At 42.0% G+C, this 72,089-nt stretch overlaps 2 protein-coding genes across 2 annotated transcripts; one reads left to right on the top strand and one right to left on the bottom strand.

The window, feature by feature from the left end:
- The first annotated feature begins 17,331 nt into the window (after positions 1-17,331).
- Positions 17,332-19,966, top strand: LOC124080971 (PRAME family member 12-like). The gene is made up of 3 exons (XM_046427060.1): positions 17,332-17,618; positions 17,997-18,578; positions 19,393-19,966. Exons 1-3 carry the CDS (start codon positions 17,332-17,334, stop codon positions 19,964-19,966), a joined length of 1,443 nt encoding a protein of 480 aa, XP_046283016.1.
- Positions 19,967-58,415: 38,449 nt separating this feature from the next.
- LOC124080970 (PRAME family member 12-like) lies at positions 58,416-61,051 on the bottom strand. Its single transcript, XM_046427058.1, has 3 exons — positions 60,765-61,051; positions 59,805-60,386; positions 58,416-58,989 (listed from the first exon to the last, which is right to left on the bottom strand). The coding sequence occupies exons 1-3, from the start codon at positions 61,049-61,051 to the stop codon at positions 58,416-58,418; spliced, it is 1,443 nt and encodes a 480-aa protein (XP_046283014.1).
- Positions 61,052-72,089: the final 11,038 nt, after the last annotated feature.

Here is a 72,089-nt window from a genome sequence, read left to right as displayed (position 1 = left end):
TACTTTAAATATTATTCCTTGCTTATTCAATTTCGGCCTTTGTGGCTATGTCTTAAAACTTACATTGTATGGATTTTCTTAATGTTTGACTTAAATTACATCCAACTTCCTTCATGGTCAGATAAGTGCTGATGGAAGGATGAAAACTAAGTAATGATGTTCTAGAAGACAATGTAATGAATAATGTGAGTGAGCCCTTTGTTCTATGATTTATGGAGAGGCCAAAATGCCATGGCAATGAAAATGTCTGTTACTATGGCCAAAAACAATGTGTCCCAATAAAATTGGGAAAAGATTAAAAATCTTCTGATGAGTGTTTGGCAAGGTAATAATAATCCAGATTATTGTGTTGACTGTTATGAAGATAATATGTTTTCTACTAATTCTTTTTGTGTTTCAGTACCGGATTGTGATGACCTTGGACTAAGAGCCAAGTGACTGAAAGAAAATTTCCCAGTTACATTCTTTTTTTTTTTTACATTAAGAAAGGGAGAATATGTGGGAGGCCAACTTTATATGTGACTGAGTTACACTCCCCAGCTGGGTGCTGAGGCGCTCTGTCACAGAAATGGGTGTGTCTTGCTACAACCACATGGGTGAAGCTATGCTCACCTGTTCCTTTGTAATATAACCCCTTGCCCTGTTTAGGATAGAATCTTCCATGGAAGTGCCTTGTTATGTCCCCTCCTCTTACAGTGCCCTTGGGTGTGGCCTACCCAGGTGTCAGTCAACCTGCTGACAGTGGACATCATGAAGATAGACTCAGCACCCTGAAACCTGACCCCTTGCCTCATTTGAATAGCTTCTCCTCAATAAAAGGGATCAGCGCGTGCTCCCTGTCTCTTTCTGTGGACCCTTAAGGTCAGAGGAGCTGTCACAGCAACCCCAAAGAAAAAGGTATTTGTGTCTCTTGTGTGGTTATTTCATGCAGCCCAGTTAGCCCAGTTTAACTGGAGTGACCCCTGAGCCTTTTAGTCGCGAGAACAGAAACCTGGCAAGCCTGGACACCAAGGTGGGAGGGGTCTCTCGCCTAAAGGAGCAAGTCCGCTCTACCCAGGCTGCAGAGTTATAAGAGCTCTCACAGACAACCTAGCTACCTCTTTGCTTCATATTCACCTAGGGATCCAGGCTAGTAGAGGCACTGTCCTCCAATATGTGATATCCTATGTTTCCCTTGATGTCAATATCTGACCAGAAGATGCCAGAAATGAAGAGGATCAAATAAGGACAGTCTCTGTGGACCAGGCCTCATCACGTCTGTTCACATTGCACATTAATTTAAATGATATTTAAATAAAAGAGGAGTGTGCATCTTCTAGGAAATGTGTTGAAAGGAGGGAGCATACTTTTCTTCCAACCATCTTCTCGCTGACTAAAATTGAGAAATGGTGGCTGGAGCACAAGCAGCTATCTTTAACCATCTGGTCAAAACCACACAGTAAAGATGATGGCATAACAGTGCATGAGTTCCTGAGGGTCAAGGAGCTCCCATGGCAGAGCTCCAGGCTGTTTACCTGCTGTCTTTAAGGAAACAATGAGCTCCTGTCATATTTAAGCCACTGTCATTTTGAGTTTTATTTGCAGTTGAATCAACTTAACTTACAAGGTATTCTCTAAATGTTTGGTATGCTATTTTCTTTTCTGCCCACATCCACCCCTTTGTATTGGTGCCTTCTGCTATTTCCTTCTCATAGTCCAGAGTACTTTCAGAACTCTCAAATCTTTAGCAGCCAATAGTTTTAGCACATATTTTACATCTCTATTATTTCACCTGAGAAAGAAAAAAAAAACTTAGGATTGGTTCATAAATTCAGATTATTTCAAGAAATATTTTTTGACAACCACTAATGTCAGGTCCCAAACTGGATACAAAACATATAAACATAATTAGCAAAACTACCCCTGCATTTAAAGAACTTGCATTATGGGTAGATTACTGGTACCCCTTCCAATTCCACTCCACCCTCCTGTTTGAAGAAATTGAAAAGATAAAATTACATTTCTCAGACTCACTTCCAACTTGAGTTCTAGGTACAAATAAGGTCTGCCAAAGAGATATTCTTAGAAAAAAATGTACAAGTAAATGAAGGTTACGTTCCTACATTTGCAGCTCACTTGTGAAGTGTGATGACATGTGACATTCACACTCCCCTTGTGGTCTTCATGGTGTGAGAGTCAGTGCTGACAGCAGCAATAGCAGTGTCTAATCCTAGGTACATTCTAGTCAGAATAAGCCAGGCTTATTAGTAACAAATGATGGAGGGGGCCTGGGGTTGTGGCTCAGTGGTAGAGCACTCCTCTAGCACTTGCAAAGCCCTGGGTTCAATCCTCAGCACCCCATAAAAAATAAATAAAGGTATTGGGTTTAACTACAATTAAAATTTAAAATAAAATATTAAAAAAATAACAAATGATTCCCAAAATCTCAGGCCTAATGCATCTTTTGATTCTAGCTTAATTTGTGTTTTGAGTGAGCACACAACTGTAGGATGTCATAAAAAAGAGGACCTGGTTTGTAAGGGTGGCCGGGTCAGGAAGTGGGGACTGGGTTTCACTCCTTGGCCACTGAAAGATGCAGAGTCCTTTGTGCACCTGTATCCAAAGACTCTACAGCCCTTCCTTAACACTGGCCAATTTTACCTCCATAATTTAGAAAACCCAGAAACCATGCTATTCTAGAGAAATGAGTGAACTTCATCAAAGCTAACTCAGGGAGCTGGGGACATTTCTCAGTGGTGGAGCACTTGCTAGCATGTGGAAGGGCCTGGGTTCCATCCAAGGCATCACAGAGATAAGGAAACAAAGAAATAAATCCAAAAATGAGGTGACCACATTGGGAAGGTTTAATTGGAGTAGAGCTGTCTATCTGTTAAGGTCTGTAAACAAGTCAGGATGGGGACTGGCATTTTGCCAGAGGGAGTGGTTAATGTTAAGTTCTGTAAACAAGTCAGGATGGTGCCTGGCATTTTGCCAGAGGGAGTGGTTTATGAAGTAACACCAGGGAGCCATTAAGTGTGGAGATTCCTTATTAGTTGACTGCTGTATCTAGATTATGTTAATTAGATAAGCTGTGTGCAATGTATAAATACCACTCCTGTCCTACAATAAAGGGCTCCCACTCCTGCTGTATCAGTGTACACAAGTTGTTCATCACCCCCCCCCCCGATAGTTTGCTGCAGCCAGACTGTGGCAGATGGTGGCCCGTACGGGGAGCCCCAGGACACTTGGGGGTAAATGACGAAAAAAAGCTGCCCGTCCATAGATAGGACAAGAGCAAATCTGCTCTTCCCTAGGCAGATAAGGCGAGAGGAAAAATGGCCATTTCGAGAAAATGCAGAAGATTGATACAGTATGTTTGTGTCTTGTTTTGTCTTGAAATATTGTATTGTCTTTGTGATGAAAATATGGAAGGGATGTTAAGTAAATTGATAATGGAAAGAGGCACCCCAGTGGAACCAAGAGCAGTTAGGGCATGTGTTGATAAGAGCCCAGGAATTCTAGTCAGAAAGAAAAAGAAAGTTCAGAAGAAGAAGGATTATCAGGAAAAAAATTGCAGCAAAATGCTATTACTTTTCCTTGCTGGAGGGTACGTGAATTGTTGCGGCGATGCCACGTGTGCAAGTGGGTCACAGTGCAGCAAGTACTTTCCAAGAGGCGGCAGGTGGCTCTTCCACTGAGGCAAACCCAAATCTAGACCTGACCTGGAGGCACAGTCTCACAATCTCTTGCTCCCTGTGCCCAGAAGCAGTTTGAGTCCTGGACTCTCCCCGGGGCCATCTGGGGCTGCCCAGGACGCTGGAGGCAGAAGATGCCCTGTGAAGTTTGATCATTTCCAAGGCCAGTAACTACAACCATTAAGACCTGTTTCAAATGTAAAAAACCTTGAGATAATGTACTAAATTGTTCAGAAGGTTGTTTTCTTAGTGCCTGCTGGAATACTACAGGATTTTCTTTAGCCATCCGGAGTTCTTACATTCCTCCAAGTGCCAGTGAAGATGAAGGTGGAAGAATTTCCAGTGTTGATGAGAACCTGACGAGACTTCAGATCAGGCTAGCTGCCTGCAGAACTTACATGGATTGTGATTCAAGCTAGCTGCCTGCAGAACTTACCTGGACTGTGATTTAAGCTAGCTGCCTGAGGAAATTACCTGGACTGTGATTTACCTGGACTGTGAGTTAATCTATTGAGACACTGCTTTACCTGGACTGAGACAACAAACTGTAATCTACAACAAATTGTAACTCAGTATCTTTGCTAATGGTGTCATTGCTGGTATAATTTTTCCAAGGGCTTCTTGCATGGAGCCATCAGTTGGCTTCGTATTGTGGCATTTTGTACCCTCCCCTTCTGCTTGTAGCAGATTATTGGTGGTGTTTGTGTAAAAACCACTATGGTCGTTATTTAAATTAAACAAAAGGGGGGAATGTTAAGGTCTGTAAACAAGTCAGGATGGCACCTGATATTTTTCCAGAGGGTGTGGCTAATGTTAAGGTCTGCAAACAAGTCAGGATGGCGCCTGGAATTTTGCCAGAGGGAGTGGTTTATGAAGTAACACCAGGGAGCCATTAAGTGTGGAGATTCCTTATTGGTTGACTGCTGTATCTAGTTTATGTTAATTAGATAAGCTGTGTGGAATGTATAAATACCACTCCTGTCCTACAATAAAGGGCTCCCACTCCTGCTGTGTCAGTGTACACAAGTTGTTCATCACCCCCTGGCTAGTTTGTTGCAGCTGGACTGTGGCATCTACCTGTTAGAAATATTCAAAAAGAAAGACCAGAACCCACATGAATATAATGGAATGCATTCTTTAATTGGCCTGGACAGGTGGGTCAAATTGATGTCCTGAAAGATTCTCTTCCAAAAAGTACTGGAAAAGCTGGCTTGGTGGTGCTCAGCTGTAGTTCCAGCAGCTCAGGGGGTGAGGCAGGAAGATGGTGAGTTCAAAGCCAGCCTCAGCATTTTAGTGAGGTTGTAAGCACGTTTGTGAGACCATGTTTGAAAATCCTACCTGGGGATGGGGCTGAATGGTGTGGCACCCTTGGGTTCACTGCCTGGTCCCCAAAACAATAACAAACAAGTATGAAAAGCCAGTTGCAGTGGCACATGCCTGGGATCCCAGCTACTCGAGAAGCTTTATGATTTTATTCCTTCTCCCAAATTTACTAACTGGGGCATGAACCATCCTTTTATTTTTTCCAGTCCCTTGAGATGCAATATTGGGCCATTTATTTGAGATCTGTTTTCCTAATGAAGCTATTTCTTGCTGAGGACTTCCCAGTTAGAATTGCTTTTGCTGTATCCCCAGGTTTGAATATCTTGTTTGGCCCTTTTCATTGGTCTGGAGGCATTTACACTTTCTTTTTTATTTTTATTTATTTTTCTTATTTCTCCCATACATGACAATGTTTTGATTTCTTCAATGACCCATTGGTTGTTGGGGAACATGCTGAAGAATTCCCATGCTTTGTAACTGTCCAGGTGCTCCCCCTGCTATGGATTCCATTCTTTTTAAAATATGGAGATTTATTTTGAGAATAAATGGAGAATGTGTCATGTGCTGTTGAGAAGGATGTTTGCTCTGCAGTGGTTGGGTGGGATGGTCTGTAAATGTCTACTGTGTGCAGAGATGATCTGTCCAGTGCTGAACAGGGGAGTTGACTGGGCTGGGGATGTGGCTCCAGCAGTATTGCACTTGCCTGGCATGCATGTGGCCGGATTCCATCCTCAGCACCACATACAAACAAAGATTGTGTCTACCAAACAACTAAATAATAAACATTAAAATTCTCTCTCTCTCTCTCTCTCTCTCTCTCTCTCTCTCTCTCAAAAAAAAAAAAAAAGAGAGGGAGTTGAAAACCCCACTGTTCTTACTGTGTTGTAGTCAACTTCTTCATTACATTCCAGTAATATCCCTTTGCACATGTGGGTGCTCTGGTGTTGGGCACATGTATGTGTACAATTGCTGTCATATGTTGCTGAATTGACCCCTTTATCATGGTGTGACCACCTTGTCTCTTTTTATTGTGTTTTAATCTGTAGTCTATTTTATCTGACAGGAGTCTAGCCATTCCTGCTCTAGGTTGGATTTCTTCCTGTGCAATATCTTTTCCATCCCTTCACTGTCACTCTGTGTGTTTCTTGAGGTGAATTGACTTTCTTGTTAACAGCAGGTGTTTGAGTCCATTAAAAAAGAAAATCCATTCAGTCATTTTACATCTTAAATTTCAGGAGTTTATTCCCTTTACATTCAAGGTTTTTTATTGAAAGATACACAATTATTTCTGACTGGTCTTATTTGATTTTAGTTTTTATTTCTGATTTCTCTTTAGATCTTTTTCTCCATTTTCCTCCCTTACTCTCTAGTCTGTTTCTGTGGGTTGGTGTTTTCTTCTGGGATAAGTTTGGATTTCCTTCTTTGTCATTTTTGAACATGCCGTCATTTTTGTTTTTTTCTTTGGGCTTCCTCTGGGATTTAGAAAATTTTTACAGTTACCAAAGAGCATTTTAAGCTCAACAGAACGCCCTCTGCTCTGATACCAGTACTCTGGATTCTGTCTTTTTCCTTGTAACTTGTGATTTGGTTGCCTTGGTCTCCTTCTCCTGGTTTTGTGCATTTCTTAACCTCTTACTTTGGACATGCGTAACTCTCACCATTTTGTTTTTAACTTTCCTATTAGTCATTTGAAAGTTAAAATATTCCTGTTAAGTAAGCCAGGCACACTGCTGTATGCATGTAATCCCTCAGGAAAGTGAGGCAAGAGGATTGCAAATTGAAAGCTATCCTTAGCGATTTAGCAAGGGCCTAAAGAACTTAGTGAGACCTTGTGAATTCCCCACCAAACATGGGAGTCTCCAAGTAAGGCAGGGTCCACCATCAGTTGATAGGAATGAAAAAGTCAAATGTATTTTTCTGCCTCCTGATGTGGTTTGGGGTTAATGCCTAAGGTGTTACCTGTGCCCCCAATGTGCTATGTCACCTGGCAGCAGGTCCTAATCTGGATGTCTGTGGGGGCTCCAAGCTGTGGTCCAGGCTAGCTGTAAGGATGGCCTTAACCTAAAAATGGCCTAAGCCTGAGTAATTCCAGTTGAAAATGAACCCTCAGGTCCACAAGGTTCAGCCTCCAGAGCCCTCTAGTATAAATCAGGCACATCCTGATAAAGACAAGTCTCTGTCCACAACCCAGAGGAAACACAGAGTGAAGTTATGGTCATTTGCCTTCACCCTGATGGGAGTCAGAGGTGAGAGGTCAGGGCAGAAATTGTCAAACCAGAGGTCATGACCTGAATGTAAGATGTCACTAAGAAACAGAGTAGTAGCTGATAGGGACTTAAAAGGTGAGCAGAGCCCCAACATTTAGTAAAAGTGATGGAGCAAGTGAACAGACATTCAGCCAGTTGCACTCATGGCCACATGCTGGAGAGCCTGATGAGGTCCTGCATTAATATCCTAACTCTTGTTATTGTCTGCCTGATCCTCTGCATCATCCTCACTGCTCTCGAACTCTACAGCCACATCTTGACCCTGGTGAGAATGGTGACTTCCTCTTAAGACTGTCTGCTCAACCACCTGTCACATCCAGCCCAGGAGAAGCCTCCATCAGTTCCTGGCCTGATCACTGTGGTCTGAATGAGTGAGCATCTGCTGGACTTCAAACCTAAGACTTGAGGTACTAAACCTGGCACTTCAGTGGAGCATGCAGTGGGAATGTCTGTAATGAGTCTGGCATGATTAAGTGTTTGCTGTGCTCAGAGTTAACTTAGAATTTTTAGTTTTGAATTGATTATGTGTATTGCAGTGCCCAACATTAAGGATTATCATTTTCTTGATTAAGAACCTATACAATGAAGTTGTATTGAGTGATTTGAGTGAATAAAGCATTGAAAAATGCATTAGTGTGTGAATGTGATTCATTTCTCCCCTCCACTGCAGATGTCACACCTTCACCCATCCCAACACTAGCCAGGTTCCCTTGGTCCCTAACCACTTCCACAGCATTGCCCTAACTTTGCCAATAATCTTGTGGGCTTTACAACATACTTACTGTACATTCTCTCTGCTTAAATGTACCTGGGTTAGTTTTTGATACTAGAAACCATGGTTGCCAGTCACGGTGGCACATGCCTGTAATCCCAGTGACTTAGGAGGCTGAGATAGGAAGATAAGAGATTCAAAACAATGGCAAGGCACTAAGCTCATCAGGGAGTTCCTGTCGCTAAAATATATTCACAATTGTGCTGGGGATGTGGCTCAGTGGTCAAGTCCCATGAGTTTAATCCCTGGTGCCCACCACAAAACCAATGATGGTTGATGTGTGAAAATATGTAGGGTTCAAGTGACCTAGAGAGTAAACACATATTTGAAAATTATTCTCTCTAGCCCAAGGCCAAGAACAGCCTTCATTCAGTATCCACAGTAAATTGATTCCAGAACCCCCCCCCCTTTGTATACCAAACTCTGCACATGTTGAAGGTCCATGTATAAATGATGCACTGTTTGAATATAACTTATGCACATCCTCCGGTGTGCTTTAAACCATCTTGAGGTTCCTTATAACATTTAATACAATGGGCATATTATATAGCAGTTCACACTGTGCTGTTTAGAGAATAATGACAAGAAAAAAGACTCTACACATTCAGCACAGATAAACTTATTTTCAACCATGTTCAATCCAAGGTTGATTGAGTCAAAAGATCCACACCCTACAGCCTCAAAGCCAAGATGAGAGATGCAATAGCACAAAAGTGTGTGAAGAGGCAGAAGCAAACAGAGACATCAAATACAGAAGATGACCAAAGAACCAGGAAGAGCAGCCTTGAGAATTAGAAGCACCATAGATCTGACATCTGCTTGGTGTCGACACAAAAAGACCTACACACCTAGGGACAACAAGGGCATTTCTGAGAGAAAAATAAGACTAGCAAAATGCACCTGGTAAATTTCATTCAGTGCCTAGGTTTCAATAATGAAGGGAATTGTGTCTCTACTAATTTTTCAATGAAAAAGTTCAATGTTTCATCTTACCTCAAAGCAATAAGCTTCAGGAAATCAGGAACTGAACTAATAGGAAAGGCCTAATTGCCCGACATGTTGTATAATTAAAGTATTCATTTCCTCCAACTTGTATTTATTGAATTTAAAAAAATGCTAGAACTGTGGCTCAGTGGTTTAGTGTCCTTGGGTTCTACTCTTGGTACCAAAGAAGGGGGGGGAAGAAGAGAAAAAGAAAAAGTGACTTGGGTACCTTGTTCTTTTGCTGAATAAAATTTTGGGGTGGGTAGCTTTAAAAAAGGTGGATTGCAGTGGACACAGTGGCACAACCTCTAATTCCACCAACTCAGGAGCTGAGGCAAGAGTATTGCAAGATCACGGACATCCTGAGCAAGTTAGGGATAACCCCTCTCAAAATAAAAAATAAAATGTACTTGGGATGTGGCTCAATGTTAAAGTACCCCTGGGTTAAATCCCCACTCCCTCCACAAAAAGGGGAGTTTGGATGTGGTTCAGTGTGTAGCAGGGGTTTGCTGATGCTTTCGCTAAATCACTTGTGGCTTTGAATCTTACATATTTTTTTTCTTTCCTCCAAGTCTTCTCCATAACTTCTTTTGTGATCTTCTTGTCCCTGATGTTCTCCTTCCTGGTTTCTTCACTCTAATCTAATTTTCTCAGATTCACCTCTAAAAAACAACCTGTTCAGCAATAATATCTAAGGTATATAACAAACTCAAAAAGCTAAGCACCATAAAACAAAACAAAAAACAAACAAACAAACAAACAAACAAAAAACACGTAACCCAATCAACAAATGGGTCAAGGACCTGAATAGGCACTTCTCAGAAGAGGACATGCAATCAATCAACAAACATATGAAAAGATGTTCATCATCTCTAGCAATCAGAGAAATGCAAATCAAAACTACTCTAAGATATCATCTCACTCCAATCAGAAAAGTCCCAGCGGGTATAATTCTATATTCAAATAGTCAAGAGGTTTCAACTGCATTTCAATTAGAGTACTATAAATATAGTTCCTTTATATTTATATCTATGGTCAACATAGTCAGGCACTGTCTCAAATAAAAATATAAAAAGTGTTGGGGGTGTAGCTCAGTAGTAAACTGCCCCAGGTACATAATTCCCGGTATGACATACATACATACATACACACACACACACACACACACACACACACAGTCCAGCAGACTCATGCATGGCAAGTAATTGCCATCAGATTCAAACAACTCAAGGGAGCCAAGACTGACCATGTAATGGCTTAGAATATTCCGTGTTCACAGTGTCCCAGCTGATGATGCTACTGTGAAAGATTGAAGAATCAAAATGAAATTTATGTACCAAAATCTCACAAAAGTGGAGGGCAGGGGACCATGCAGGAGAAGGTCCTTGAGCTTGATAGTTTGATAATAGACTTTCAGGAGGACTCTGCCAAAACCACAACATTACACCAAAAAATGGCTTCTAAACTCCTAACTTTCCAAAAAAGATCACAGGATTCTTATCATTGGCTCTCAAGAGATTAATAAAACACAGAATGGGACCTGCAACTTCCAAGAAACTCCAGGAGAGCCTTTCTTCTGCACTGCAGTGGAGTCTATTATGGTTCATTCTCAAGCACATTTTGAAACTGGTGGGCAATGATTCCGAAGACAATTAAAAACAGTAATGGCTTCCACGTGGAATGTTCCAGTTGAACATCTCTCAAACAACTGCTCTTTTAAGCAAGGTGAGGTGGGCCATGCCTGTAATTCCATATTCTCAGGAGCCTGAGGAAGGAGGATGGCAAGATTCAGGCCAGACTTGGCCATTTGGCAAGCCTCTTTCAAATTAAACCAAAGAGAACTGGTCAGTTAGCCCCTAGTTCAATGCTCAGTATTGGAGGAGGGGAGAGTAAGCTTTTAGGCTTCAAGTTGGTTTTATCAACTTTGCTGATTACATGGGAAAAGCAAAACTGAATCACCTCTGTTAAAAGTTGAAGTATTATTTCATAGGACATAACTTCTGTATTCACTTTAAATATCTTTCATCACTCTGGTTAAATGACTTATCTTTTATAATGATCTGGGACCCCAGATTTCATTAAGTGCTTTAAACCTTTTGAGATTATTGACTAACTTGTCTATGATCAAAGTCTATATTGGCATTTGACCTTGAGCTAACATTGGGATGTTCTAGAGAACTCCATATTTGCTCAAGGGATTTCTAGAAGAGAGACATTAAGGCAAATAGCCTAATTTGATATGATGGGAAGTCCTGTCAAATATGACATAACTTTTTCAAGTGATATTTATTTACATATGTTATTAATATTTGCTTTAAAATGGCAAAAATTCATAAAAAATCTCATGTTTTTAGACATAATTCTGGATACTATATTAAAATGTATGCCAATCAAATCACCTTGTTAATAACTGGTTATCGTAAATTCCCAACAGATTTTTAACCATGACGATTCTAAATGTTTAGCATCAACAGTTATCATTTGGATGGGGATGTGGCTCAAGCGGTAGAGTGCTCACCTGGCATGGACACGGCCCTGAATTCAATTCTCAGCATGATGTACAAATAAAGATGTTGTGTCCGCCAAAAAATAAAAACATAAATATTAAAAAAAATTCTCTCTCTCTCTCTCTCTCTCTCTCTCTCTCTCTCTCTCTCTCTCAAAAAAAAAAAAGAGTTATCATTTGGATTATTGCCCTGAACATAACTAAAATCAGATTAATTGATTAAGAAGAAAAAAAAACACTAACAAGTTTACTTGAACACAGTTCTCTCAACTATATGTCTGTCTATCTATCTATTTATATATTTATTCATTTCTTTATTTATTGTTGCTAGGGATCAAACTCAGGGCCTCATGCATGCTTGGCAAATGCTCTATCTTTTCAAAATTGGAATTCAAAACAGGGTGTGGTGGTGATCACTTTTAATCCCATCTGCTGTGGTGTGTAATTGATAAATGCAATCAATAAGATTGTCAGTTATGGGTTCCAGATTAGTAAAAATACAGATGATGGATGTAAAATCTTGAAAAGTGAGATAAGACAATTATAAAGAAAGAACTCTCATAGGCAGGCCTGAGATTCCATTTTGCTGCCTCCTATGAAAGACTGTTATAAGAGCTGTTTCTGAGAAACTGAAATGACAGCTGTTTTTTATTTTAAAAAATTGCATTTCTGTACTTTGTACCCCACCAATTGTACCCTACTCAGGATACACTGGTGGTCATGGAGAGCTATATCCTGGGTTTGATGCTATTGTGCATCTACATGACTTTGAAGTAGATTCTCATCAAGATGACCCCCACCCAAATTCAGGATGTGACTGTCTAGCACCTGCTTGAACCCAGGACCATGCTCAACTGAACTGCAAGGCTAATGTGCTGCCTTGCTGACTGGAAAATTTTGATCCTGCCTAGAGCCCAGAGGCCCCACTTATTAATGTTTTAATTTCTATAATTGGCTAGCTTACATGAGGATAAGCAAGTCACTGATTTGTGGATATTGTGCTTATAATGTCTTTGGATGGATCAGGAAGCTGCTCTCCTCTCACAGAGCTTGAGACTCTGTGGTGGGTGACAGTCCCTAGTCAGGTAAGTAAAGCTCTCTTTTGATTTGAAATTCAGACTTAGAGTGCTTTCTGGAGGGACTCCCCATAATGCCATCTATTTAGCAGGCTAAGGCAGAAGGATCTCAAATTCAAGGCCTGTCTCAGTAATTTAGTGAGAACCTGTCTCAAACAAACAAACAAACAAACAACAACAAAAAAAAAAAACTAAAAAAATGGGCTCCAGATGTAGCTCAGTGGTGTAGTTCCCCTGGGTTCAAACCTTGGTACCCAAACTGAATATATGAAAAATATAATTAACTAAATAATTAATTAATAAAAATGAAAAGAAGCTGAGGATGTAGCTCAGTGGTAAAGCTCTCCTAGGTTCAATCCTCAGTGTCAAAAAAATAAAAAATAAAAATACATAAATTCAGGGCCTAAATATTTTTTAAAATAATGATCACCTGTACTCATAAAATTTGTGCAAAAGTCTAACTCTTCATAGAATAGTAAAGGCTGCAGCTTGGAGATGAGATACCCAAGGCCTAATGAATGAGCAAAATTGAATTTAACAGTGATTTCCTGCTGGAGGGACTCTGAGAGCCACTCCCTCCAAACCCACCTTGTTGTTCAAATATGGCTCAATGTGTTTCAACACTGATTCCCAGTCATCTGTTAATTCCCTCCAATGGGGGACTGGACCAAACAGGAAAAGTCTATCCTGGCACTGAGATAGAATCAAACCCTAACCATTATGTGATACATCCAGAGGAAAAAAAATCTTCATCCCAAGGGGGAAACATAAATGGTGTTCAAATGAACAGGCAGTAACTGTGTCAAATCCTGATGAAGGGGAAGCAGGGTGCTGCAAAGGGAAGGTCCCTGGGCAGCCCTGCCTGATGGCAGGAACTATCAGGAACCAGTCAGCCCCAACCTCAGCTGTGCATCAAATCCACCCAAACCGTCACCCCCCATTTTTTCTAAGAGGACACCTGGCCAGTCACCACCTATTGTCCTTGAACTGAGGCCACCCTTGGTACTGAATCTGTGGAGCCAGTGATAATTGATTCAAAGCTGCCTTTGACACCCTGTCTTTCTTTGCCTCCTGGATGGAGCTCTGACTCATCTTTCTTTAAGTGTCCTGCATTCCTGCCCCATTATGTTTGACTACACTTGTCCTTTGGAGAGCCAGTGTCTGTTGTGACATAGGTTGACTGTAATTTTGTCCTGCCTTGTGCACCAAGTCAGGGGTAATAAGAGAAGTCAGGGCTGTGGCATGAAGTCACCCTTTCAGCTGATGACACACAGACAAATTCCAGAGAAACTTAAAATTAAATCAGAGAGTAGATTTCAAATATTGTAGAGCATAAAAACCAGAGACCGTGTTGGATGTAGCCTTAATCCTATATAACTGCACACACACATGAAATTAAATGTGTTTCATTTGTGGCAAGTTATTATGTGAAACAGAAACCAAATATAACCTTAGCCAATTGTAGTTATTTAACTAACATATGATTATGTGATGTGAGCAGGGATATTTTCCAGCAAGATACCCCCAAAGACCATCACGGTTTAGATGCTGTGTCTCCCAACAGCTCACATGTGACAATGTTTTTGGAGGAGAAATGATTGGTTTATAGCCTTAATCTAGCCAGTGAATTAATCCCTGGTGGTATTATCTGGGGGATAATGAGGGCAGGTGGGCCGTGGCTGGAGGAAGCTGATCTTTGGGGTGTGAATATGGGTGTAGAGTTTGTATCTGCAAGTGGCCATCTCTCTCTCTCTCTCTCTCTCTCTCTCTCTCTCTCTCTCTGCTTTCTGGTAATGTGAGCCTCTTCCCTCTGCCACACACTTCTGCCATGATGTTCAGTCTCAACTTGGAGGTGCTGTCTCTGGATTGAGGCCGCTGAAACCAAGCCACCCAAATAAACATTTCCTCCTCTGTAGTTGTTGTCGTTGGGTCTTTTAGTCACAGCACCATAAAGCTGGCTAAAACAAAGACAGACCGAAAAAAACAGAAATGCAATTGTCAAACAGAAACCCATCAAACCATTCCTTCTACAGGTTCCCTGGAAGTGTTCACCTCACATGGCTCATCCAAGCATTCCATCTCTTTCTGTCTCTCCTTCCTCAATTTTAGAATTTCATTTAACTCAGACTCTTGAAATTTTCCTTTGCTTCTGTTCTTCTCCCTGGCTAAAGTCCTTGAAAAGTGCCTGTGGCCAAGGTTTTCTGGGAGATGTTCTCTGGGGAAGTCCCTGATTCTGAAGGAAGGCTCTCTAATTGGTGGCCTCCCTGAAGTCAAGGACACCTGCTGTCCAACCCTGTGTCTTTCTCTCCAACATCCCAAGTTGCTCGCCGCTTCCACCCTCAGTGGCTTTCAGACATTCCCAAGTCTGATGGGACATGGTGGCCAGTGCCTGTAATCACAGCAACTCAGGAGACTTGAGGAAGGGGGATGGCAAGTTTGAGGCCAGCCTCAGCAACTTAGGGAGGACCTAAGCAATTTAGTGAGACTCTGTCTCCAAATAAAAGCAAAAAAAAATAAAAAGGGATGGGGATGTGGCTCAGTGAAAGAGAGCCAATGTGTTTCATCCCCAGTACAAAGAGACAGAAGAAATCTTGCCCTAAGTCTAGAAGACTGATTCTACCTTCCTGTGTCCTCTGCCTCCCATAGTGTGCTCATATTTGCTGCAAGTTAACTTGACACTTGTGTGACTGTTGAAAACATGGTTTCCATTCTGTAATCTTTGTGGATGACAGTACTGTCTTCCAAAAGCTGTTTTCTCTCTGGAGTTTTCAAAATATTTTTGAAAATTATTTTTTTTCAAATAATTTTGATATGGCTAAGATCCCTGTAGAAAGGTATTTTCCAGTAATGTTTTTCTTACATTAGGGATTAAATACTTTTACGTCTCACAGTAGAAACAGGAAGGTCACATACGGACAAAATTGAGTCCACGGTGGGGAGTGCATGGACAAAGGCATCATTGACTCTCACATCTTCCGATTCTGCTGCTCTTGCATGACCATCAGATTCAATGAACTAATGCAAGGAAGAAAATCCCATCATGATTAAGTGGGCGGAGACTGGGGAAGGTGATCACATACTGCTTTCTGATTGGATGCTGATCAATCAGATGGAGGTGGGGGCGTGGCCAGAGAGGTCCATAAAAGCTTCTGCAGAGCCAGAAGAGAAGCACAAGAGTCTTGCAGCCTAAGGAGACACATCCTGACCTGCTGAAGCTCAGAGCACCTGCACACCTGGCCAGATCCCGTAAGTCCTTCACTGGCCTAAGGAACAGCGCCTTCCCTCCTCACCTGTGTGGATTCAGGAACAATTTTGTACCTGTCTTTTCTCATGAACCAACTCAGGCCTTCGATTTTGCCTCTCACTGTGGTTTTGCCTTTATGCTGAATATTAGGATTTCCATTTTAGTTTATGTCACTTTCAAATTCCTTTTTCTTTTCTTTTCTTTTTTCTCTCTCTCTCTCTCTCTTTTTGTTTTTTTTTTGTTTTTTTTTGTTTTTCGATACCGGGTATATGAACTCAGGAGCACTCTACCTCTGAGCCACAACCCCAGCCCTGTTTTGTATTTTATTTAGAGACAGGGTCTCACTGAGTTGCTTAGCACCTGCTCTTGCTGAGGCTGGCCTTGATTCCTTGATCCTCCTGTGTCAGTCTCCAGAGCCCCTGGGATTATAGGTGTAGGCTCCATGCCCAACTTTTATTGATTTGTTTTTTGTTTGTTTTGTTTTTTAAGATATATATGGACAATATAATTTATTTATTTATCTATGTATTTATTTGGTGGTATGGTGATTGAACCCAGTGCCTTGTACATGTGAGGCAAGCACTCTAATAACAGAGGTATATCCCCAGGCCACCATTTATTAATTTTTATGTGCTGCTGAGGATCAAGCCCAGTTCGAGCCCCAGCCACTTTCTTCACCAAGGAGATTGGATTCCTATTTCAATCTAATTGATTGCAATTCTATTTTCTGATGATGGAAATATTTATATTGTTTGCCTATAAATTATACTCTTTGGCTGGGTGTGGTGGCACACACCAATAATCCCGCCAACTCAAGAGGTTGAGGAGGCAGGAGGACTAGAGTCCAAAGCCAGCTTCAGAACACGAAATGCTACACAAATCAGTAAGACCTATCTCCATCTCAAATACAAAATAGGGTTAGGGAAGTGGCTCAGTGGTTGAGTGTCCTAAATTCAGTCGCCAATATCGGCCCCTAAAAGAGTATACTGTATGGCCTAGGTGGTTTTGTATTTTTATAATTTGTTTAAACAAATTAAACCAAAAGCTTCAAATGATCTCATGGAACAGTTCACAGACTCTGTTCTGATCTGTTTGTTCTCTTCAACATCCCCCTAAGATGGCAGAATGTCACATGTGTAACAGATATCCATGAGACTCTGTTGTAATATCCAAGTGTTTTATAATATGGGCACATATTTATAAATGCTCATTTAAAAAAAAAAATTAAAACGAATGTCATCCATATGAGGGCAAGTCCATTTCCAGCCATATAGTTGTTGAATCTAGGGGCCTACTGTTTAGGTCACATGACACTCCAATTCCCCTTTTAAAAGGACAAAATAATAATCCAAAGCTTTCCCCCATAAGGGTGAGGTGTGCTTATAGACTTCCCAGTACCCCCTTCCCAGAGGCTGGCAATGGATGGGATAGTGACCTTTTCCCTGGACCATTTGCCAGGATTTTTCTTCTTTCAGACTCCCCAGGATGAGCATCCAGTCCCCACCCACGCTGCTGGAGCTGGCAGGGCGCAGCCTGCTGAGCAACAAGTCCAGGGCTGTCCTGGATCTGGAGGACCTGCCCATAGAGCTCTTCCCACCACTCTTTGTGGAGGCCTTCAGCAGGGGACACACTGAGGTCCTGAAGAAAATGGTACAGGCCTGGCCCTTCACCCGCCTGCCCCTGGGGGCCCTGATGAGGAAGCCACAGCTTGAGATGATCCAAGTGGCCCTGGATGGGCTGGACATGCTGCTTGCCCAGCAGGATCACCCCAGGTGAGGGGGACCTAGGTGGCCTGGAAGGGAGCACCCTCGGTGCCAGGGAAGGGGTGGGAATAGGCAGGGAGAGTGGGTGCTGAATTGTGCACCACAGGCTTCCTGTGCTGCCAGCAAGGAGGGGTGGAGAGGCCTTGGCCATGCTGAGCCCCATCTGGGATAGGCTTCCAGATGTGGAGGTGCCTGTGGCAGCTGTGGTGACCCATGAAGGAGGCAGTAACTGCCCCTGCCTCAGTCTGTACAAGTGGGGGCACCAGGCTGGATTGGAGGGAAGTGGATGGAGAAAAGTGAGACAGAAGGAAGAGGTGGAGCAGGGGGCAGCAGCTGAGAGGTGAAGGGAGGGGCCTCGGGGCTGAGACTCTGCTGTCGTCCCCGCAGGAGGTGGAAACTGCAGGTGCTGGATTTGCGGGATGTTCCCCAGAACTTCTGGAGGATGTGGTCTGGAGCCGTGTTTGATGCCTGCTCACCAGAGGACATTAAGAAGAATCGAACATTGAAACTTGGTCCAGCAATGGCAGCTAAGCCACCCTTCAAGGTTTTCATTGACTTGAGCCTCAGAAAAAGACCCCTGGATGAATTCCTGACCCACTTGTTCCTGTGGGTCAGACAGAGAAGGGACAGGCTGCACCTGTGTTGCAATAGGCTGAAGATCTTTGGGAAACCCACCCGTCACACCAAGAAGCTCCTGAGACTGCTGCAGCTGGACTCTGTCCAGAAGGTGGAAGTGCACTGCGCCTGGGCGCCCTCCACCTTGGCTGCTTGTGCTCCTTTCTTGGGCCAGATGAGGAACCTGAGGAAGCTGCTTGTCTCCCAGGTCTATGTGCCTGCCTACACCTCCCAAGAGGAGCAGGAGCAGCTGCTCGCCCAGCTCACCTTTCAGTTCCTCGGGATGGACTGCCTGCGGAAGTTCTGTGCCAATGCTGTCTTCCTCCTCGAGGGCCACCTGGAACAGGTGCTGAGGTGAGTAAGGGGGGTGAGCACCCTCTGCAGACCAGTTACAGGAAATTTTTACCTACCAGCCACTGACACTCTCATGGTTAATAAGACACTGGAAGGTAAATAACCCATCCTTTTGTTCCTATTGGATCCTGAAGCTAGTTCGCATAACGTGTGTTGGAGCATACTCCTAAAGGAGGGCCCATAGTCTGGGAAGTGCCACCATGCTGGGAATCCAGTTGGGAGGGACAGGAGCTAGGGATGGGATTGATGTTCCCTCCGTGGGAGGCCTGTCCAGTGAAGGTGGTGGAAAGCGGGTAGAGAAGAGGGCTTGGAAGGAGGGATGCCCCCACACTGACACCTGTCAACAGGGAAGCTCTGTGCTCCCCAGCTGGGAGCAGAGGACCTGCCTCTATACCCACCTGGGGAAGGCTGTTCTGAACTCCAGGTAGTGATCCTGGGTGTAAGGGTCAGGAGCAGGGGTGGAAATCTTGCTGAGAATATAGGGTGTGAGCCTCTCAGAGGGTTAACCCCAGTGGATTTTTTACATCCTGCTCAAATGTGTCCTTCATTCATGACTCCCCATGACCTCCTATGGCCAGACCTGTGACTTTCTGCTTGGCAGAGAGGAGGGGACACAGAGATGCGGACTCATCACAGGAGATGTGGTGAAAGGCTCACCCTGACATGGGGTGATGTGAATGACCAGATTCTGCAAAAGGCAGCATCCTAATTGTGGACCATTGTCAGATCACCAGGGTGACTTTGGGTTTGGGCCAATTTGTCTTCTGCCTCCATGACATTGCTCCTCAGCACTAACCATCTGGTTTTTCCTTAGGCACCTGAAGACCCCCCTGGAGACCCTCTCAATAACCAACTGCCCACTGTCCGATTCTGACTGGAATTATCTTTCCCGATATCCAAACGCCAGACAGCTCAGACACCTGGAACTGAGGGGCATCAAACTGACCGATTTCAGTCTGGAGCCCCTACAAATCCTGCTGGACAGCACTGCAACCACCCTGAACAGCCTCGACCTGGAAGCCTGTGGGATCACTGACTCCCAGCTCCAGGCCCTCCTGCCTGCCCTGAGCCGCTGCTCCCAGCTTGTGATCATGAGCATCCATGGGAACCGCCTCTCCATGTCAACCCTGAGGGACCTGCTGCTTCACACTGCCAGGCTGAGCCAGTTGAGCATAGAGCTGTACCCTGCCCCTCTGGAGAGCTATGATGCCCGGGGTACCATCCACCCAGGCAGATGTTCCCAACTCTGTGCTGAGCTGACAGCAATAGTGAGGGACTTTAGGCAGCCAAACATCCTTGTGTTCTCTACTGTCCCCTGTCGTCTTTGTGGCTCCAAGTTCATGTATAACCAGGGTCTCATTCACTGCTCCTGTCCAACAGCTGCCTAGTTGGGCGTGTTTCAAAAGTGTACTTCTAGGCAATTGTAGGTATAACCAGGAAGAAAGGTCACCTTAGAGGGAACACAGAGCCCACCATTTCAGACATTGCCTAAAGAGTGGATGGGGAAAGGAAAGCACAGCAGGGGACTCCATTGGAGGGAAGCCCCCTGAGGATAGGACTTTCCGGACATGTGTCTCTATAGAGACATACATAGGGACCTGGATTTATAGGTTGAAATTCAGGCTTGATGGGCACAGGAAGATGCTACTTTCTTTCATGGCTGGTCCATAAATCGTCAGAAATGAACAGAATCTCAAGGTTAGTCTTCTGACGTCCTCTGCACTGGATTTACCTGGCTTTCTAATGAAAACTTGGGATTCTCCAGGTCCTGATGGAGAAAGAAGGCATGGGGTTCTTGGTGAACAATGAGGTTCAGCCCCAAAAAGCCAAGGTATCAAACTGAAATCTGCTCATGATATGTGGCTAGTCTGTGGCTTAACACATGCAGGTTTACCCAGGTGGATTGGAACATTCTATGTCGGCATTGAACATGAGCCATTGCAAGAAAACCTCTTCTCAGTGGACCTCAGTGCCACCCAGACATTCAATGCTGGTTCTTCCTCGTGATTCTCCATGTAGACCCAGAAAACTCAGGTCCTGGTCTCTGGGAGTGCTGGCCAAGGGCATCTGTGCATAAGACAGGACCCATCGTCCCACTCCCAGTGCTGCAGGAGGTGTCCATGCTGCACATTGATCAGAGCTTCTGGGCCTCACCAAACCTTGCCTGTCTTCCACCTAGGTAGTCTGTCCACAGTTAAACCTTTGGTGCCCCTTGAAGGACCCAAATCCCCTTTCAGCAAAATAGTAGAATCATATAGGTAGATAACACTTGTAAATATTTCAAAATGAAACTGAATCAATTGCAAGCTCTGGTGGGGGGTCGGGTAGCACATAACTGAGAGATCTTCCTCTAACACTTCCCTCCGCTGAGGACTGGGCTGATGGGGTTGTACAGCGACCTTAGCCTTAGTTTCTCATCCAAGGATGAGAACAAGGTCCACCCAGTCTTCATTTGAGGTATTCTAAAGCTGCCTGTGGACGTGTTTTAATTATGGCTTGAATAATTCTCCACACACAGTGAACTGGAACCCACTTTGATGTGTAAGCAGACTGCAGCTCACTCTTGGAACTGGTAGCAGAGTCAGGGCGAAGCACAGCCGGCATCTCTGTCACCCAGAGAGTGATCTTTGTGCCTCGCTCCCTCTTTATGGCACTTCCTTTGCTCAGGCTCTAAGTCTAGCTTTCACGAGTGGGGCAGGTGGAAGGTTCTGAATGGCATTCATTTCTTTGGATTCTAGGATCAAATAAAGTCAAGGAAGATCTGCATAATGAGATCTGTCATCATGTGTTCTTTTAAGAGTTATCATGACTAAAAAGGGACTTGAAGATATTCTGGTGCCTCCAGACCCCTTGAACACTGGAAGGATTGTGAGGGCACTTTGTTTTCTCAGATGCCTGGGGATAAAGCACTCACCTCTCTTTGAGTTCCTCATCTTTTGACTCTAGGTTCATTTGTGCTGTGAGCGAGCACACAACTGTAGGATGTCATAACAAACAGGACCGGGTTTGTAAGGGTGGCCGGGTCAGGAAGTGGGGACTGGGTTTCACTCCTTGGCCACTGAAAGATGCAGAGTCCTTTGTGCAGCTGTATCCAAAGACTCTACAGCCCCTTCCTTAACACTGGCCAATTTTACCTCCACAATTTAGAAACCCAGAAACCATGCTATTCTAGAGAAATGAGTGAACTTCATCAAAGCTAACTCAGGGAGCTGGGGACATTTCTCAGTGGTGGAGCACTTGCTAGCATGTGGAAGGGCCTGGGTTCCATCCAAGGCATCACAGAGATAAGTAAACAAATAAATAAATCCAAAAATGATGTGACCACATTGGGAAGGTTTAATTGGAATACAGCTGTCTATCTGTTAGAAATATTCAAAAAGAAAGAACCACAACCCACATGAAAACAATGGAATGCATTCTTTAATTGGTCTGGACATGTGGGTCAAATTGATGTCCTGAAAGTTTCTCTTCCAAAAACAACTGGAAAAGCTGGCTTGGTGGTGCTCAGCTGTAGTTCCAGCAGCTCAGGAGGTGAGGCAGGAGGATGGTGAGTTCAAAGCCAGCCTCAGCAACTTAGGGAGGTTGTAAGCAAGGTTGTGAGACCCTGTTTCAAAATCCTACCTGGGGATGGGGCTCACTGGTGTGGCACCCTTGGGTTCACTGCCTGGTCCCCAAAACAATAACAAACAAGTATGAAAAGCCGGTTGCAGTGGCACATGCCTGGGATCCCAGCTACACGAGAAGCTTTATGATTTTATTCCTTCTCCTAAATTTACTAACTGAGGCATGACCCATCCTTATTTTTTCCTGTCCCTTGAGATGCAATATTGGGCCATTTATTGGAGATCTATTTTCCCAATAAAGCTCTTTCTTGCTGAGGACTTCCCAGTTAGAATTGCTTTTGCTGTATCCCCAGGTTTGAATATCTTGTGTGGCCCTGTTCATTGATCTGCAGGCATTTTACACTTTCTTTTTTTTATTTTTATTTATTTTTCTTATTTCTCCCATACATGACAATGTTTTGATCTCTTCAATGACCCATTGGTTGTTGGGGAACACGCTGAAGAATTCCCATGCTTAGTAACTGTCCAGGTGTTCCCCCTGCTATGGATTCCATTCTTATTAAATTTATGGAGATTTATTTTGAGAATAAATGGAGAACATGTGCTGTTGAGAAGGATGTTTGCTCTGCAGTGGTTACGTGGGATGGTCCGTAAATGTCTACTGTGTGCAGAGATGATCTTTCCAGTGCGGAAAAGGTGAGTTTACTGGGCTGGCCATGTGGCTCAAGCAGTATCGCGCTTGCCTTGCATGCATGCGGCCCGGATTCCATCCTCAGGACCACATACAAACAAAGATTGTTACCGCCAAAAAACTAAAAAATAAATGTTAAAATTCTCTCTCTCTTTCTCTCTCTCTCTCTCTCTCTCTCTCTCTCTCTCTCTCTCTCTCAAAAAAGGGGGGGAGTTGAAGCCCCCACTGTTCTTACTGTGTTGTAGTTGACTTCTTCTTTTACATTCCAGTAATATCAGTTTTGCACATGTGGGTGCTCTGGTGTTGGGCACATGTATGTGTACAATTGCTGTCTCATGTTGCTGAATTGACCCCTTTATCATGGTGTGACCACCTTGTCTCTTTTTATTGTGTTTTAATCTGTAGTCTATTTTATCTGACAGGAGTCTAGCCATTCCTGCTCTAGGTTGGTTTTCTTCCTGTGCAATATAATTTCCATCCCTTCACTGTCACTCTGGTGTGTCCTGAGGTGAAGTGACTTTCTTGTAGACAGCAGGTGACTGAGTCCACTAAAAAAAGAAAATCCACTCAGTCACTTTACATTTTAAAATTGGGGAGTTTAATACCTTTACATTCAAGGTTTTTTACTGAAAGATACAGAATTATTTCTGACTGGTCTTATTTGATTTTAGTTTCTTTTTCTGATTTCTCTTTATATCTTTTTTTTTTCTGTTTTCCTCCCTTACTCTCTAGTCTGTTTCTGTGGGTTGGTGTTTTCTTCTGGGATAAGTTTGGATTTCCTTCTTTGTCATTTGTGAACATGCTGTCATTTTTGTTTTTTGTTTTTTCTTTGGGCTTCCTCTGGGAATTAGAATTTTTTTTTTACAATTACCAAAGAGCATTTTAAGCTGAACAGAACAGAACCTCCCTCTGCTCTGATACCAGTACTCTGGGTTCCATCTTTTTCCTTTTAACTTGTGATTTGGTTGGCTTGGTTTCCTTCTCCTGGTTTTGTGCATCCCTTAACCTCTTACTGTGGCTACACTTAATACTCACCATTTTATTTTTAACTTTCCTATCAGTCATTTGAAAGTTTAAATATCCCTGTTATGTAAGCCAGGCACACTGCTGTATAGATGTAATCCCTCAGGAAAGTGAGGCAGGAGGATTGCAAATTGAAAGCTATGCTCAGCAACTTAGCAAGGGCCTAAACAACTTAGTGAGAAATTTTCTCAAAATAAAATATAAAAAGAGCTGACTTCCCATTAGATCCAACACCTTCAAGAGCCTGTACTCTCTCACCTGTGGCCTGCACTGGAAGATATGTTGTGTTCCCTTCCTGCAGAAAGCTGGCTGTGAGATACACCAGGAAACAACACAGCACAGAAACAATTTTGAAATGCAGGGGCAGGCCAGTTCTGAGATCTTAAGAGTGCTGCTTCCACACTGGAAGGAGAGAGTGAGGGTGTGTTTTTATTTTTCTATGGGGGATACCCAAAGGCTTTTCCATAGAATATGATTCACCAAATAAAGCAATGGGTGGGCTGTCCCAGCCTGACAGGTAACACCCAAACCCAGAGCTACAGAGCAGTCTCTACATCTCCATCATGTTTCCCTTCTCTGAACTCTCAAGAACTGTGGTGAGGGATGCCAGCAGGGCTCTTCAGGGGTAATAGAATAAGTTAGGGATGGTGCATACACACATATAGAGATAGATAATATGTGTTAGTTTTTGTTTGTAGCTGAGGTGTAGTGTAGTTGGCTTCTGAATGAAAGCCCTTCCTGTATCAAGGAATTCCCCACCCAACCTGGGAGTCTCCAAGTAAGGCAGGGTCCACCATCAGTTGATAGGAATGAAAAACTCAAATGTGTTTTTCTGCCTCCTGATGTGGTTTGGGGTTAATGCCTAAGGTGTTACTTGTGCCCCCAATATGCTATGTCACCTGGCAGCAGGTCCTAATCAGGATGTCTCTGGGGGCTCCAAGCTGTGGTCCAGGCTAGCTGTAAGGATGGCCTTAACCTAAAAATGGCCTAAGCCTGAGTAATTCCAGTTGAAAATGAACCTGCAGGTCCACCAGGCACAGCGTCCAGAGCCCTCTAGTATGAATCAGGCACAGCGTGATAAAGACAAGTCTCTGTCCACAACCCAGTGGAAACTCAGAGTGCAGTCATGAACATTTGCCTTCACCCTGATGGGAGTCAGACGTGAGAGGTCAGGGCAGAAATTGTCAAACCAGAGGTCGTGACCAGGGAGTGTAAGATGTCACTAAGAAACACAGTAATAGCTTATAGGGACTGAAAAGGTGAGCAGAGCCCCAACATTTAGTAGAAATGATGGAGCAAGTGAACAGACATTGAGTCAGCTGCACTCATGGCCACATGCTGGAGAGCCTGATGAGGTCCTGCATTAATATCCCAACTCTTGTCATTATCTGCCTGATCCTCTGCATCATCCTCACTGCTCTCAAACTCTACAGCCACATCTTGACCCTGGTGAGAATGGTGACTTCCTCTTAAGACTGTCTCCTCAACCAGCTATCACATCCAGCCCATGAGAAGCCTCCATCAGTTCCTGACCTGATCACTGTGGTCTGAATGAGTGAGCATCTGCTGGACTTCAACCCTGAGACTTGAGACTCTAAACCTGGCACTTTAGCTGAGCATGCAGTGGGAATGTCTGTAATGAGTCTGGCATGATTAAGTGTTTGCTGTGCTCAAAGTTTACTTGGATTTTTAGTTTTGAATTGATTATGTGTATTGCAGTGCCCAACATTAAGGATTATCATTTTCTTGATTAAGAACCTATACAATGAAGTTGTATTGAGTGATTTGAGTGAATAAAGCATTGAAAAATGCATTAGTGTGTGAATATGATTTATTTCTCCCCTCCACTGCAGATGTCACACCTTCACCCATCCCAACACTAGCCAGGTTCCCTTGGTCCCTAACCACTTCCACAGCATTGCCCTAACTTTGCCAATAATCTTGTGGGCTTTACAACATACTTACTGTACATTCTCTCTGCTTAAATGTACCTGGGTTAGTTTTTGATACTAGGAACCATGGTTGCCAGTCACGGTGGCACATGCCTGTAATCCCAGTGACTTAGGAAGCTGAGATAGGAAGATCACGGGTTCAAAACAGCCTCAGCAATGGCAAGGCACTAAGCTCATTAGGGAGTTCCTGTCCCTAAAATATATTCACAATTGTGCTGGGGATGTGGCTCAGTGGTCGAGTGCCCCTGAGTTCAATCCCTGGTGCCCACCACAAAACCAATGATTGATGATGTGTGAAAATATGTAGGGTTCAAGTGACCTAGAGAGTAAACACATATGTGAAAATTATACTCTCTAGCCCAAGGCTAAGTACAGACTTCATTCAGTATCCACAGTTAATTCATTCCAGAACCCACCCCCCCCTTTGGGTACCAAACTCTGCACATGTTCAAGGTCCAGGTATAAAGGATGGACTGTTTGAATATAACTTATGCACATCCTCCGGTGTGCTTTAAACCATCTTGAGGCTCCTTATAACATTTAATACAATGGGAATATTATATAGCATTTTACACTGTGCTGTTTAGAGAATAATGACAAGAAAAAAGACTCTACACATTCAGCACAGATAAACTTATTTTCAAGCATGTTCAAAGCAAGATTGATTGAGTCCAAAGATCCAGACCCTACAGCCTCAGAGCCCAGATGAGAGACGCAATAGCACAGAAGTGTGAGCAGAGGCAGAAGCAAACAGAGACATCAGATACAGAAGATGACCAAAGAACCAGGAAGAGCAGTCTTTAGAATTAGAAGCACCACAGCTCTGACATCTGCTTGGTGTTGGAACAAAAAGACCTACACCCCTAGGGACAACAAGGGCATTTCTGAGAGAAAAATAAGACTAGCAAAATGCACCTGGTAAATTTCATTCAGTGCCTAGGTTTCAATAATGAAGGGAATTGTGTCTCTATTAATATTTTAATGAAACAGTTCAATGTTTCATCTTACCTCAAAGCAATAAGCTTCAGAAATCAGGAACTGAACTAATAGGAAAAGCGTAATTGCCCAACATGTTGTATAATTAAACTATTCATTTCCTATAACTTGTATTTACTGAATTTAAAAAAAATGCTAGAACTGTGGCTCAGTGGTTTAGTGTCTTTGGGTTCTACTCCTGGTACCAAAGGGGGGGGGGCAAAAGAGAATAAAAAGAAAAAGTGACTTGGGTACCTTGTTCTTTTGCTGAATAAAATTTTGGGGTGGGTAGCTTTAAAAAAGGTGGATTGTAGTGGACACAGTGGCAAAACCTCTGATTCCACCCACTCAGGAGCTGAGGCAAGAGGATTGAAAGATCACGGATATGCTGAGCAAGTTAGTGATAACCCCTCTCAAAATAAAATGTACTAGGGATGTGGCTCAGTGTTAACATAGCCCTGGTTTCAATCCCCAGTCCCTCCACAAAAGGGGGAGTTTGGATGTGGTTCAGTGTGTAACAGGGGTTTGCTTGATGCTTTCACTAAATCCCTTGTGGCTTTGAATCATACATATTTTTTCTCTTTCCCCCAAGTCTTCTCCATAACTTCCTCCTTTCATCTTCTTGTCCCTGGTGTTCTCCTTCCTGGTTTCTTCTCTCTAATCTAATTTTCTCAGAATCACCTCTAAAAAACAACCTGTTCATCACTAATCTCTAGGGCATATAAAGAACTCAAAAAGCTAAGCACCAAAAAAAAAAAAAAAACAAGTAACCCAAACAGAAAATGGGCCAAGGACCTGAACACGCACTTCTCAGAAGAGGATATACAACCAATCAACAAACATATGAAAAGATGTTCATCATCTCTAGCAATCAGAGAAATGCAAATCAAAACTACTCTAAGATATCATCTCACTCCAATCAGAATGGCAGCTATTATGAAGACAAACAACAGTAAGTGTTGGCGAGGATGTGGGGGAAAAGGCACACTCACATATTGCTGGTGGGACTGCAAATTAGTAGAGCCAATACAGAAAGCAGTATGGAGATTCCTTGGAAATCTGGGAATGAAATTACCATTTGACAAAGCTATTACTCTCCTCAAACTATATTCAAATGACTTAAAAACAGAATCCTACATGGACACAGCCACATCAATGTTTATAGCAGCACAATTCACAATAGCTGAAGTGTGGAGCCAACTTAGATGTCCTTCAGTGGACGAATGGATAAAAAAAATGTGGCATATATACAAAATGGAATTTTACTCACATTAAAAGAGAATAAAATCATAGCATTTACAGGTAAATGGATGGCATTGGAGAAGATAATGCTAAGTGAAGATAGGAATTCCCCCCCCCCCAAACAAATGCCAAATATTTTCTCAGGTTTAAGATGGCTGACTCATAGTGGGGTATGGAGGAAGACCATAGGAAGGATAGATGAATTCTAGATAGGGCAGAGGTGTGGGAGGAAAAATAAGGGTGCAGGGGATTAGCAAGGATGGTGGAATGGGATGGACATCATTATACAAATACATGTATGAATACAAGAATTTGTGTCAACATAATTTATATACAACCTGAGATATAAAAAATGGTGCTGTATTCATGTAATAAGAATTATAATGCATTCTGCTGTCATTTATTTTTTTAAAAAAAATCAAGAAAAAAAATAACAACCTATTCCTCTGACAGGCAGAATGACTTCCTTTGGGACAGAAGACCTTTTTTTTTTCCTACCAAAATAGTAAACATTCTTGTTCCTTCTTCTCAAAACTGTGTCCTAATTATTACATTAGCATCAGGGATGAGAATAGAGCATTTGAAAATAAGTGCTTTACTGGTATATGGCAACTGAGCTCAAAACAGAACCTTTAAAGGGTCTACACTCAGACAGTCTTCCCTGGTGACCTACAGCCAAGGAGCTGTTTGCACATGCCTGCAAACCCAACAACGCCAGAGGCTGTGGCAGGAGAAGCACAAGTGGGAGGCCAGCCTCAGCAAGTTCACAAGATCCTGTCTCAAAATAAAAATAAAAGGAGGTGGGGATGTAGCTTGGTGGTAGAGCACCACTGGGTTCAGTCCCCAGACCAAAAAAGAAACATAAAATTGTGGCACATAGTTTGTAATGAAAAGAGAATATCACATTTCTATCTCTTCAAATGACCAGAGGTCTGGACTTAGTGTCTCCACATGAAGTTTCCCTTCATCCCAATAGTTTTGATTTCTGCTTTGGGTTAGATCATATGAAACTTCTTTCCTTCTGTTTTTATTTTCCTTTTTCTGTTGTATTTTTTGTTTTGTTTTGGTTTTGGTTTTGGTTCTGGGGATTGAATCCAGGTGCACTACACCACAAAGTTACATCTCCTTTTCATTTATATATTTTCAGTTTGAGAAAGGGTCTCACTAAGTGGCTTAGGGTCTCATTAAATTGCTGAAGCAATTTAATCAAGCAATTTAATCCTCCTGCCTCAGCCCCAAGTCATTGGAATTACAGACACGTGCCACCACACTGTGCTAAATTTCTTTATTTCCCCTTTGCAAATATGTGTGGGTGTGTTTTACTGGGTATTGAAGCCCAGGGATGATCTGCTGCAGCTACATCCCAGGCTTTACATTTTGTATTTTCAGACAGTGTCTTGTTAAATTGCCAAGGGCATTGCTTGAAGTCTTAATCCACCTGCCTCAGCCTCCCAGGAAGCTGGGATTACAGGTGCAGGTCACCAAACCTGGAATGACACAATATTTTTTATACGCTGGAATCTATTCTGATCTATTTCTTTCTCATGACTCCACTCCAAAGTGGCACGCTGTCACATGTACAAGATACACATGACAATCGAGCCTCATCTCAGAGTTAGCATTTTCCATCTCTTACTTGCAAATGTTCTCAAATACTATATGTGGCTTTTAGCATTGCTTACATTTAAATGGAGCCTGTTGGTACCTGTCTGTAATCCAGCTATTCAAGAGGCTGCAGCAGGATGATGATGAGTTTGAGACTAGTATGGAGAACAAAGTGAGATCCTGTCTCAGCATAAAATGTGGTGGGCCATGATTTTAATCCCAGTGGTTTAGGAGGCTGATGCAGAAAGGATCAAAATTCAAAGCCAGTCTCAGCAACTTAACAAGGCCATTATCAGCTTAGTGAGACCTTGCCTCAATAAAAATTGAAAAGAGCTGGGGATGTGGCTCAGTGGTTAAGTACCCTGAGTTCAAACACCAGTACCAAAAAAGAAGAAGATAAAGAATGGAAAGGAGAAAGAGGGGTAGAAGGAGAATAAGGAGGAGGAGGAGGAAAAGAGCAAGAAAACAACAACACATAAGGGCAAATGGACAACCCTGACCTAAGGCAGAGTCCACCCACAAGCTGCCCATTCCCTCTACTGGGCACAATGACATCTGGATTTAGAACCCAGCAGTAGAAAGTCACTTGATAGGAAAGGGGACACACTGGGACAAGCCTGCCCCCTACTGGCTCCTTTAACACTGATTTTTAGGTGGTTCTTGCTTCAGATTACACTTTTCTGTGATTGGCGCTGACTGTGGAGAGTAGCCATGAAAATTAATTCAAAACCAATCTCCCCCACCCCCAAAAGTGACTTTCTGTTTGTTTGTTTTTGTTATTGGAAGGTGTGTAGGGGCTGGTGGTGTACCTGGGTAGAGGCATCTTGGAGGGCAATGGGGAGACAAATCTAGAAAACTGGACCCTATTTGTTGGTGAATCTAGCTTTCCTGTTGGGTGTTGTTTCTTCCTGGACTAGAGCTCCTGTGATCCCTGTTGCAAGCAGAGCCTGGCTGCATGTGGCCTCTGGGAACCAAGGGCCTCAAATCCCCAACTCCCCCCAAGGCCAGTCTTACTACCCTTTCCACTGTAGGTTTCTTCCCTAGCCAGGAGAAGCTTTACTCCTCTTTGTGGTGCAAAAGAGCAACCTCAGGTCAAGTTGCCCATGTGGTAAGCCATTCTTATAGACCGTGGCCGCCATTAGAAGATGGCGCCGGCTTCCACTGTGGCCTGTGATAAACAACTCCTTGAGAGTTGGCGCGCAATCCCTTACCACCCTATGAGAGAGATCCACGTGGCAGCTTGGGATTGGTATGCGGGAGGCTTTATTAGGCTGTGCTTGGGCGCTCGGCGGGGGGGTCACTAGAAGATGATACATGAAACAAGGCATGAATAAACTGCTGAAAGAAGAATCCTGTGTCGTGTTTTCCCTTGCCGGCGAGGGGTCGGGACATGCTCAGGGCAACTTCCAGCATCTGCCAAGCTGCTCATGGTCACTCAAGTGCAAGCCAGTCTTTTCCACCTTGGTGGCAATGATTCCTCTGATGCTGTCTCTGTTTCTTGTTAATTCCCTCTAGGGAGCATGGTCCTCTCAACAGCCTTCTGGAAATGGAAACAGACCTCAGGCCATTTTCCAACCCTGCCCAAGCCAGCTAATTGCCACTTAGCAAGTCCTGCCTGGGGCAACCTCTCCAGCCCCAGCTCCCTGCTCTCCCCTAGTTCCAGGTGATGAGTGGACTCCTATGTTCCTTCTGTGGGTACCTCCCAGCCAAACATCCTGGTCATCCCCCCACACCTTTGTTCACTCCAGTGGCTTGGGTCATAAGATTATCTCGAGAGTCCTGACATGGTATCAGACTGAAAGACTGTAGGACAGAAAGGACAGGACTCTTTGGATTTGGAAAAAGCCTTGGACAAACAAAAGCTTTGCAGAAGATTCAGGAAAACCCCTGAGGAGGAAAGTTGAATTGTGTTCTGGTTGGGATGGCACCTACCTGGGTTATGGAAACCCAGCTAAAACTAGTCATTGTCACAGGACCTTGGCAGCCACAGAGGGCTTCTGAAACTGCCTTTTGTCAATAGTTATCTAGGATTTAAAACATGCTAATTAACAGAATATATATATATATATATATATATATATATATATATATATATATATACACACACACACACAGAAATATATCCATTTGATGGATTAATCCACTGATTTGATTATAGCTCTCATGATCTGATCATTTCACCTCTTGCATTAACACATATCCAAGCCATATCAGAGACACTTGCCTTTGACACATATCTTCTGCTCCCTAACTTCCCAAAGAACTCACAGTTCCCACCTCAGTGGATTATGGAGACTAGACTCACATATTTAACATACAATGGGACCCCAACCTGAGTGACTCTCCTGAGAAGACCTATGGAGTTCCTCTTTGGGAAGTTCCTTCAGGTAGGAATAAGGCCCTGTCATTTGTCTATGTTCCCTTAATTCTTTTCACCTTTGATGAGGAGGACCACCTCAGGAAGAAGGACAGGAAGGGTTTTGAAAGTCTATAATTGTTAAATTCATAATTTTGATCTGATACGCCTAGGTTAATACGTTTTTCTGATTACATTCTGCTTTGTTCTAAGGCCAATTTACAAGGGTTAATTCTCAGTCTAATAGGTTTTTAACAAATAATCTACAAGGCTTTTGTTTGTCTGTTTTGTGTAGGGGCACTGGGGTACTCTCTGTCTACATGTATTGCCATGCCTACATATATTTAGTACTAAAAATTGATATATGAGCTCAGAAATTAATATTGAAAAAATGGATCCAAATACCTTTGCTTCATATGATTTAAAAGGTTCAATTGAAATTGGGTGAATAAAAAAATGTCAAAATGTCTTTAAATTACTAATGCAGAGTTTTGTTTCTAGGTGATCAAACATTTAATAAAATGGTAATGTGTATACAATGTCTAATATCCATTGTATCTAGGATTTTTCTTCAATGGGAAAAAATTACAAATGCTATTCAATGTACTTGTCTTATACCTTTTTTTAAAAAAATGTAAATTTGATCTGACCTATATGAAATTAACCATGGATGTGTTTGTTAGAGACATCTGATTGGTTTACAAAGTTTAAATGTTAACTATTAAATGTAATATCAAGTAATCAAAATTTTAAATTTCATAAGGTAAAATATTTAAGCATTGTTGGTGTTTTCATATATTGGTAAATTAAAAAAAAATTCAAATTACTTTACATTATCTCCAAAACAAAGTTACAAAAAGTTAAAAGTCCCAGCAGGTATAATTCTATATTCAAATAGTCAAGAGGTTTCAACTGCATTTCAATTAGAGTACTATAAATATAGTTCCTCTTATTAAAATGGATTAATTTATCTAAATTCAGAAATTGATAAGGGTTATTTTAAGGTATAAACAAAAAGAGGGATCCATGGATCAAAAACTATTAAAAGCTTCTAAAGATAAATATATATTTAGTAAAAATCATGTTTCCAGGTAAGAAAGTCTTTGTGTGGTAAAACATAATTATAATACATCTAAGTAAACAATAGGGTCTAAGTATGTAATGAAAACATCTATAAATAAAGGAGAAATATTAAAATTTTTTTTATAACTAAGTTGTTTATATTTGTAATACAAATAGTTAAAAGTATTCAAGGTTATTCCCTAAGAGCAAATATTAATGTACTTATATAAACCAAAGTTTGATTCACATATTAAAATGACAAACACTTCTTAAAATATTAATTACATTGTGTCTGTTAAGTTTTATTCTCTAGAGCAACTAGCTGGACAAATGAAGGTTTCTACACCTCTGGTGAAACAACAACTGTTATTTTAGAGTATTGTTCCACATTACAGAGTCTAAAACTTGGTTGATATAAAAAACATCAATAAAACTGTAGTACACTACTCTTCTTTACATATTAAGTGTGCTTGCTTACCTTGGCTTGACCCCCAGATCTCGCTTTTGTGGTTTTTTTTTTGGCTTAAATATGAAGCATAACTGAAGGTGGAATGCTACTCTGACCATCTCGCTTTTAGACAGTAGAGTGTCTGCTGCTGGCCAGCAATAAAGGCTTAATTGGAATGGCAATGTGTGGTCTGAGAGTTACTTAAGGGTCTCGGTATTGGTATAACATTCATCCAGAGGAATTTTGCAGTCTGAGGCTATTATTCTCCTATTAGTTATGGCACTTGTTCCAAGGTGCAATGTAATCTCCTGAGGGTTTTAAATGCTCTATGGCCAGGTACTGAGGTGCACACTTACAATCCCGGTAACTTGGGACACTGAGGCAGGAGGATCAGAGATTCCAAGCCAGCCTGGTCAACATAGTCAGACACTGTCTCAAATAAAAATATAAAAAGTGTTGGGGGTGTAGCTCAGTAGTAAACTGCCCCAGGTACATAATTCCCGGTATGACATACATACACACACACACACACACACACACACACACACACACAGTCCAGCAGCCTCATGCATGCCAAATAATTGCCATCAGATTCAAACAACTCAAGGGAGCCAAGACTGACCATGTAATGGCTTAGAATATTCCGTGTTCACAGTGTCCCAGCTGATGATGCTACTGTGAAAGTTTGCAGAATCAAAATGAAATTTATGTACCAAAACCTCACAAAAGTGGAGGGCAGGGGACCATGCAGGAGAAGGTCCTTGAGCTTGATAGTTTGATAACAGACTTGCAGGAGGACTCTGCCAAAACCAAAACATTACACCAAAAAATGTCTTCTAAACTCCTAACTTCCCAAAAAGGATCACAGGATTCTTATCATTGGCTCTCAAGAGATTAATAAAACACAGAATGGGACCTGCAACTTCCAAGAAACTCCAGGAGAGCCTTTCTTCTGCACTGCAGTGGAGTCTATGATGGTTCATTCTCAAGCACATTTTGAAACTGGTTGGCAATGATTCTGAAGACAATTAAAAACAGTAATGGCTTCCACATGGAATGTTCCAGTTGAACATCTCTCAAACAGCTGCTCTTTTAAGCAAGGTGAGGTGGGCCATGCCTGTAATTCCAGATTCTCAGGAGCCTGAGGAAGGAGGATGGCAAGATTCAGGCCAGACTTGGCCATTTGGCAAGCCTGTTTCAAAATAAACCAAAGAGAACCGGGCAGTTAGCCCCTAGTTCAATGCTCAGTATTGGAGGAGGGGAGAGTAAGCATTTAGGCTTCAAGTTGGTTTTATCAACTTCGCTGATTACATGGGAAAAGCAAAACTGAATCACCTCTGTTAAAAGTTGAAGTATTATTTCATAGGACATAACTTCTGTATTCACGTTAAATATCTTTCATCACTCTGGTTAAATGACTTATCTTTTATAATGATCTGGGACCCCAGGTTTCATTAAGTGCTTTAAACCTTTTGAGATTATTGACTAACTTGTCTATGATCAAAGACTACATTGTCATTTGACCTTGAGCAAACGTTGCGATGTTCTAGAGAACTCCATATTTGCTCAAGGGATTTCTAGAAGAGAGATATTAAGGCAATTAGCCTAATTTGATATGAGGGGGAGTCCTGTCAAATATGACATAACATTTTCAAGTTATATTTATTTAGATATTTTATTAATATTTGCTTTAAAATGGCAAAAATACATAAAAAATCTCATATGTTTTTAGACATAATTCTGGACACTATATTAAAATGTATGCCAATCAAATCACCTTGTTAATAACTGGTTATCGTAAATCCCCGAAATCTTTTTCTCAGAGGGGGAAGATGGCGGCGAGGGGAGTGCATTGCCCCCATGTGCTGCGTCACTCTGTGGGATAATGACGAGTCAGGACAGCTAAAGTCTATCTTGTTAGGAATTTCCAGCAATAGTGGGGTGCTCCGGAACCTGGAGGAACGATTTCCATCACACGAGGATCTGCTACGGGGGCTCAAGCACGAGAGATTTGTCCACACGCAGGGTCCCACTGCTTATTCAGCAAATCGCCCCGCAGCTAGAGTCTTCGGTGCATGCCGGGAAACGAGGAGATAGCGACACAGGGATACAGCGCTGCAGTTTCTGCAGGCTTCTGCCACCTGTGCAAGCACCATACTCAGTGCTGAATTCTGCATTCGAGACAGGGGAAGGAAGTGGTCCAATTCGGTTCTCCACACCGGTCCAACCACAGAGGAGGCCAGCAGCCACCATGTTGGAGAGCTGACGTCACCATCCCTGTTTTCGACTGATCGCAGCTCATTCAGCCATAGAACAGGGAACGAAATGCTGCCATTCGCATAGGATACCAACATGGCAGAGATCTGATGTCATCAGAAAGCGGCAGAGGAGAGAACTTCATCAATACCAGCGGCAACAGAAACAGTTGGTCTCCTGGTAGGGAGGGTGAGTCACAGACACCCGAGTCTCTCTCGCTTTGTCGTCGAGCCAGAGGGGAGGAGGGCTGCTGCCCGCACCCGGAGCAGGCCCAGCAGCTCACTGGCATGGTGGTCAAGTGACCCCAAATGGAGTGGGGGCGAGCGGAGCTGCCACCCACGCCCGCAAGGTGGGCAGACCTGCGACCGACCAGCAGATAGGTCCAGGGGTCCACAGGCATGGTAGGAGGGGCAGGGCAGAGCCACTGCCTGCACCTGCAAGGTCGGCAGACCTGCGACAGACTGGCAGATCAGGCCCAGTGGCCTGCCGGCGTGGTACACTCGTCACCCCAATTGGAGTAGGGACAGAGCAGAGCCGCCACCTGTGCCCGAAAGGTGGGCAGACCTGCGACCAACCAGTGGGACAGGCCAAGTGGCCTGACGGCGCGACAGACATGTCACCCCATTTGGAGTAGGGGCAGAGCAGAGCCGCTGACCATGCCCGCAAAGTAGGCAGACCTGCGATCGACCGGTGGAACAGGCCCAGCGGCCGGCCGGGGTGGTAGGCACGTCACCCCAGTTGGAGTAGGAGCAGAGCAGAGACTTTGCCGTGCCCGGAACAGGCCCAGCGGTCTGCGGGTGTGGTAGACAAATCACACCAATTGGAGGGGGACAGAGCAGAGCCGCGGCCCGTGCCTGCAAGGTTGGCAGACCTGCAACCGACCCACAGATCAGGCCCGGTAGCCTACTGGCATGGTACACACGTCACCCCAATTGGAGTAGAGGCAGAGCAGAGCTTTCACCCGTGCCCCAGACAGGCCCAGCGGCCCGCCGGCGCAGTAGTCACGGCACCCCAATTGGAGTAAGGGCAGAGCAGAGTCACCGCCCGAGCCTGCATGGTAGGCAGACGGCCGCCCGACCCTGCAAGGGAGACTTTTCAACTATACAAGAGCAATATAAATATATAGGGGGGAAAAAATTTCAAAAACACAACAGTTTCACCAAGCAGAAAGAAACGCAAGCAGTATGAAAAGACAAGGAAAGAAAGTACCACAAGCAATGCAGGTCAACTCAACTTTAGAAGAGGTAACAGCTGCAGCAGATGGAATGTCAGATAAAGAATTCAGGATATACATGCTTCAGATGATCTGGAGTATCAAGGAAGACATTAGACAGCAAAATCAGACAATGAAAAATCACTTCGACAATGAATTACACAAACAAATCCAGGCAGCAAAAGATCAACTATACAGGGAGATAGAGGTTATAAAAAACAAACAAACAGAAATCCTAGAAATGCAGGAAGCAATAAACCAACTTAAAAACTCAATTGAGAATACTACCAGCAGAGTAGAACACTTAGAAGATAGAACATCAGACAATGAAGACAAAGTATTTCAACTGGAAAAGAACATAGACAGCTCAGCAAGACTGTTAAGAAACCATGAGCAGAACATCCAAGAAATATGGGATAACATAAAGAGACCAAACTTAAGAGTCATTGGGATACAGGAAGGGATAGAGGTTCAAACCAAAGGAATGAGCAATCTATTCAATGACATAATACGAGAAAACTTCCCAGACTTGAAGAATGAGACAGAATCCCAAATCCTAGAAGCCTACAGGATGCCAAATGTGCAAAATCATAAGAGATCCACACCTAGACACATTATAATGAAGATGCCCAACATACAGAATAAGGAGAGAATTTTAAAAGCTACAAGAGAAAGGAAGCAGATTACATTTAGAGGTAAGCCAATCAGGATAACAGCTGATCTTTCAACACAGACTCTGAAAGCTAGAAGATGCTGGAATAATATATTTCAAACACTGAAAGAAAATGGGTTCCAACCAAGAATTGTGTATCCAGTGAAATTAAGCTTCAGGATGGAGATGAAATTAAAACCTTCCATGATAAACAAAAGTTAAAACAATTTGCAGCTAGAAAACCATCTCTTCAAAACATCCTCAGCAAAACATTACAGGAAGAGGAAATGGAAAATAACAATGAAAACCAACAGTGGGAGGTAGGACAGTAAAGGGGGGAAATAATCAAAGAGGAAAACAAACCATGTTTAGTAACATAAATAAACAAATATGGGTGGAAGAACAACCCATATCTCAATAATAACCCTAAATGTTAATGGCTTAAACTCACCAATTAAGAGACACAGGCTAGTAGAATGGATCACAAAACAAGACCCAACAATATGCTGCCTACAGGAGACGCATTTGATAGGAAAAGACATACATAGGCTGAAGGTGAAAGGTTGGGAAAAATCATATCACTCATATGGACTTCGGAAACAAGCAGGAGTGTCCATACTCATATCAAATAAAATAGATTTCAAGCCAAAGTTAATCAAAAGGGATAAAGAGGGACACTACATACTGCTTAATGGAACCATACACCAACAAGACATAACAATCATAAATATATATGCCCCAAACAGTGGTGCAGCTATGTTCATCAAACAAACTCTTCACAAGTTCAAGAGTCTAATAGACCACCATACAATAATCATGGGAGACTTCAACACACCTCTCTCGCCACTGGACAGATCTTCCAAACAAAAGTTGAATAAGGAAACTATAGAACTCAATAACACAATTAATAACCTAGACTTAATTGACATATATAGAATATACCACCCAACATCAAGCAGTTACCCTTTTTTCTCAGCAGCACATGGATCCTTCTCAAAAATAGATCATATATTATGTCACAGGGCAACTCTTAGACAATATAAAGGAGTAGAGATAATACCATGCATCTTATCTGATCATAATGGAATGAAACTGAAAATCAACGATAAAAGAAGGAAGGAAAAAGCATGCATCACTTGGAGAATGAACAATAGGTTACTGAATGATCAATGGGTTATAGAAGACATCAAGGAGGATATTAAAAAATTCTTAGAGATAAATGAAAACACAGACACAACATATCGGAATCTATGGGACACATTGAAAGCAGTTCTAAGAGGAAAATTCATTGCTTGGAATTCATTTCTTAAAAAAAGAAAAAGAACCAACAAATAAATGATCTCATACTTCATCTCAAAATCCTAGAAAAAGAAGAGCAAAACAACAGCAAAAGAAGTAGAAGGCAAGAAATAATTAAAATCAGAGCTGAAATTAATGAAATCGAAACAAAAGAAACAATTGAAAAAATTGAGAAAACTAAAAGTTGGTTCTTTGAAAAAATAAACAAAATCGACAGACCCTTAGCGATGCTAGTGAAGAGAAGAAGAGAGAGAACTCAAATTACTAGCATATGGGATGAAAAAGGCAATATCACAACAGACACTTCAGAAATACAGAAGATAATCAAAAATTATTTTGAATCCTTATACTCCAATAAATTAGAAGATAGTGAAGGCATCAATAAATTTCTTAAGCCATATGATCTGCCCAGATTGAGTCAGGAAGATATAGACAACCTAAACAGACCAATATCAATTGAGGAAATAGAAGAAACCATCAAAAGACTACCAACTAAGAAAAGCCCAGGACCGGATGGGTATACAGCAGAGTTTTACAAAACCTTTAAAGAAGAACTAATACCAATACTTTTCAAGCTATTTCAGGAAATAGAAAAAGAGGGAGAACTTCCAAATTCATTCTATGAGGCCAAGATCACCCTGATTCCTAAACCAGACAAAGACACTTCAAAGAAAGAAAACTACAGACCAATATCTCTAATGAACCTAGATGCAAAAATCCTCAATAAAATTCTGGCGAATCAGATACAAAAACATATCAAAAAAATGGTGCACCATGATCAAGTAGGATTCATCCCTGGGATGCAAGGCTGGTTCAATATACGGAAATCAATAAATGTTATTCACCACATCAATAGACTTAAAAATAAGAACCATATGATCATCTCGATAGATGCGGAAAAAGCATTCGACAAAGTACAGCATCCCTTTATGTTCAAAACTCTAGAAAAACTAGGGATAACAGGAACATACCTCAATATTGTAAAAGCAATCTATGCTAAGCCTCAGGCTAGCATCATTCTGAATGGAGAAAAATTGAAGGCATGACCTCTAAAATCTGGAATAAGACAGGGATGCCCTCTCTCACCACTTCTGTTCAACATAGTTCTCAAAACACTGGCCAGAGCAATTAGACAGATGAAAGAAATTAAAGGCATAAAAATAGGAAAAGAAGAACTTAAATTATCAGTATTTGCAGTTGACATGATTCTATACCTAGCAGACCCAAAAGGCTCTACAAAGAAACTATTAGAGCTAATAAATGAATTCAGCAAAGTGGCAGGATTTAAAATCAACACGCATAAATCAAAGGCATTCCTGTATATCAGCGACAAATCCTCTGAAATGGAAATGAGGACAACCACTCCATACACAATATCCTCAAAAAAAAATAAAATAAAATAAAATACTTGGGAATCAACCTAACAAAAGAGGTGAAAGACTTATACAATGAAAACTACAGAACCCTAAAGAGAGAAATAGAAGAAGATCTTAGAAGATGGAAAAATATACCCTGTTCATGGATAGGCAGAACTAACATCATCAAAATGGCGATATTACCAAAAGTTCTCTATAGGTTTCATGCAATGCCAATCAAAATCCCAACGGCATTTCTTGTAGAAATAGAGAAAGCAATCATGAAATTCATATGGAAAAATAAAAGACCCAGAATAGCAAAAACAATGCTAAGCAGGAAGTGTGAATCAGGCGGTATAGCGATACCAGACTTCAAACTATACTACAGAGCAATAGTAACAAAAACAGCATGGTACTGGTACCAAAACAGGCAGGTGGACCAATGGTACAGAATAGAGGACACAGAAACCAATCCACAAAACTACAACTACCTTATATTTGATAAAGGGGCTAAAAGCATGCAATGGAGGAAGGATAGCATCTTCAACAAATGGTGCTGGGAAAACTGGAAATCCATATGCAACAAAATGAAACTGAATCCCTTTCTCTCACCATGCACAAAAGTGAATTCAAAATGGATCAAGGAGCTTGATATCAAATCAGAGACGTGCCGTCTGATAGACGAAAATGTTGGCTACGATCTACAGTCGGTGGCGTCGGGCTCCAAATTCCTCAATAGGACACCCATAGCACAAAAGTTAATAACTAGAATCAACAAATGGGACTTACTCAAACTAAAAGTTTTTTCTCAGCAAAAGAAACAATAAGAGAGGTAAATAGGGAGCCTACACCCTTGGAACAAATCTTTACTCCTCACACTTCAGATAGAGCCCTAATATCCAGAGTATACAAAGAACTCCAAAAATTAGACAATAAGAGAACAAACAACCCAATCAACAAATGGGCCAAGGACCTGAACAGACACTTCTCAGAGGAGGACATACAATCAATCAACAAGTACATGAAAAAATGCTCACCATCTCTAACAGTCAGAGAAATGCAAATCAAAACCACCCTAAGATACCATCTCACTCCAGTAAGATTGGCAGCCATTATGAAGTCAAACAACAACAAGTGCTGGCGAGGATGTGGGGAAAAGGGTACACTTGTAAATTGCTGGTGGGACTGCAAATTGGTGCAACTAATTTGGAAAGCAGTATGGAGATTTCTTGGAAAGCTGGGAATGGAGCCACCATTTGACCCAGCTATTCCTCTTCTCGGTCTATTCCCTAAAGACCTAAGAAGAGCAAGCTACAGGGACACTGCTACATCGATGTTCATAGCAGCACAATTCACAATAGCAAGACTGTGGAACCAACCTAGATGCCCTTCAATAGACGAATGGATAAAAAAAAAAAAAATGTGGCATTTATACACAATGGAGTATTACTCTGCATTAAAAAATGACAAAATCATAGAATTTCCAGGGAAATGGATGGCATTAGAGCAGATTATACTAAGTGAAGCTAGCCAATCCCTAAAAAACAAATGCCAAATGTCTTCTTTGATATAAGGAGAGTAACTGGGAACAGAGTAGGGACAAAGAGCATGAGAAGAAGATTAACATTAAACAGGGATGAGAGGTGGGAGGGAAAGGGAGAGAGAAGGGAAATTGCATGGAAATGGAAGGAGACCCTCAGGGTTATACAAAAGTACATACAAGAGGAAGTGAGGGGAAAGGGAAAAATAATACAAGGGGGAGAAATTAATGACAGTAGAGGGGGGTAGAGAGAGAAGAGGTGAGGGGAGGGGAGGGGAGGGGAGGGGGATAGTAGAGGATAGGAAAGGCAGCAGAACACAACAGACACTAGTATGGCAATATGTCAATCAATGGATGTGTAACTGATGTGATTCTGCAATCTGTATATGGGGTAAAAATGGGAGTTCATAGCCCAATTGAATCAAAGTGTGAAATATGATATATCAAGAACTATGTAATGTTTTGAACAACCAACAATATAAAAAAAGAAAAATAAATAAATAAATAAATAAATTCCCAACAGATTTTTAACCATGCCCATTCTAAATGTTTAGCATCAATTGTTATCATTTGGGTGGGGATGTGGCTCAAGTGGTAGCGTGCTCACCCGGCATGCACGTGGCCCGGGGTTCCAGCCTCAGCATCACGTACATATAAAGATGTTGTGTGTGCCAAAAAATAAAAAAAAATGAATATTAAAAAATTCTCTCTCTCTAAAAAAATAGAGTTATCATTTGGATTATTGCCCTGAACATAACTAAAATCAGATTAATTGATTAAGAAGACAAAAACCACTAACAAGTTTACTTGAACACAGGTCTATCATCTATCTATCTGTCTGTCTATCTAGCTATCTATTTATGTATTTTTATTCATTTCTTTATTTATTGTTGCTAGGGCTCAAACTCAGGGCCTCATGCATGCTAGGCAAATTCTCTATCTTTTCAAAATTGGAATTCAAAACAGGGTGTGGTGGTGAACACTTTTAATCCCATCTGCTGTGGTGTGAAGTGATAAATGCAATCAATAAGATTGTCAGTTATGGGTTCCAGATTAGTAAAAAATACAGATGATGGATGTAAAATCTTGAAAAGTGAGATAAGACAATTATAAAGCAAGAACTCTCATAGGCAGGCCTGAGACTCCATTTTGCTGCCTCCTATGAAAGACTGTTATAAGAGCTGTTTCTGAGAAACTGAAATGACAGCTGTTTTCTTATTTTAAAAAAAAAATTGCATTTCTGTACTTTGTACCACACAAATTGTACCCTACTCAGGATGCACTGGTGGTCATGGAGAGCTATATCCTTGGTTTGATGCTATTGTGCATCTACATGACTTTGAAGTAGATTCTCATCCCGATGACCCCCACCCAAATTCAGGATGTGACTGTCTAGCACCTACTTGAACCCAGGACTGTGCTCAACTGAACTGCAAGGCTAATGTGCTGGCTTGCTGACTGGAAAATTTTGATCCTGCCTAGAACCCAGAGGCCCCACTTATTAATGTTTTAATTTCTATAATTGGCTAGCTTACATGAGGATAAGCAAGTCACTGATTTGTGGATTTTGTGCTTATAATGTCTTTGGATGGATCAGGAAGCTGCTTTCCTCTCACAGAGCTTGAGACTCTGTGGTGGGTGACAGTCCCTAGTCAGGTAAGTAAAGCTCTCTTTTGATTTGAAATTCAGACTTAGAGTGCTTTCTGGAGGGACTCCCCATAATGCCATCTATTTAGCAGGCTAAGGCAGAAGGATCTCAAATTCAAGGCCTGTCTCAGTAATTTAGTGAGAACCTGTGTCCAAAAAAAAAAAAAACTTAAAAAAAAATGGGCTCCAGATGTAGCTCAGTGGTGTAGTTCCCCTGGGTTCAAACCTTGGTACCCAAACTGAATTCATGAAAAATATAATTAGCTAAATAATTAATTAATAAAAATGAAAAGAAGCTGAGGATGTAGCTCAGTGGTAAAGCTCTCCTAGGTTCAATCCTCAGTGTCAAAAAAATAAAAAATAAAAATACATAAATTCAGGGCCTAAATATTTTTTTAAAAAAATGATCACCTGTACTCATAAAATTTGTGCAAAAGTCTAACTCTTCATAGAATAGTAAAGGCTGCAGCTTGGAGATGAGATACCCAAGGCCTAATGAATGAGCAAAATTGAATTTAACAGTGATTTCCTGGTGGAGGGACTCTGAGAGCCACTCCCTCCAAAACAGCGTGATATGGTTGCCCTGATCATTGGAGATGATCTCCAGTGGCCATTCTTGAACACCCCGATGCAGCAGTAAGTGGTCCCCAGGTCCATGCCGACTACGGTACCAATGCCCTTTTCTTGTCCTCCTTCTCCACCATGCTGCACAGAGCAGCAGCAGAACCGTGGCCATCAGAGAGAGCTTCATTTTGCCCTAGCTGTTGGCCACTTGCTCTCCTCAGCAGAAATCCAGAGTCGCAAGCAATCCAGCAACAGGCCTCAGCTGAGAGGAGTGAGGTTACAGGTCTCTCACACTCCAGACGCCTCAACTCTCTCCGACTGTGTTGTCTCCGCCAATGTCTCAAACGTTTTAGTATTGAAGTGCATTTTCTTTCTACAATTGTATTAATTCCCATATGTAAAAATTGACAAGTAGAATGCTAGTAAACACAGATTCGCAAGCTTTTTGGCCACTATGTAAATATTAAAAAGTTAAGTGAATTGCCAATGCTTCCACACATGCTATAACAACACAAGTGTTCAAAGATGCACTAGAACATAATGTGGGAAAAAATATATTCATACCCAATCAAGATTTTTCAGGCACTTGCCTTCAGAAGCATTTTATGAATCAGCACCATGTTTGCTCCAAAATAAAGCTCATTTTCCCCTACTGCCCCTATTTGGTGAGAACAATATTATACATTAAGGATGCATTTACATGGATCATTTTATAGAGAAAATTATTTGAAATTTAAAATTATAATACTTATTTTATGCATAACTTCAAAAACACAGAATTTAAAGACAATACCAGTGAGGCACTATCATTGTATATGATTAAAACACTACCATTCTATATGACTAGCAAACAGGATACAAGGCCAAAAGGCAAAATATACACTTTGGCAATCCTATACAAAAGGGTTTCTGTCACAACATTGTTTCATAAATAAACACAATACATAAAAATGAAACAAGAAAAAGAATAACTGAATTTTGACAACCCTACACAAACTGTGGCATTTCAAATTCAAGGTCTTGTAACTCTTCCATTTGCTTTAGCCTGAGTCCCTGGCACATTGGATTCATGTCAGGCAGGCTGAGCTCCTCAGAGTTCTCTTTAGGCTCAGCAGCTGGCTTCAAAGCATAAGCTGATGTGCTGTCTGCCTCTGGAACAGATTTCTCCACATGACTCAGGGGTGTAAGAGCTGTGCTAGGAGGCACTGCTGCTGAAGGTGAAGCTGGTCTCTCCTCAGTCCCCCTGACTTTGCTGGTTGGGGTAGGTTGTTTGTAAAATGTTGTCCCGAGATGGGGTTGCAGTATTCTGGGTACTCTTGCAGGAGCAAGATGGTGAGAATGAGACGACAGTTTCACTGGTGCCTCTCTTGCTGATCTGGCTGGCATGTTGGGCTGTGTGGAACTGCTAGAATGGTCACCACTAACCTTGATGCTCGTTGTCCCCTTTTCCTGGAGTGTACTTGGCACAATCACTGTACTCGTGCCAGTTAAGTTCTTTGGTTCACATTGCTATCCCTGAGGATTTTTTTTTTTTTTTTGGAATCTGCTGATTAAAACCATTAAAGTGGGAGCCAACAGTAGTAGGGGTATATTTTCTATTAAGTCCTTCAAAAGTAAGATTCTGGCAAAACTCGTCTGAGTTGACATTTCCCACATTTCTGCTGTTTTTCTCATTAGGAGAGTTTGCAAGATGAAACCTATCTACAGGAAAACAGAAACATCTGATCTTTGTGCTTGGCATAGGCCTCTGTATATCATTTGTTGCCACATAATATTTCAGACTAACTGGTTTTGTGGTTTTACACATATTGTCCATCTTTTGTGATGATAATTCAAGTTCTTTGTTATCTGAAAAAGAAGAGATTTTTTTTAACTTCATGGAGCTTGGTTAATAAGGAAGTGGTGGTTATTTATGAATAGGCATTCTCTCAAACAACAGAGTCTTACATATTTTTTCCAACATTATTTTCTCAGTCATCTATGCAGAGGAATTAAAAATCCATACAATATTAAAGGCACATTCTTAATTAAAGCATTACTTTTTAAAATTTATCTTAAAAGAACAAATAATCACAAAGCACATAAAAATTTTAAAAAAATCACTTCCTGAACTAACTTATTTTAATATACTACCCATAAATGAGTATTTCCTGGGTTAGGACTTTCCTGATTTCAACAGGCAGACAATGGTAACTCTAGAACAGTAACACTGTTCGTTTGGTACACTAACAAAGGCCATGTCCTGAATCCCAAGGACTTTGCCTGTCACTTAATCTGCTTTCCAGCTACATTCTGTCCATACTAAGGGAAACACACCAGAGAGGACTTGGATGCTCTCCCAGCTGATCCACTAATACATGCCAGCATCCTCTGGTGAAAGGAAGATGGAAGAGCTGTCAAAATTGCCATGGTGCTACTGGTCCTGGAGACTCCAAATTTACCTCCTTCTCTTTCTCCTCTAGTCTGGTACCAAGGCCCCTGTTTTCTCACCTAGAAACCTAGCACCTCACACTTTGTCTTTGCTGCATGTACCCCAGAAGCTGCTGTTGCTAGAAAGGTGCAGCCCTGTGGCCATGATCCTCCTCTCCCTGCTGAGAAACATCAGACAACTGTGTGCCTTGCCACTGGTCTGATGGCTTTCCAACAGCCTTGTTCATAGCCCACAGTCCTCATCCCTGTCACCTGGTCCTTCTCCCATATCCTTGGGCAGTGGTTTGCAGACAGGTGCACACCAGCATCACTTGCAGGTCATCATGTCATCTGACCTCCTTCTTCACCTGAGGCTGCTGGCCTCTCTTCCCTGGTTCCCAGGCAGTGCTCATGTGATTTGCTGTCCTGAGCCCTTCTCATTGAGAGAAGGGAGCTGAGCCATTGTGGTTGGATGGCAACCACCAGAACATATTTAGAGTCCTGCAGAACTTCTAGCACCACTTCTAGCTGCCTGGGTGCTGGCTCAGCTCCTGCTCCAGTTCTTCCCTGGGCAAATCTAGTGCACTAGCCCTACCTGCCTTCTTCTATCAAGACAGACTCCTATGTGGAAATTGGCAGGTGGTGTTAATGATCCACTATAGAAAAAGCTCAGAATTACCTTGTATGTAATGAAAACTTCAAATATTTTTAAATTATTTATTGTTATTAGCATACCTACCTGGGAATCCAATTTCATTGGACAGGGAAACAAGTTTACATTTAGGAATGAGACAGGATGAGGTTCAAATCCTGAATAAATGATAATTTAGGGACATGACCCTTGGCATTATTTACCTTCCTCAGACTGTTAGCTATGGCTTAAATGAGGCCAAGTTTCATAGCACAGAAGTGCTAATAAGATCAAATCATATAAATGGAATCAGTGAGTCCAGTGATTTTCTTTGCAGAGAGGTAATGGACTGTCTTTGTTTTCAGACTTTCTCAGGCTACACTCATTGATATTTCATTAATTTTATATATCAAATTTAACATAAATGGATATATGTTGAAAAATTCAGAGTTAGCCCTACTAAAGCAGTAATGAATGGAAGGTTTTCAACCCCCTTACCAGAAACCATTCACTGAAATAACGTGATCAAAAAACAGTGAGCAAAAAGACTGGAGCCAAGAAAATGGAAGACATGTGTGCTTAATGTGCTAAAGTTAGGCCACAGGTAAAGGGACATCAAAAAACTTTAGGAGTCTATTTTTTTTTTTTTTTTTTTTAGTTTCAGAAGTATAGCTTTTTTCCTCCTTTGACTTTAATTGATGACAAAGAAGTAAAGGTGAAAACAAATTTCAGAAAGAGAACAGAAAAAATTTATGAATTTCAAAATATCTTTCACAAGAAAGAAACAAAGCATGATATTCATTTAAATGACATTCATTAAACTTTCTCAATGGCTAGCAAAGTTAACTAATAAAACCTTGAAGTGTGAACTTACCTCAACTTAATTCACCTTTTTTTTTAAATAATGAGAATTGTAGACGGACACAATATTTTATCTTCATTTATTTATTTTTATATTGTACTGAGGATCCAACGCATGGCCTCACACATGCCAAGGCATTGATTTACCACTGAGCTACAAGCTCAGCTCTCACCTTGGTTTTTAATCATGACTTCTTGGCAAGGTTTGATATATGCAAACATGTATGTTACATGACCACTCACCAATGAGACATGCATCCCATTTTTGCAATGCATTTTGCTTGCATTCTGATTCCTCAAATGATGTAGCCAATTCAAAATTTTCAATTTCAATATCTACAGTGTGGCTATTCTATTGATACAAGAAAATTTTTAAACTAAAAGCAATACACATCTCAAAACCAACAGTTCAAAGACTATTAACTTGTTAACATAAACATCACAAATTTAATGCAATTCTATAATGATCAAAACTCAATTGCTTTGAAGAAAAATATTGTGACTTTGTGGAATGTTTTGTTGCTATTACGTTTGGAAGGAGGTCTTTTATCCACTCGAGGTGCAACAAAATAAGTAATACCTGAAACATTTTGTGGCTCTAGGGACCCATCAAAGATCATCTGTGCATTGGTAATGAGGAACTCTTCCAACAGGGCCTGATTGGCATATGAAGCAAGGAAGGAGGAGATGGTACCAGGAGTGGTTGTAGGCCTGGGCCTCATGAGACAGGGTCCAAATACCACCCCAAGTTTTTGAATTCATCAGGTTTTCTTCAGAATGGTCTACTATCCTGAAAGGAAGAACACATAAAGTGTATGAGATTTTACTAATAGATGTCCTTAATGTTAGTTTACTATGACATGACAAGCGTGGAGAAAACTCAGACTATAGAAGACTACAAAACATTTGTCAAGGGTCAAGATGTTGGGTCTAGGGAAAGAATCCTTTGTTTCATTATGATAATTACCACACATCAAACTTAGTTTCAGAGTACTATATTAGGATAAAATGCATGTAAGTAGGAGGAACTACTGAACTCAGTAGCAGAATGAAAAAAAAAAAACACCACTAAATATTGCTCCATCTTTGTATGTGGATATACTCCCCGTTTCTTATACTGGAAACTGAAACATCACTGTCAATTTCTCTTTCACTGCCCAGTTAGTTTTCTTTTTAAAAAAAAATAATTTTTACCTAGACATGGACACAGTACCTTTATTTTATTTATTTATTTTTACGCAGTGCTGAATATCAAACCCAGTGTCTCACATGTGCTAGGCAAGTGTTCTACCACTAGCCACATTTCCAGCTGCCACAGCTAGTTTTCTAGCCTAGATAATTCTCTCTCCTGAACATCTCTCTATTCTATTGCCACTATCAATGTTTTGGTTTTACTTCAAACACTCTCAGCTTGTTATTTCTATGACTATCCAAGGAAATCTTTCTCTGCCTGGTTTAGCTATCAGGATGATACTAGATTCATCTATGGGTAAAGAAGCTGTGAGATATATATTTGTTTTTTAGAGGATTCATCACTAATATACAGAAATGCATTTGATTTATGGGTATTTATTTTATGTCCTGCTACTTTTTAAATTCATTTATTATTCTAGTTTTCTGGTGGAGTTTTTTGGATCCTCCAAGTATAAAATTATGTCATTGGCAAAGAATGATAGTTTGAGTTCTTCTTTTCCTATTTATATTCCCTTGAATTTCTTGCATCTAATTGCTCTGGCTAGAGTGGTAAGGATTATGCTGAACAATTTTTAGATGAATGCTTCCAATTTGTCTTCATTTAGAATGATATTAGCCTTAGGTTTAGCATAGAGAGCTTTTACTATGTTGAGGTATATCTCTACTACCCCTAGTTTTTCTAATGTTTTGAACATGAAAAGGTACTGTATTTTGTCAAATGCTTTCTCTGCATCAATTGATATAATCATAGGATTCTTCTTTTTAAGTTTATTGATGTGATGAATTACATTTATTGATTTTTATATGTCAAACCAACCTTGAATCCCTGGAATACACAACTTGATTATGGTGCATTGCTTTTTTTCATATGTTTTTGTATGTGTTTTGTCAGAAGTTTATTGAGAATTTTGCATCTATGTTTTTTGGGGATATGGGTCTGAAATTTTCTTTCCTTGATGTGTCTCTGGCTGGCTTGGGTATCAGGGTGATACTAGCTTCACAGAATGAGTTTGGAAGGGTTTCCTCCTTTTCTATTTCATTTTTATTTATTTTACTTGATTTTTTTAAAAAATAAATGACAGCAGAAGGTATTACAATTCTTATTACATGTATACAGCACAATTTTTTATACCTCTCATTGTATATAAAGTATGTTGACTCCAGTTCTTGTCTTCATACATGTATTTGTATAATGGTGTCCATCACATTCCATCATCCTTGCGAATCCTGTACCTCATTCTTTTCCCTCCCACTCCTCTGCCATATCTAAAATTCATCTATTCCTCCCAATGTCCCCCTTCCTACCCCAGTATGAGTCAGGCTCCTTAAAGCTGAGAAAATATTTGGCATTTGTTTTGGGGGGAATTTTCTAACTTCATTTAGCATTATCTTCTCCAATGCCATCCATTTACCTGTAAATGCCATGATTTTATTCTCTTTAAATGCTGAGTAAAATTCCATTTTGTATATATGTCACAATTTTTTATACATTCATCCACTGAAGGGAATCTAGGTTGGCTCCACAGTTTAGCTATTGTGAATTGTGCTGCTATAAATATTGATGTGGCTGTGTCCCTGTAGAATTCTTTTTTTTAAGTCTTTTGGGTATAGTCTGAGGAGAGTAATAGCTTTGTCAAATGGTAATTCCATTCCCAGATTTCCAAGGAATCTCCATACTGCTTTCTGTATTGTCTGCACCAATTTGCAGTCCCACCAGCAATATGTAAGTGTGCCTTTTTCCCCACATCCTCGTCAACACTTATTGTTGTTTGTCTTCGTAAGAGCTGCCATTCTGAATGGAGTGAGATGATATGTTAGAGTAGTTTTGGTTTGCATTTCTCTGATTGCCAGAGATGATGAACATCTTTTCATATGTTTGTTGATTGATTCTATATACTCTTCTGAGAAGTGTCTGTTCAGGTCCTTGGCCCATTTGTTGATTGGATTATGTGTTTTTTTGGTGCTTAGCTTTTTGAGTTCTTTATATACCCGAGAGATTAGTGATGAACAGATTGTTTTCAAAGAGGTGTTTCTGAGAAAATTAGATTAGAGCGAAGAAACCAAGAAGGAGATCATCAGGGACAAGAAGATCAGGGAGGAGGAAGTTAGGGAGAAGACTTGGGGGAAAGAAAAAAAATATGTAAGATTCAAAGCCACAAGGGATTTAGTGAAAGCATCGAGCAAACCCCTGTTACACACTGAACCACATCCCAAACTCCCCGTTTTTTGGAGGAACTGGGGATTGAACCCAGGGGTACTTTAATACTGAGCCACATCCCTAGTACAGTTTATTTTTTTTTATTTTGAGTGGGGTTATCACTAACATGCTCAGGATTTCCATGAACATGCAATCCTTTTTCCTCAGCTCCTGAGTTGGTGGAATTAGAGGTTGTTCTACTGTGTCCACTACAATCCACATTCTTAAAAACTCCCACCCCAAAATTTTATTCAGCAAAAGAACAAGGTACCCAATTCACCTTTTCTTTTTCTCTTCTTTTTCCCCCCATTGGTACCAGAAGTAGAACGCAAGGACACTAAACCACTGAGCCACAGTTCTAGCATTTTTTTTTAAATTCAGTAAATACAAGTTATAGGAAATGAGTAGTTCAATTATACAACATGTAGGGCAGATAGGCCTTTCCTATTAGTTCAGTTCCTGATTTCTGAAGCTTATTGCTTTGAGATAAGATGAAACATTGGACTGTTTCATTGAAAAATTAATAGAGACACAATTCCCTACATTATTGAAATGTAGGCACTGAATGAAATTTACCAGTTTCATTTTTCTAGTCTTATTTGTCTCTCAGAATTTACCTTGGTGGCCCTAGGGGTGTAGGTCTCTTTGTGCCAACACCAAGCAGATTTCAGAGCTGCAGTGCTTCTAATTGTCAAGAGTGCTCTTCCTGGTTCTTTGATTGTCTTCTCTAACTGGTGTCTCTGTTTGCTTCTACCTCTGCTCACACTTCTGTGCTATTGCATCTCTCATCTGGGCTCTGAGGCTGTAGGGTCTGGATCTTTGGACTCAATCAACCTTGGATTGAACATGGTTGAAAATAAGTTCATTTGTGCTGAATGTGTAGAGTCTTTTTTCTTGTCATTATTCTCTAAACAGCAGAGTGTAAACTGCTATATAATATTCCCATTGAATGCTGTGTTATAAGGAACCTCGAGATGGCTTAAAGCACACTGGAAGATGTGCATAGGTTATATGCAAAACTGCATAATTTATACGTGGACATTGAACGTGTGCACAGTTTGCTATACAAAGGAGGGGGGGTCCTGGAATCAAATCACTGTGGATAATGAGTGATGGCTGTACTTGGCCATGGGCTAGGGAGTATAATTTTCACATATGAGTTTACTCTCTAGGTCACTTGAACCCTATATATTTTCACACATCAACAATCATTGGTTTTGTGGTGGGTACCAGGGATTGAACTCAGGGACACTCGATCACTGAGCCACATCCCCTGCACAATTGTGAATATATTTTAGAGACAGGATCTCCCTGATGATCTTAGTGCCTTGCCACTGCTGGGGCTGGGTTTTAACCCCGTGATCCTCCTATCTCAGCCTCCTAAGCCACTGGGATTACAAGCATGTGCCACTGTGACTGGCAACCATGGCTTTTAGTATCAAAAACTAACCCAGGTACATTTAAGAAGAGAGAATGTAAAGGAAGCATATGGTAAAGCCCACAAGATTATTGGCAAATTTAGGACAATGCTGTGGAAGTGGGTGGGGACCAAAGGAAGCTGGCTAGTGTTGTGGTGGGCAAATGTGTTGCATCTGCAGTGGAGAGGAGAAATAAATCATATTCACACACTAGTGCTTTTTTCAATGCTTTATTCATATAAATCACTCAATAAAATTTCACTGTATATGTTCTTCATCAAGAATATGATAATCCTTAATGCTGGGCACTGCAATACACATAATCAATTCAAAACTAAAAGTTCTAAGTTAACCCTGAGCCCAGAAAACACTTAATCATGCCAGACTCATTAGAGACATTCCCTCTGCATGCTCAGCTCAAGTGCCAGGTTTAGAGTCTCAAGTCTCAGTGGTCCAGTGGATGCTCACTCACTCAGACCACAGTGATCAAGTCAGGAAATGATGGAGGCTTCTCCTGGGCTCCATGTGACAGCTGGTTGAGGAGACAGTCTTAATAGGAAGTCACCATTCTCACCAGGGTTGAGATGTGGCTGTAGAGTTTGAAAGTGGTGAGGATGATGCAGAGGATCAGGCAGATAATGACAAGAGTTGGGATATTAGTGCAGGACCTCATCAGACTCTCCAGCATGTGGCCATGAGTGCAGCTGGCTCAATGTCTGTTCACTTGCTCCATAATTTCTACTAAATATTGGGGCTCTGCTCACCATTTCAATCCATATCAGCTATTACCATATTTCTTAATAATGTCTTACATTCTTGGTCATGACCTCTTTTTTGACAATTTCTGCCCTGACCTCTCACCTCTGACTCCCATTAGGGTGAAGGCAAATGACCATGACTGAACTCTGAGTTTCCACTGGGTTGTGGACAGAGACTTGTCTTTATCAGGCTGTGCCTGATTCATACTAGAGGGCTCTGGAGGCTGTGCGTGGTAGACTTTCAGGTTCATTTTCAACTGGAAATACATAGGTTTAGGCCACTTTTAGGTTAAGGCCATCCTTACAGCTAGCCTGTACCACAGCTTGGAGCCCCCACAGAAATCCTGATTAGGAACTGCTGCCAAGTGACATAGCACATTGGGGGCACAGGTCACACCTTAGGCATTAACCCCAAACCACATCAGGAGGCAGAAAAATACATTTGACATTTTCAAACCTATCAACTGATGGTGGACCCTGCCTTACTTGGAGACTCCCATGTTGGGTGGGGAATTCCTTGACACAGGAAGGGCTTTCATTCAGAGGCCAAATAAACTGCACCTCAGCTACAAATGAAAACTAACACATATTACCTATTTATATATGTGTGTATACACCATCCCTAACTTATTCTCCTACCCCTGAAGAGTCATGCTGGCCTCCCTCACCAGAGTTCTTGATTGTTCAGAGAAGGGGAACATGATGGAGATGTAGAGACTGCTCTGTAGCTCTGGGGTTGGGTGTTACCTGTCGTGCTGGGACAGCCCACCCATTGCTTTATTTGGTGAATCATATTCTATGGAAAAGCCTTTGGGTATCCCCCATAGAAAAATAAAAACACACACTCAATCTGTCCTTCCAGTGTGGAAGCAGCACTCTTAAGATCTCAGAACTGGCTTGTCCTTGCATTTCAAAATTGTTTCTGTGCTGTCTGGTTTCTTGGTGTAACTCACAGCCAGTTTTCTGCAGGAAGGGAACACAGCATATCATCCAGTGCAGGCCACAAGTGAGAGTACAGGCTCTTGAAAGGGTTGGGTCTAATGGGAAGTCAGCCCTTTTTATATTTTATTTTGAGACAAGGTTTCACTAAGTTGTTTAGGCCCCTGCTAAGTTGCTGAGTATAGCTTTCAAATTGCAATCCTCCTGCCTCAGTTTACTGAGGGATTACAGGCATACAGCAGTGTTCCTGGCTTATATAGCAGGGATATTTAAACATTCAAATAACTAATAGGAAAGTTAAAAACAAAATGGTGAGTGTTAAGCATGGCCACAGTAAGAGGTTAAGGAATGCACAAAACCAGAAGAAGAAAACTAAGGCAACCAAAGCAGAAGTTACAAGGAAAAAGACAGAATCCAGAGTACTTGTATCAGAGCAGAGGGAGGATCTGTTCTGTTCAGCTTTAAATGCTCTTTGGTAACTGTAAAAATTTTCTAATTCCCAGAGAAGCCCAAAGAAAAAAACAAAAATGACAGCATATTCACAAATGACAAAGAAGAAAATCCAAACTTATCCCAGAAGAAAACACCAACCCACAGAAACAGACTAGAGAGTAAGGGAGGAAAACAGAGAAAAAGATCTAAGGAGAAATCAGAAAAAGAAACTAAAAACAAATAAGACCAGTCAGAAATAATTCTGTATCTTTCAATCAAAAACCTTGAATGTAAAGGGATTAAACTCCCCAATTATAAAATGCAAAGTGACTGAATGGATTTTCTTTTTTTAATGGACTCAGTCACCTGCAGTCTACAAGAAAGTCACTTCACCTCAGGACACACACAGAGTGACAGTGAAGGGATGGAAAAGATATTCCACAGGAAGAAAACCAACCTAGAGCAGGAATGGCTAGACTCCTGTCAGATAAAATAGACTACAGATTAAAACACAATAAAAAGAGACAAGGTGATCACACGAAGATAAAGGGGTCAATTCAGCAACATGAGACAGAAATTGTACACATACATGTGCCCGACACCTGAGCACACACATGTGCAAAAAGATATACTGGAATGTAAAAGAAGTCAACAACAATACAGTATGAACAGTGGGGGCTTTAACTCCCCTTTTCAGCACTGGATAGATCATCTCTGCACACAGTAGACATTTACAGACCATCCCACCTAACCACTGCAGAGCAAACATCCTTCTCAACAGCACACGTTCTCCATTTATTCTCAAAATAAATCTCCATAAATTTAATAAGAATGGAATCCATAGCAGGGGGAACACCTGGACAGTTACTAAGCATGGGAATTCTTCAGCGTGTTCCCCAACAACCAATGGGTCATTGAAGAGATCAAAACATTGTCATGTATGGGAGAAATAAGAAAAATAAATAAAAAAAATGAAAGTGTAAAATGCCTGTAGACCAATGAACAGGGCCACACAAGATATTCAAACCTGGGGATACAGCAAAAGCAATTCTAACTGGGAAGTCCTCAGCAAGAAAGAGCTTCATTAGGAAAATAGATCTCCAATAAATGGCCCAATATTGCATCTCAAGGGACTGGAAAAAATAAGGATGGGTCATGCCTCAGTTAGTAAATTTGGGAGAAGGAATAAAATCATAAAGCTTCTCGAGTAGCTGGGATCCCAGGCATGTGCCACTGCAACCGGCTTTTCATACTTGTTTGTTATTGTTTTGGGGACCAGGCAGTGAACCCAAGGGTGCCACACCAGTCAGCCCCATCCCCAGGTAGGATTTTGAAACAGGGTCTCACAACCTTGCTTACAACCTCCCTAAGTTGCTGAGGCTGGCTTTGAACTCACCATCCTCCTGCCTCACCTCCTGAGCTGCTGGAACTACAGCTGAGCACCACCAAGCCAGCTTTTCCAGTTGTTTTTGGAAGAGAATCTTTCAGGACATCAATTTGACCCACCTGTCCAGACCAATTAAAGAATGCATTCCATTGTTTTCATGTGGGTTGTGGTTCTTTCTTTTTGAATATTTCTAACAGATAGACAGCTGTATTCCAATTAAACCTTCCCAATGTGGTCACATCATTTTTGGATTTATTTATTTGTTTACTTATCTCTGTGATGCCTTGGATGGAACCCAGGCCCTTCCACATGCTAGCAAGTGCTCCACCACTGAGAAATGTCCCCAGCTCCCTGAGTTAGCTTTGATGAAGTTCACTCATTTCTCTAGAATAGCATGGTTTCTGGGTTTCTAAATTGTGGAGGTAAAATTGGCCAGTGTTAAGGAAGGGGCTGTAGAGTCTTTGGATACAGCTGCACAAAGGACTCTGCATCTTTCAGTGGCCAAGGAGTGAAACCCAGTCCCCACTTCCTGACCCGGCCACCCTTACAAACCCGGTCCTGTTTGTTATGACATCCTACAGTTGTGTGCTCGCTCACAGCACAAATGAACCTAGAGTCAAAAGATGAGGAACTCAAAGAGAGGTGAGTGCTTTATCCCCAGGCATCTGAGAAAACAAAGTGCCCTCACAATCCTTCCAGTGTTCAAGGGGTCTGGAGGCACCAGAATATCTTCAAGTCCCTTTTTAGTCATGATAACTCTTAAAAGAACACATGATGACAGATCTCATTATGCAGATCTTCCTTGACTTTATTTGATCCTAGAATCCAAAGAAATGAATGCCATTCAGAACCTTCCACCTGCCCCACTCGTGAAAGCTAGACTTAGAGCCTGAGCAAAGGAAGTGCCATAAAGAGGGAGCGAGGCACAAAGATCACTCTCTGGGTGACAGAGATGCCGGCTGTGCTTCGCCCTGACTCTGCTACCAGTTCCAAGAGTGAGCTGCAGTCTGCTTACACATCAAAGTGGGTTCCAGTTCACTGTGTGTGGAGAATTATTCAAGCCATAATTGAAACACGTCCACAGGCAGCTTTAGAATACCTCAAATGAAGACTGGGTGGACCTTGTTCTCATCCTTGGATGAGAAACTAAGGCTAAGGTCGCTGTACAACCCCATCAGCCCAGTCCTCAGCGGAGGGAAGTGTTAGAGGAAGATCTCTCAGTTATGTGCTACCCGACCCCCCACCAGAGCTTGCAATTGATTCAGTTTCATTTTGAAATATTTACAAGCGTTATCTACCTTTATGATTCTACTATTTTGCTGAAAGGGGATTTGGGTCCTTCAAGGGGCACCAAAGGTTTAACTGTGGACAGACTACCTAGGTGGAAGACAGGCAAGGTTTGGTGAGGCCCAGAGGCTCTGATCAATGTGCAGCATGGACACCTCCTGCAGCACTGGGAGTGGGACGATGGGTCCTGTCTTATGCACAGATGCCCTTGGCCAGCACTCCCAGAGACCAGGACCTGAGTTTTCTGGGTCTACATGGAGAATCACGAGGAAGAACCAGCATTGAATGTCTGGGTGGCACTGAGGTCCACTGAGAAGAGGTTTTCTTGCAATGGCTCATGTTCAATGCCGACATAGAATGTTCCAATCCACCTGTGTAAACCTGCATGTGTTAAGCCACAGACTAGCCACATATCATGAGCAGATTTCAGTTTGATACCTTGGCTTTTTGGGGCTGAACCTCATTGTTCACCAAGAACCCCATGCCTTCTTTCTCCATCAGGACCTGGAGAATCCCAAGTTTTCATTAGAAAGCCAGGTAAATCCAGTGCAGAGGACGTCAGAAGACTAACCTTGAGATTCTGTTCATTTCTGACAATTTATGGACCAGCCATGAAAGAAAGTAGCATCTTCCTGTGCCCATCAAGCCTGAATTTCAATCTAGAAATCCAGGTCCCTATGTATGTCTCTATAGAGACACATGTCTGGAAGGTCCTATCCTCGGGGGGCTTCCCTCCAATGGAGTCCCCTGCTGTGCTTTCCTTTCCCCATCCACTCTTTAGGCAATGTCTGAAATGGTGGGCTCTGTGTTCCCTCTAAGGTGACCTTTCTTCCTGGTTATACCTACAATTGCCTAGAAGTACACTTTTGAAACACGCCCAACTAGGCAGCTGTTGGACAGGAGCAGTGAATGAGACCCTGGTTATACATGAACTTGGAGCCACAACGACGACAGGGGACAGTAGAGAACACAAGGATGTTTGGCTGCCTAAAGTCCCTCACTATTGCTGTCAGCTCAGCACAGAGTTGGGAACATCTGCCTGGGTGGATGGTACCCCGGGCATCATAGCTCTCCAGAGGGGCAGGGTACAGCTCTATGCTCAACTGGCTCAGCCTGGCAGTGTGAAGCAGCAGGTCCCTCAGGGTTGACATAGAGAGGTGGTTCCCATGGATGCTCATGATCACAAGCTGGGAGCAGCGGCTCAGGGCAGGCAGGAGGGCCTGGAGCTGGGAGTCAGTGATCCCACAGGCTTCCAGGTCGAGGCTGTTCAGGGTGCTTGCAGTGCTGTCCAGCAGGATTTGTAGGGGCTCCAGACTGAAATCGGTCAGTTTGATGCCCCTCAGTTCCAGGTGTCTGAGCTGTCTGGCGTTTGGATATCGGGAAAGATAATTCCAGTCAGAATCGGACAGTGGGCAGTTGGTTATTGAGAGGGTCTCCAGGGGGGTCTTCAGGTGCCTAAGGAAAAACCAGATGGTTAGTGCTGAGGAGCAATGTCATGGAGGCAGAAGACAAATTGGCCCAAACCCAAAGTCACCCTGGTGATCTGACAATGGTCCACAATTAGGATGCTGCCTTTTGCAGAATCTGGTCATTCACGTCACCCCATGTCAGGGTGAGCCTTTCACCACATCTCCTGTGATGAGTCCGCATCTCGGTGTCCCCTCCTCTCTGCCAAGCAGAAAGTCACAGGTCTGGCCACAAGAGGTCATGGGGAGTCATGAATGAAGGACACATTTGAGCAGGATGTAAAAAATCCACTGGGGTTAACCCTCTGAGAGACTCACACCCTATACCCTCAGCAAGATTTCCACCCCTGCTCCTGACCCTTACACCCAGGATCACTACCTGGAGTTCAGAACAGCCTTCCCCAGGTGGGTATAGAGGCAGGTCCTCTGCTCCCAGCTGGGGAGCACAGAGCTTCCCTGTTGACAGGTGTCAGTGTGGGGGCATCCCTCCTTCCAAGCCCTCTTCTCTACCCGCTTTCCACCACCTTCACTGGACAGGCCTCCCACGGAGGGAACATCAATCCCATCCCTAGCTCCTGTCCCTCCCAACTGGATTCCCAGCATGGTGGCACTTCCCAGACTATGGGCCCTCCTTTAGGAGTATGCTCCAACACACGTTATGCGAACTAGCTTCAGGATCCAATAGGAACAAAAGGATGGGTTATTTACCTTCCAGTGTCTTATTAACCATGAGAGTGTCAGTGGCTGGTAGGTGCAAACTTCCTGTAACTGGTCTGCAGATGGTGCTCGCCCCCCCTTACTCACCTCAGCACCTGTTCCAGGTGGCCCTCGAGGAGGAAGACAGCATTGGCACAGAACTTCCGCAGGCAGTCCATCCCGAGGAACTGCGAGGTGAGCTGGGCAAGCAGCTGCTCCTGCTCCTCTTGGGAGGTGTAGGCAGGCACATAGACCTGGGAGACAAGCAGCTTCCTCAGGTTCCTCATCTGGCCCAAGAAAGGAGCACAAGCAGCCAAGGTGGAGGGCGCCCAGGCGCAGTGCACTTCCACCTTCTGGACAGAGTCCAGCTGCAGCAGTCTCAGGACCTTCCTGGTGTGACGGGTGGGTTTCCCAAAGATCTTCAGCCTATTGCAACACAGGTGCAGCCTGTCCCTTCTCTGTCTGACCCACAGGAACAAGTGGGTCAGGAATTCATCCAGGGGTCTTTTTCTGAGGCTCAAGTCAATGAAAACCTTGAAGGGTGGCTTAGCTGCCATTGCTGGACCAAGTTTCAATGTTCGATTCTTCTTAATGTCCTCTGGTGAGCAGGCATCAAACACGGCTCCAGACCACATCCTCCAGAAGTTCTGGGGAACATCCCGCAAATCCAGCACCTGCAGTTTCCACCTCCTGCGGGGACGACAGCAGAGTCTCAGCCCCGAGGCCCCTCCCTTCACCTCTCAGCTGCTGCCCCCTGCTCCACCTCTTCCTTCTGTCTCACTTTTCTCCATCCACTTCCCTCCAATCCAGCCTGGTGCCCCCACTTGTACAGACTGAGGCAGGGGCAGTTACTGCCTCCTTCATGGGTCACCACAGCTGCCACACGCACCTCCACATCTGGAAGCCTATCCCAGATGGGGCTCAGCATGGCCAAGGCCTCTCCACCCCTCCTTGCTGGCAGCACAGGAAGCCTGTGGTGCACAATTCAGCACCCACTCTCCCTGCCTATTCCCATCCCTTCCCTGGCACCGAGGGTGCTCCCTTCCAGGCCACCTAGGTCCCCCTCACCTGGGGTGATCCTGCTGGGCAAGCAGCATGTCCAGCCCATCCAGGGCCACTTGGATCATCTCAAGCTGTGGCTTCCTCATCAGGGCCCCCAGGGGCAGGCGGGTGAAGGGCCAGGCCTGTACCATTTTCTTCAGGACCTCAGTGTGTCCCCTGCTGAAGGCCTCCACAAAGAGTGGTGGGAAGAGCTCTATGGGCAGGTCCTCCAGATCCAGGACAGCCCTGGACTTGTTGCTCAGCAGGCTGCGCCCTGCCAGCTCCAGCAGCGTGGGTGGGGACTGGATGCTCATCCTGGGGAGTCTGAAAGAAGAAAAATCCTGGCAAATGGTCCAGGGAAAAGGTCACTATCCCATCCATTGCCAGCCTCTGGGAAGGGGGTACTGGGAAGTCTATAAGCACACCTCACCCTTATGGGGGAAAGCTTTGGATTATTATTTTGTCCTTTTAAAAGGGGAATTGGAGTGTCATGTGACCTAAACAGTAGGCCCCTAGATTCAACAACTATATGGCTGGAAATGGACTTGCCCTCATATGGATGACATTCGTTTTAATTTTTTTTTTAAAGAGCATTTATAAATATGTGCCCATATTATAAAACACTTGGATATTACAACAGAGTCTCATGGATATCTGTTACACATGTGACATTCTGCCATCTTAGGGGGATGTTGAAGAGAACAAACAGATCAGAACAGAGTCTGTGAACTGTTCCATGAGATCATTTGAAGCTTTTGGTATAATTTGTTTAAACAAATTATAAAAATACAAAACCACCTAGGCCATACAGTATACTCTTTTAGGGGCCGATATTGGCGACTGAATTTAGGACACTCAACCACTGAGCCACTTCCCTAACCCTATTTTGTATTTGAGATGGAGACAGGGTCTTACTGATTTGTGTAGCATTTCGTGTTCTGAAGCTGGCTTTGGACTCTAGTCCTCCTGCCTCCTCAACCTCTTGAGTTGGCGGGATTATTGGTGTGTGCCACCACACCCAGCCAAAGAGTATAATTTATAGGCAAACAATATAAATATTTCCATCATCAGAAAATAGAATTGCAATCAATTAGATTGAAATAGGAATCCAATCTCCTTGGTGAAGAAAGTGGCTGGGGCTCGAACTGGGCTTGATCCTCAGCAGCACATAAAAATTAATAAATGGTGGCCTGGGGATATACCTCTGTTATTAGAGTGCTTGCCTCACATGTACAAGGCACTGGGTTCAATCACCATACCACCAAATAAATACATAGATAAATAAATAAATTATATTGTCCATATATATCTTAAAAAACAAAACAAACAAAAAACAAATCAATAAAAGTTGGGCATGGAGCCTACACCTATAATCCCAGGGGCTCTGGAGACTGACACAGGAGGATCAAGGAATCAAGGCCAGCCTCAGCAAGAGCAGGTGCTAAGCAACTCAGTGAGACCCTGTCTCTAAATAAAATACAAAACAGGGCTGGGGTTGTGGCTCAGAGGTAGAGTGCTCCTGAGTTCATATACCCGGTATCGAAAAACAAAAAAAACAAAAAAAACAAAAAAAAAAAAAGAGAGAGAGAGAGAAAAAAGAAAAGAAAAGAAAAAGGAATTTGAAAGTGACATAAACTAAAATGGAAATCCTAATATTCAGCATAAAGGCAAAACCACAGTGAGAGGCAAAATCGAAGGCCTGAGTTGGTTCATGAGAAAAGACAGGTACAAAATTGTTCCTGAATCCACACAGGTGAGGAGGGAAGGCGCTGTTCCTTAGGCCAGTGAGGGACTTACGGGATCTGGCCAGGTGTGCAGGTGCTCTGAGCTTCAGCAGGTCAGGATGTGTCTCCTTAGGCTGCAAGACTCTTGTGCTTCTCTTCTGGCTCTGCAGAAGCTTTTATGGACCTCTCTGGCCACGCCCCCACCTCCATCTGATTGATCAGCATCCAATCAGAAAGCAGTATGTGATCACCTTCCCCAGTCTCCGCCCACTTAATCATGATGGGATTTTCTTCCTTGCATTAGTTCATTGAATCTGATGGTCATGCAAGAGCAGCAGAATCGGAAGATGTGAGAGTCAATGATGCCTTTGTCCATGCACTCCCCACCGTGGACTCAATTTTGTCCATATGTGACCTTCCTGTTTCTACTGTGAGACGTAAAAGTATTTAATCCCTAATGTAAGAAAAACATTACTGGAAAATACCTTTCTACAGGGATCTTAGCCATATCAAAATTATTTGAAAAAAAATAATTTTCAAAAATATTTTGAAAACTCCAGAGAGAAAACAGCTTTTGGAAGACAGTACTGTCATCCACAAAGATTACAGAATGGAAACCATGTTTCCAACAGTCACACAAGTGTCAAGTTAACTTGCAGCAAATATGAGCACACTAAGGGAGGCAGAGGACACAGGAAGGTAGAATCAGTCTTCTAGACTTAGGGCAAGATTTCTTCTGTCTCTTTGTACTGGGGATGAAACACATTGGCTCTCTTTCACTGAGCCACATCCCCATCCCTTTTTATTTTTTTGCTTTTATTTGGAGACAGAGTCTCACTAAATTGCTTAGGTCCTCCCTAAGTTGCTGAGGCTGGCCTCAAACTTGCCATCCCCCTTCCTCAAGTCTCCTGAGTTGCTGTGATTACAGGCACTGGCCACCATGTCCCATCAGACTTGGGAATGTCTGAAAGCCACTGAGGGTGGAAGCGGCGAGCAACTTGGGATGTTGGAGAGAAAGACACAGGGTTGGACAGCAGGTGTCCTTGACTTCAGGGAGGCCACCAATTAGAGAGCCTTCCTTCAGAATCAGGGACTTCCCCAGGGAACATCTCCCAGAAAACCTTGGCCACAGGCACTTTTCAAGGACTTTAGCCAGGGAGAAGAACAGAAGCAAAGGAAAATTTCAAGAGTCTGAGTTAAATGAAATTCTACAATTGAGGAAGGAGAGACAGAAAGAGATGGAATGCTTGGATGAGCCATGTGAGGTGAACACTTCCAGGGAACCTGTAGAAGGAATGGTTTGATGGGTTTCTGTTTGACAATTGCATTTCTGTTTTTTTCGGTCTGTCTTTGTTTTAGCCAGCTTTATGGTGCTGTGACTAAAAGACCCAACGACAACAACTACAGAGGAGGAAATGTTTATTTGGGTGGCTTGGTTTCAGCGGCCTCAATCCAGAGACAGCACCTCCAAGTTGAGACTGAACATCATGGCAGAAGTGTGTGGCAGAGGGAAGAGGCTCACATTACCAGAAAGCAGAGAGAGAGAGAGAGAGAGAGAGAGAGAGAGAGAGAGAGAGAGAGAGAGAGAGAGATGGCCACTTGCAGATACAAACTCTACACGCATATTCACACCCCAAAGATCAGCTTCCTCCAGCCACGGCCCACCTGCCCTCATTATCCCCCAGATAATACCACCAGGGATTAATTCACTGGCTAGATTAAGGCTATAAACCAATCATTTCTCCTCCAAAAACATTGTCACATGTGAGCTGTTGGGAGACACAGCATCTAAACCGTGATGGTCTTTGGGGGTATCTTGCTGGAAAATATCCCTGCTCACATCACATAATCATATGTTAGTTAAATAACTACAATTGGCTAAGGTTATATTTGGTTTCTGTTTCACATAATAACTTGCCACAAATGAAACACATTTAATTTCATGTGTGTGTGCAGTTATATAGGATTAAGGCTACATCCAACACGGTCTCTGGTTTTTATGCTCTACAATATTTGAAATCTACTCTCTGATTTAATTTTAAGTTTCTCTGGAATTTGTCTGTGTGTCATCAGCTGAAAGGGTGACTTCATGCCACAGCCCTGACTTCTCTTATTACCCCTGACTTGGTGCACAAGGCAGGACAAAATTACAGTCAACCTATGTCACAACAGACACTGGCTCTCCAAAGGACAAGTGTAGTCAAACATAATGGGGCAGGAATGCAGGACACTTAAAGAAAGATGAGTCAGAGCTCCATCCAGGAGGCAAAGAAAGACAGGATGTCAAAGGCAGCTTTGAATCAATTATCACTGGCTCCACAGATTCAGTACCAAGGGTGGCCTCAGTTCAAGGACAATAGGTGGTGACTGGCCAGGTGTCCTCTTAGAAAAAATGGGGGGTGACGGTTTGGGTGGATTTGATGCACAGCTGAGGTTGGGGCTGACTGGTTCCTGATAGTTCCTGCCATCAGGCAGGGCTGCCCAGGGACCTTCCCTTTGCAGCACCCTGCTTCCCCTTCATCAGGATTTGACACAGTTACTGCCTGTTCATTTGAACACCATTTATGTTTCCCCCTTGGGATGAAGATTTTTTTTCCTCTGGATGTATCACATAATGGTTAGGGTTTGATTCTATCTCAGTGCCAGGATAGACTTTTCCTGTTTGGTCCAGTCCCCCATTGGAGGGAATTAACAGATGACTAGGAATCAGTGTTGAAACACATTGAGCCATATTTGAACAACAAGGTGGGTTTGGAGGGAGTGGCTCTCAGAGTCCCTCCAGCAGGAAATCACTGTTAAATTCAATTTTGCTCATTCATTAGGCCTTGGGTATCTCATCTCCAAGCTGCAGCCTTTACTATTCTATGAAGAGTTAGACTTTTGCACAAATTTTATGAGTACAGGTGATCATATTTGAAAAAAAAAATATTTAGTCCCTGAATTTATGTATTTTTATTTTTTTATTTTCTTGACACTGAGGATTGAACCTAGGAGAGCTTTACCACTGAGCTACATCCTCAGCTTCTTTTCATTTTTATTAATTAATTATTTAGTTAATTATATTTTTCATATATTCAGTTTGGGTACCAAGGTTTGAACCCAGGGGAACTACACCACTGAGCTACATCTGGAGCCCATTTTTTAAAGTTTTTTTTTTTTTTTTTTTTTTTTTTTTTGAGACAGGTTCTCACTAAATTACTGAGACAGGCCTTGAATTTGAGATCCTTCTTCCTCAGCCTGCTAAATAGATGGCATTATGGGGAGTCCCTCCAGAAAGCACTCTAAGTCTGAATTTCAAATCAAAAGAGAGCTTTACTTACCTGACTAGGGACTGTCACCCACCACAGAGTCTCAAGCTCTGTGAGAGGAGAGCAGCTTCCTGATCCATCCAAAGACATTATAAGCACAATATCCACAAATCAGTGACTTGCTTATCCTCATGTAAGCTAGCCAATTATAGAAATTAAAACATTAATAAGTGGGGCCTCTGGGCTCTAGGCAGGATCAAAATTTTCCAGTCAGCAAGCCAGCTCGTTAGACTTGCAGTTCAGTTGAGCACGGTCCTGGGTTCAAGCAGGTGCTAGACAGTCACATCCTGAATTTGGGTGGGGGTCATCTTGATGAGAATCTACTTCAAAGTCATGTAGATGCACAATAGCATCAAACCCAGGATATAGCTCTCCATGACCACCAGTGCATCCTGAGTAGGGTACAATTTGTGGGGTACAAAGTACAGAAATGCAATTTTTTAAAATAAGAAAACAGCTGTCATTTCAGTTTCTCAGAAACAGCTCTTATAACAGTCTTTCATAGGAGGCAGCAAAATGGAGTCTCAGGCCTGCCTATGAGAGTTCTTGCTTTATAATTGTCTTATCTCACTTTTCAAGATTTTACATCCATCATCTGTATTTTTTACTAATCTGGAACCCATAACTGACAATCTTATTGATTGCATTTATCAATTACACACCACAGCAGATGGGATTAAAAGTGATCACCACCACACCCTGTTTTGAATTCCAATTTTGAAAAGATAGAGCATTTGCCAAGCATGCATGAGGCCCTGAGTTTGATCCCTAGCAACAATAAATAAAGAAATGAATAAATATATAAATAGATAGATAGACAGATAGATAGTTGAGAGAACTGTGTTCAAGTAAACTTGTAATTGTTTTTTTTTTCTTCTTAATCAATTAATCTGATTTTAGTTATGTTCAGGGCAATAATCCAAATGATAACTCTTTTTTTTTTTTGAGAGAGTGAGAGAGAGAGAGAGAGAGAGAGAGAGAGAGAGAGAGATAATTTTTTTAATATTTATGTTTTTATTTTTTGGCGGACACAACATCTTTATTTGTACATGATGCTGAGAATCGAACCCAGGGCCGCGTCCATGCCAGGTGAGCACTCTACCGCTTGAGCCACATCCCCATCCAAATGATAACTGTTGATGCTAAACATTTAGAATCGTCATGGTTAAAAATCTGTTGGGAATTTACGATAACCAGTTATTAACAAGGTGATTTGATTGGCATACATTTTAATATAGTGTCCAGAATTATGTCTAAAAACATGAGATTTTTTATGAATTTTTGCCATTTTAAAGCAAATATTAATAACATATGTAAATAAATATCACTTGAAAAAGTTATGTCATATTTGACAGGACTTCCCATCATATCAAATTAGGCTATTTGCCTTAATGTCTCTCTTCTAGAAATCCCTTGAGCAAATATGGAGTTCTCTAGAACATCCCAATGTTAGCTCAAGGTCAAATGCCAATATAGACTTTGATCATAGACAAGTTAGTCAATAATCTCAAAAGGTTTAAAGCACTTAATGAAATCTGGGGTCCCAGATCATTATAAAAGATAAGTCATTTAACCAGAGTGATGAAAGATATTTAAAGTGAATACAGAAGTTATGTCCTATGAAATAATACTTCAACTTTTAACAGAGGTGATTCAGTTTTGCTTTTCCCATGTAATCAGCAAAGTTGATAAAACCAACTTGAAGCCTAAAAGCTTACTCTCCCCTCCTCCAATACTGAGCATTGAACTAGGGGCTAACTGCCCGGTTCTCTTTGGTTTATTTTGAAACAGGCTTGCCAAATGGCCAAGTCTGGCCTGAATCTTGCCATCCTCCTTCCTCAGGCTCCTGAGAATATGGAATTACAGGCATGGCCCACCTCACCTTGCTTAAAAGAGCAGTTGTTTGAGAGATGTTCAACTGGAACATTCCACGTGGAAGCCATTACTGTTTTTAATTGTCTTCGGAATCATTGCCCACCAGTTTCAAAATGTGCTTGAGAATGAACCATAATAGACTCCACTGCAGTGCAGAAGAAAGGCTCTCCTGGAGTTTCTTGGAAGTTGCAGGTCCCATTCTGTGTTTTATTAATCTCTTGAGAGCCAATGATAAGAATCCTGTGATCTTTTTTGGAAAGTTAGGAGTTTAGAAGCCATTTTTTGGTGTAATGTTGTGGTTTTGGCAGAGTCCTCCTGAAAGTCTATTATCAAACTATCAAGCTCAAGGACCTTCTCCTGCATGGTCCCCTGCCCTCCACTTTTGTGAGATTTTGGTACATAAATTTCATTTTGATTCTGCAATCTTTCACAGTAGCATCATCAGCTGGGACACTGTGAACACGGAATATTCTAAGCCATTACATGGTCAGTCTTGGCTCCCTTGAGTTGTTTGAATCTGATGGCAATTACTTGGCATGCATGAGTCTGCTGGACTGTGTGTGTGTGTGTGTGTGTGTGTGTGTGTATGTATGTAGTATTGGGAATTATGTACCTGGGGCAGTTTACTACTGAGCTACACCCCCAACACTTTTTATATTTTTATTTGAGACAGTGTCTGACTATGTTGACCAGGCTGGCTTGGAATCTCTGATCCTCCTGCCTCAGTGTCCCAAGTTACCGGGATTGTAAGTGTGCACCTCAGTACCTGGCCATAGAGCATTTAAAACCCTCAGGAGATTACATTGCACCTTGGAACAAGTGCCATAACTAATAGGAGAATAATAGCCTCAGACTGCAAAATTCCTCTGGATGAATGTTATACCAATACCGAGACCCTTAAGTAACTCTCAGACCACACATTGCCATTCCAATTAAGCCTTTATTGCTGGCCAGCAGCAGACACTCTACTGTCTAAAAGCGAGATGGTCAGAGTAGCATACCACCTTCAGTTATGCTTCATATTTAAGCCAAAAAAAAACACAAAAGCGAGATCTGGGGCTCAAGCCAAGGTAAGCAAGCACACTTAATATGTAAAGAAGAGTAGTGTACTACAGTTTTATTGATGTTTTTTATATCAACCAAGTTTTAGACTCTGTAATGTGGAACAATACTCTAAAATAACAGTTGTTGTTTCACCAGAGGTGTAGAAACCTTCATTTGTCCAGCTAGTTGCTCTAGAGAATAAAACTTAACAGACACAATGTAATTAATATTTTAAGAAGTGTTTGTCATTTTAATATGTGAATCAAACTTTGGTTTATATCAGTACATTAATATTTGCTCTTAGGGAATAACCTTGAATACTTTTAACTATTTGTATTACAAATATAAACAACTTAGTTATAAAAAAAACTTTTTAATATTTCTCCTTTATTTATAGATGTTTACATTACTTACTTAGACCCTATTGTTTACTTAGATGTATTATAATTATGTTTTTCCACACAAAGACTTTCTTACCTGGAAACATGTTTTTTACTATATATATTTTTATCTTTTGAAGATTTTAATAATTTTTGATCCATGGATCCCTCTTTTTGTTTATACCTTAAAATAACCCTTATCAATTTCTGAATTTAGATAAATCAATCCATTTTAATAAGAGGAACTATATTTATAGTACTCTAATTGAAATGCAGTTGAAACCTCTTGACTATTTGAATATAGAATTATTCCCGCTGGGACTTTTCTGATTGGAGTGAGATGATATCTTAGAGTAGTTTTGATTTGCATTTCTCTGATTGCTAGAGATGATGAACATCTTTTCATATGTTTGTTGATTGATTGCATGTCCTCTTCTGAGAAATGCCTATTCAGGTCCTTGACCCATTTGTTGATTGGGTTACGTGTTTTTTGTTTGTTTGTTTGTTTTTTGTTTTGTTTTATGGTGCTTAGCTTTTTGAGTTTGTTATATACCTTAGATATTATTGCTGAACAGGTTGTTTTTTAGAGGTGAATCTGAGAAAATTAGATTAGAGTGAAGAAACCAGGAAGGAGAACATCAGGGACAAGAAGATCACAAAAGAAGTTATGGAGAAGACTTGGAGGAAAGAAAAAAAATATGTAAGATTCAAAGCCACAAGTGATTTAGCGAAAGCATCAGCAAACCCCTGCTACACACTGAACCACATCCAAACTCCCCTTTTTGTGGAGGGAGTGGGGATTTAACCCAGGGGTACTTTAACATTGAGCCACATCCCAAGTACATTTTATTTTTTATTTTGAGAGGGGTTATCACTAACTTGCTCAGGATGTCCGTGATCTTGCAATACTCTTGCCTCAGCTCCTGAGTTGGTGGAATTAGAGGTTGTGCCACTGTGTCCACTGCAATCCACCTTTTTTAAATCTACCCACCCCAAAATTTTATTCAGCAAAAGAACAAGGTACCCAAGTCACTTTTTCTTTTTCTCTTCTTCCCCCCCCCCTTTGGTACCAAGAGTAGAACCCAAGGACACTAAACCACTGAGCCACAGTTCTAGCATTTTTTTAAATTCAATAAATACAAGTTGGAGGAAATGAATACTTTAATTATACAACATGTCGGACAATTAGGCCTTTCCTATTAGTTCAGTTCCTGATTTCCTGAAGCTTATTGCTTTGAGGTAAGATGAAACATTGAACTTTTTCATTGAAAAATTAGTAGAGACACAATTCCCTTCATTATTGAAACCTAGGCACTGAATGAAATTTACCAGGTGCATTTTGCTAGTCTTATTTTTCTCTCAGAAATGCCCTTGTTGTCCCTAGGTGTGTAGGTCTTTTTGTGTCGACACCAAGCAGATGTCAGATCTATGGTGCTTCTAATTCTCAAGGCTGCTCTTCCTGGTTCTTTGGTCATCTTCTGTATTTGATGTCTCTGTTTGCTTCTGCCTCTTCACACACTTTTGTGCTATTGCATCTCTCATCTTGGCTTTGAGGCTGTAGGGTGTGGATCTTTTGACTCAATCAACCTTGGATTGAACATGGTTGAAAATAAGTTTATCTGTGCTGAATGTGTAGAGTCTTTTTTCTTGTCATTATTCTCTAAACAGCACAGTGTAAACTGCTATATAATATTCCCATTGTATTAAATGTTATAAGGAACCACAAGATGGTTTATAGCACACTGGAGGAAGTGCATAGGTTACATTCAGACTGTGCATCATTTATACATGGACCTTGGACTTGTGCAGAGTTTGGTATACAAAGGGGGGTGGGTGGTTCTGGAATCAATTCACTGTGGATACTGAATGAAGGCTCTACTTGGCCTTGGGCTAGAGAGAATAATTTTCACATATGTGTTTACTCTCTAGGTCACTTGAACCCTACATATTTTCACACATCAACCATCATTGGTTTTGTGGTGGGCACCAGGGATTAAACTCATGGGACTTGACCACTGAGCCACATCCCCAGGACAATTGTGAATATATTTTAGCGACAGGAACTCCCTGATGAGCTTAGTGCCTTGCCATTGTTTTGAATCTCTTATCTTCCTATCTCAGCCTCCTAAGTCACTGGGATTACAGGCATGTGCCACCGTGACTGGCAACCATGGTTCCTAGTATCAAAAACTAACCCAGGTACATTTAAGCAGAGAGAATGTACAGTAAGTATGTTGTAAAGCCCACAAGATTATTGGCAAAGTTAGGGCAATGCTGTGGAAGTGGTTAGGGACCAAGGGAACCTGGCTAGTGTTGGGATGGGTGAAGGTGTGACATCTGCAGTGGAGGGGAGAAATGAATCACATTCACACACTAATGCATTTTTCAATGCTTTATTCACTCAAATCACTCAATACAACTTCATTGTATAGGTTCTTAATCAAGAAAATGATAATCCTTAATGTTGGGCACTGCAATACACATAATCAATTCAAAACTAAAAATTCTAAGTTAACTCTGAGCACAGCAAACACTTAATCATGCCAGACTCATTACAGACATTCCCACTGCATGCTCCACTGAAGTGCCAGGTTTAGTACCTCAAGTCTTAGGTTTGAAGTCCAGCAGATGCTCACTCATTCAGACCACAGTGATCAGGCCAGGAACTGATGGAGGCTTCTCCTGGGCTGGATGTGACAGGTGGTTGAGCAGACAGTCTTAAGAGGAAGTCACCATTCTCACCAGGGTCAAGATGTGGCTGTAGAGTTTGAGAGCAGTGAGGATGATGCAGAGGATCAGGCAGACAATAACAAGAGTTAGGATATTAATGCAGGACCTCATCAGGCTCTCCAGCATGTGGCCATGAGTGCAACTGGCTGAATGTCTGTTCACTTGCTCCATCACTTTTACTAAATGTTGGGGCTCTGCTCACCTTTTAAGTCCTTATCAGCTACTACTCTGTTTCTTAGTGACATCTTACATTCAGGTCATGACCTCTTGTTTGACAATTTCTGCCCTGAC

Source organism: Marmota monax, unplaced genomic scaffold, assembly GCF_021218885.2.
Source record: "Marmota monax isolate L192 unplaced genomic scaffold, Marmota_monax_Labrador192_F-V1.1 WCK01_AAM20220418_F8-fsc00707, whole genome shotgun sequence".
Classification (NCBI taxonomy): Eukaryota; Metazoa; Chordata; class Mammalia; order Rodentia; family Sciuridae; genus Marmota; species Marmota monax.
This window is presented reverse-complemented; position numbering and strand designations above follow the sequence as displayed.

Bases quoted from the DNA above. Each gene is read 5' to 3' on its own strand.
- LOC124080970 (XM_046427058.1), bottom strand. From the start codon at position 61,051: ATGAGCATCCAGTCCCCACCCACGCTGCTGGAGCTGGCAGGGCGCAGC. The intron at 60,387-60,764 runs GTGAGGGGGACC...TCGTCCCCGCAG, and splicing joins GCCCAGCAGGATCACCCCAG to GAGGTGGAAACTGCAGGTGC. The intron at 58,990-59,804 runs GTGAGTAAGGGG...GTTTTTCCTTAG, and splicing joins CACCTGGAACAGGTGCTGAG to GCACCTGAAGACCCCCCTGG.
- LOC124080971 (XM_046427060.1), top strand. From the start codon at position 17,332: ATGAGCATCCAGTCCCCACCCACGCTGCTGGAGCTGGCAGGGCGCAGC. The intron at 17,619-17,996 runs GTGAGGGGGACC...TCGTCCCCGCAG, and splicing joins GCCCAGCAGGATCACCCCAG to GAGGTGGAAACTGCAGGTGC. The intron at 18,579-19,392 runs GTGAGTAAGGGG...GTTTTTCCTTAG, and splicing joins CACCTGGAACAGGTGCTGAG to GCACCTGAAGACCCCCCTGG.